General features: G+C 40.4%; 1 protein-coding gene and 1 long non-coding RNA gene across 2 annotated transcripts; both read left to right on the top strand.

The window, feature by feature from the left end:
• Positions 1 to 719: 719 nt before the first annotated feature.
• On the top strand, positions 720 to 25484 carry tlr18 (toll-like receptor 18). Its single transcript, XM_058647819.1, has 6 exons — positions 720 to 856; positions 13002 to 14015; positions 15120 to 16302; positions 17206 to 17637; positions 23784 to 23927; positions 25270 to 25484. The coding sequence occupies exons 2-6, from the start codon at positions 13012 to 13014 to the stop codon at positions 25426 to 25428; spliced, it is 2922 nt and encodes a 973-aa protein (XP_058503802.1). The 5' UTR covers positions 720 to 856; positions 13002 to 13011; the 3' UTR covers positions 25429 to 25484.
• A 5489-nt stretch (positions 25485 to 30973) lies between these two features.
• Positions 30974 to 32183, top strand: LOC131471567 (uncharacterized). The gene is made up of 3 exons (XR_009242003.1): positions 30974 to 31077; positions 31301 to 31457; positions 31859 to 32183. It is a non-coding gene; the product is annotated as an uncharacterized LOC131471567 (long non-coding RNA).
• Positions 32184 to 60948: the final 28765 nt, after the last annotated feature.

Genomic DNA, 60948 nt, shown 5'->3' with positions numbered 1-60948 from the left:
TGAATCCGTGTGAAACCAACACTCTTCGTGAACAAGTGTTGCATGCTCATGTGCTCTGGAGGCGTAGCTTTGGAGGCAAGTCTCAAAAAACGGGTTTGGACTTTTTGGAATTCAAAATGTAGCCTGCACCTGGATCTGCACCTAAATTTAACAAGCAGGTCCTTGGCCTGGTCCTTGGCCTGGTCCTTGGCCTGGTCCTTGGCCTGGTCCTTGGCCTGGTCCTTGGCCTGGTCCTTGGCCTGGTCCTTGGCCTGGTCCTTGGCCTGGTCCTTGGCCTGGTCCTTGGCCTGGTCCTTGGCCTGGTCCTTGGCCTGAACCTTATCCCTTAAAAAAGTTTGGTGAAAATCTGTTGGCTTGTTTTTCTGTAATTTGATGAACTTACAAACCAAATAGCCAGCAGACAGGCCCAGGTAACCCCAATGGTGCAGGTAATAAAACCATCCATCCAGGCTTTTTCTACTGCTATATCCTGCGCGGGAAGTTCGCGGGGCGGGGTTACACCCTGGACAGTTCACCAGTGTAATAAAACCAAATAAAACCACTTTTTTTTCCCTCGTATGTTTTTGCCTTGAAGTTGTTTTTCAGTAAAGTTCTGATTTAAATAGAAGGTGAAGCTTCTGGGGAGGAGAGAATTCCCTCTGATACATTCCACATTCCTGAGCCAGAGAGGCAGAAGCAGACAGAGACAGGGGGAGGAGAGAGAGAGAGAGAGAGAGAGAGAGAAAATAACCAAGCGAAGAGAGTTTGCCACAGGCTAAATCATTTGGTGTTGAGTCACTTCTGACTGAGCTTCAAACAGCACAGGTTAAAATGTGTTACAAGAAGTCAAGCCGAGGAAAAGGAAACAACATCACAGGTGAGCTGAGGCTGTTTCAAACTTTTTCTTCTGATTTTGAGTTAAAAAAAAACGTAGAAATCCTAAAATCTTCTTGTTTCAGGAAACTTTTGGACTATGCAGTGATTTGTATTAAGTGTATATGATAAATGATGTTGTTATCGTACAGTATGATATGATGCGGCACTTGAACGGCTGATTCACCTCCAGCTGAAAGAATCTGGCAGACACAGGTGTCGCTGATGACATGAATTACTGGGACTCTCATTAACGTCATCAGCGACACCTGGGCTTTCCCCGCTGACACAAGTCATAAAAGGCCACCAGTCAGAGCTGCGTGTCTGTCTGCGTGTCTGTCTGTCCGGCACAACAGAGTATCAGTGAGGGATTTTAAAACGTGTTACCGATTCTGCAAGTTTCAGCTCGTCAGTCAGGGCTCACCAGAACTCATGAAATCATAAAAATAAACTGGGGGAATGTAAGAAATCAAATAAGCAGGAAAATAAGTCCTATTGCTTCCCAACTGGGAAGCCTTGTCTAAATTATATCTAAAAACAACATTCATAATGAAAATACAAGGTTACAAAACACATTAAAAATAAAGCAGGACAAACACAACATCAAGTGAGAGCAAACCAAATTGCATATATCACATTAAGGCAAGAGTTTTCAAGAAGTCTTTTGTAATTTAAGAAAAAAAATATGTAGTGAATCCTCAAGCCCCATCTCACACAGTTTGTTCCACAGTAGAGGATGTTGTTGGGAATATTTCCCTAAGAAAAACATCAAACAGAAGAACATGGGAACAGTGTTTCCTTGCTGCTCACCCTGGAAATAAATTTACATGTTAAAAATACAGGTTACTGCCCTGCACCTTAAACAGCAACCATGTGTAAATAATCATTTCAGAAGGATATATCTGAAGTCCTTTGGATAAAACCATCATGTGGGTTAGTGACCCCAGCCACAGATGGAGCCACATCCGGTGTTCTCCTTGTGTCCTTTGAGTTTTGAGCCAATAAGAGCAAAGGTTGTGTCACAGAAGAGATTCTGAGCTGCTGCAGCCAGTGGAGAGCAACTGTGGCTCGCTCTCGCCTCGTTTTTAAGTCATGTCCTCCACACGTTGCTCGATTGTTGTGTTTTTGTCGTTTCATACACACGCAAACTGTGTGTTAGGTCCTTGAAAACGCAGATGTAGAAAAACTTTGTGCTACGGCATCAGACGGAGCCAAATCTAGCCAAACCTGAGCTAGTGTTAGCATTTAAATGTACTTTTAACGTGCATACATGGTACTGCATATTTATATACATGCATATTTTTGTTGTTTGACTACATGAACATGTAGTAAGGTTTTGTCTCCCTCTTCTCATTGACCAAAAACACTTCACAGTTGCAGTTATAGTGCCACCTGTTGACTTGGCATGTTTCTGACATACCAATATCAGTCCGAAACAGTCATTTTACACATTTCGCATAATTTCAAAGACCTCATTGTCCAACTGTGTAACAAATATTCTTCTCCCATCATGAAGAAATAAGCAGCCCACGCCATGACACAGCTGAAATGCTGTATTTTTGAGTGTGAGATACCAAGATGTCTATCAATTTTTTACTTTTACTCCACTCTAACTGTCAATCAGAAGAAGAAGAAGAGTTGCTATTATGGTCTATATTTATACAGAGCTTTTCTAGTCTTGATAAGCTGCACTTTTCCCCCGTTCACACGCTTCAACTTGTTTTGCTCAAGGACAGGTAATTATAGACTAGCAGAGCCAGAAATTGAACCCACAACCTTCCATTTGAAACACAACTCATGCTACCACTGAGCCACCATGGCTCAATCCTAACACCTTTGATACTTAAGTACAGTAAATGTCATATACTTTAAGACTTTTACTTAAGTAATATTATAAAAATGCATTTGTTTTTCCTCAGGGAATGTGAGGTTTGTTCATTTGGTTTATAAAAAGATACTTCATTAAAGTTATAATGCTATTATTTTACTGGTCCGGCCCACTTGAGATCAAATTGGGCCATTTGAGTTAGAGTCTTCAAGTTGCCTAATCCCCAAATTTGCATGTTTGAGAAAACCCAAACACGGGGAGAAAATGCATGGATGAAGACGTTTTGGGGGAATTACCACGTGTGGACAGGATCCTTTTTTTATTTTTTATTTTTTAAACTGGTGTAGGAAGACGTTCACCTGCTTGTTGACGATGTCACAGTGACATTTTGAATCTCCATAGAAAGACAAAGTTTCAAACCACCCTGCTCTGTTTTTCAGTCCAGTATCATCACATCAATGTGGTGCTGCAGAGCAGAGTTGCTCCATCATATATTTATATTTGATGAAATACCTTAAGGAAGCTTTGTGCTTTGACCCATGTATGAGTTATGTGGCAGCAAATATGCAACAAGGGCGCACTGTCCAGAGGTTGTCACACCAGGTGAAATATTCCGAGAAGTCTGGCTTGTTCTCATCCAATAATGAAAACAAGGGCTGAACAGAATATATGAGAATGATTTGTAGAGTGTGTCTGGCAGTGCCTCCAACAATCAGAAATATTAGTTCTGTCATCCACCGATGATAAACCATACACAACTCCCCAACTTCAAAACATGGAGTTGTGTTTTTTTTTTTTTTTTGATTAAGCCAAAACTTAAAAATAATAAATAAATAAAACTCTTAGAACTTCCTTGTTGTGCGATAAACAGGTACTTGATTCACGACACTGCCGTGACACTGACAGATTTTTTCTTCACGATTCCTCATGAGCCACAGTTCCAATCAATCCATCAATCAAACTTTAATTATATAGCACTTTTCCTACAAGGCAATGTGACTTCACAGGATTAAAAACATAGTCAAAGAGAAACAACAGGAAGAAAAGAGAGGAGTGAGGCATGATAACAGCACTCTTTGCCCTCAGGCAGGTTTCAGGCAGGATCGCTTCAGTGTTGTTGTTTTTTGTATTTGATTTTTTTAATTTATTTTTAGCGACAATTATCATTATGTTTTTAAAAAAGCAATTATAAGGGATTAAGAGCTTTATCCTCGATGACAGTCGTCCCTGAGGCAATCAGCCACCTTCAAATGTGAGCAGCTGTGCCGCTACCACGCTAAAGCTCCATTTAAAGCAGGATCACGAGGCAAGTGGTTGATTGTCGAAATAATAATTTGCAAGTTTATGAAAATACTAAACAACATTTTTGGTATCACGGCTCTGAGCACAGACAGACAGACTGACGTGAATTATAGAATTAAGCACAGGCTGTGCACAGAGGGACTTTTATTCTCTCCACAATATAAACACTTTTTTCATTATAGGTCTTGTAGGTTTTTTTTCAGTTTCTTTGCAGTGTAGGCAGTTGTTGAGAAATGTAAGACTCTTTCCACCAAAGGGACCTGTATGCAGAGTAGAACAGCCCATCATGAGCCAGATTTTGCAAAGGATTTGTAAACTGAACTCAGACAAGTTGCAGAAATGTTGCTCTCTCTCTCTCTCTCTCTCTCTCTCTCTCTCTCTCTCTCTCTCTCTCTCTCTCTCTCTCTCTCTCTCTCTCTCTCTCTCTCTCTCTCTCTCTCTCTCTCTCTCTCTCTCTCTCTCTTAAATCACTTGATTTAAATTAAAGAAATAAAGGGATTTTATAGAATTACTCATCAAGACTGCCAAAATAAATCCTGCTACTGTACCTTCAAATGGGCTGAAGTCAGCAGTAGCTTGGCTGGAGATTGTTGCCACAACACTGAAGTATAAAATGCTTTGGCTAAAGCTATTTTTAAAAGGTTAATAGCTGCATGTTCTGAGAGCGAGCAGCAGCTGCTTTCTTGGGGGATTTGTTTGCTAAGCTGAATCCCCGCTGCGGTTTCAACCTTTTTTAAATCTCTTTCAAACTGTTTTTTTCTTGATTTAAAGAATCGCCTCGAGATAAAAAAAAAAACTCCCCCGTCTTTTCACTCTTCCTTCTTTATCACCGTGCTGTTCCTGGAGTGCCGCTGACTGTAGGGCAGGATTCTCTCAGGACCCTCTCAGTTATTGTGCATGAAATGGATTTCTGTCTACGTCCTTGCCTTTGCGGTGTCATTGGCTCAGGCGCTGGTGGCGTACGTGAAGCTATTTTAATTTTACTGTTAGTGTGGGTTAAAATACGTAATACGCAAGAGAAGGCAAAATAAAACCAATGCGTCTCATCACGTCCCGTCAGTGTCTGCAGTTAAAGTGTGTGACTATTGTCTTTTCTTCAGTGGTATATACTGTAAATGATGCAGTTTTCCTGTTTCCTCCTCAAGCCAACCAGGAAATAAGAATACACTGAATACACCGTCTCCACCGGTTGCAAAAAAGAACTCCATTTGAATGGAAGTCTATTTGAAAATCAATCTCTCTCGATTTTCTCACGTCCTGAGGAGTTAATGGTCTCTATGAGTCGTTCTTCAATGGCAAATTATGCCACTTGGGTAAATGATGTTCCCGTGCAGAGGAAATATGCCCAAATAAGTGTCTGTGTGACTGACAGCCGGTGCCAGGAAGCAGGTGACGTTTGTGTATTATGAATTATTTCCAAAATGTCAACATCGTGACAACCAAGACTTTCAAGTTCAGATTCCTACGTTGACGTTCTAACTATATCTATTATGAATGTCAAGATTTAAAAAAGGGGGGGATTTGGAATCCATTTGGAACAACTGACCCAAGTTTTTAAACTCATGAATCAAAGAACTGATTCCAGTGTTTTTCCCTGAACAGTTATCAGTTAACATCAAACACATGTCTACTAAGTTGCACTTTCTATGGATGGAAACACACGCAAATACCCGACATAGTTTACAAAATGTCCTATAATGTTACATTGACCCATAAAATCTCATTCTACAACATAGTTTGTGAAAAGTGTGACAAAAAAATAATTGACTTATGTAGAACTCAGCTCCAGTGAGTGAAAGACATGAAAGTCATGAACGGTTTTAATGAATGACTTGATGAATCACCCAGCTTGCATCATCACTTTGAGCCTCTTTCGTGCGTTAACTAAGCACGCACTTGTCTTTGAACACATCCAACACTGATGTCACTGTTTATTGTTTTATTTTGGGAATCAACTTCCTCTCTTCATGTGACTTCCCTTGACTTGTCCTTAGCTCACATCATGACTTCGTTTCCCGCCAGAGGTCACCGAACATGGTGAAAGCACAGAAGCGGAACTGTTACTCATGACGGGTTGTGCCACACTGTGCACAGAACACTTTTGGAAACGATGGTGGGCAATACTTTTTAACTTTGGGAAACATTTTTAACTTTTGGAATGACAGAAATCTAGGTAAGATTTAAAGCCTTCATTTTACACCATCAATGGACAAATGACATAATGAACATTTCTGATAGTGGATATTTGACTTGAACTATTAGAATTTTAAGGTAAAGTTCTTTTCCCTAATGCCATGTCTGACAAATTTGAATCCTGTCAAATCCATAAAGTACAGTGACAATGATTCTACAAACTCAAATATTGTTGCAGTATATACAGAGGCTATACAAATGTGCAGTATAGAGTTATATCCTTTCAGCACAACCTAGGCAATCTGATGAAGAAGAAAAAACAGCAACAACTATATAACACACCTGAGCAAAAAGTCCTCAAAATGTTTTCGAAATACATCACAGTTCAAAAGTTCACTTGTTCACTCGCTCGTTTTTAAGAACAAAAAGAAAAGAAAAACTCTCTAATTTTGTGACTTCTGCACAATTATTGCTACTTTATATCACCACTAAACATGTGATCTAAAATGAATCAACAACATTTTTTTTTAAAGCCTGAATATGTGACCTATAAACACCCCCCCAGGACGTCCATATAAGGAGTTGTGTAGTAGTCCCACGGCAATTTGTCATGGGTGCACCTGTACCGCTGGAGCTCTAAGGGTTAATAAATATCACAAATACAAGAAACGGTTTACTTTTAAATAAATTAAAATCAATCAGTGGTTTAAAAGTGCAAACAAGTTAAAGAGCAGGAGTTTAAGAACACATGTCTGCTTCAAATGAAATTAGATTTTGTTATTCTGCCACAGATTAAGATTTCAAATTAACCAGGTTGCCAAGGTGTGCATTTTCCACAGCCAATATTTGATTAGGCTAATAATCAATAGTCAGTTAAGCATTAGTACTAAATCACAAACCGGACATTTGAGGGTGTCCTTATTCTGAGGTCGCAGAATCAACTTTTTTCACCAGTTTCTGATGGGCAGATTAAAGGCGACAACAATCCACAGATTAAGTCAACAGTGCATGTAAACGAGAGTGTGATATAAACACATGTGCAGCTGTGTTGCTGCGGTTGACCTGGTGTGATTCAGAGCTGTGTTTCTACGTAGCACGTAAACATTATTAAAGCAGAGCAAAGGGCGCATGTGAACGTGTCTGCTGTACAGTGGCCTCAGTGCTGCCACCACAGTGTCCACCGTTTACTACCAACTATTGACTGCTGGGAAAATATCACTTATTTAATGATGGTCTTTCCTGGCAAATCACAGTGATACCGTATCAATGATAGGGCCTGGTTTCCACGACAACCGTGTTGCTGATTTAATGCACGACACCCACTTGATGTTGAGAGTGCAACATGAGCATTGCTCAAAACATCAGGTTTTGCTGCTGGTTCTGCACCGTCTTCATCTTTCAAAACCAGGCGAGACCACATTTGAATGAAATTGTGAAGCAAGGGGTGGATCTCAGTGAGAGAGTGAGGATCATGCATGACATGCAGTGTGTTAACTGTGTTTACCTTAAAGTAGAGCACAACTGAATACTGGGAGTGTGTTCATGAGAAGGTGGTGTCAGGGATTTTTCAGTCATGTGATTTCTGAAGGTTATTCTATATTAACTCATTCATAATTACCAGTAATTGTCCTTTGTTTAAAGGTAGGGTTGGAGATGTGTTTTTGAACTTTAAAAAGTCCCTTTCTTCAGACTTCCCTCCGCAGCATCGGTAACTTTCCTGACTTTCCGGTAACCTTAACTTTTTTTGGAAACTCGTTCAAATTACTCCGTGATTCCAAGAAACAACAAATACTCTCAAAAGACTCACCAAGTTAACCTACCTGTCCAGTAGAAACAGTTGGCATCACTTTGCAGCCCTTTGTGGGCGTTCAGTTGTCGCCACCAGCGTTCAAATGCCGCAGTGATGCTCACTCCGGTCTTGGATTGCTCTGCATCAGCCTTTTTCTTGGCAGTAGCTTTTCCCCAAAAAGTTTGTTCTTTCGTTTGCGACCAAAACCTGTTGTTGGCAACTTTTCTGTCATAACGTTGCTGCAACTGTCTTGTTGGATTCTCTGTTGCTGTCTTCTGATCATGTGCGATTAGTGCACGCAGAGGGGTTGGATCGAGTGTCACGATCACATTATTTCGTTCAATATGATTGGATGGTGCTTTTACAGGCCTACAATTATGTTCTGAAGAGGATTTTAAAAAAAATACTCCAGAAAATGATCTCCCACTCAACTTTTGATTTTGCAGCATTGTGTTTCCATATGGTTGCTCATATTTTATCAAAAACTTGTGATGGCTATTTTCATCTATATTCAACATATAACCAATATTCAGAGTCAGTTTATTGCTTCACTTTGCATTAATCTACAGCCGAGTATCATTTTAAATCTAGCCGTCGGTTCCATAAGTGTGATCTGGAGAACGATGCATTTGTTGTTACTGGGAAATGTGTTCGCAGGAACGGGTCAGACAAAGTTTGACAGCCCCAATCAAATGCCGTTGAATTTGATTTTCCTTCCCGATGCATTTATGTTCGCTTCATTTCCAGGACACGCTGTTCACAAAGACACAAACAGCCTTTTTCATTCTGGTCGTCAAAGAATGGATTGACCGCGTGTCTCTAATGCAAACGTATTAGCGGTGCTGCTTATCTTATTTGAAACTCAGGTGTAGCAAAACAACTCCAACATGTGCTGCTGAGGGGATTTCCAATATTTTCCCCTATTCATGGTTTATGAGCTAGACAGCATGTGTGAATCACTGACGTGTGTGTGTGTGTGTGTACAAAGAGCCACAATGTTTGGGTCATATAGATTGTATGACCTGCAGAAACCTGTTGAAGCAACACTGCAGTTGTGACGACGAGGAAATTAAAAGCCAGAGATGCTATCGAGGGCGAGCGAGAGCTGCAGCATTGGCAGCATATTTGCACACATTCCTTCCGCAGATAAGGCTGCACTGTGCACGTCGCAGGTTTCACAGGTAAACACAGGAGAAATGACTCACCATGCAAAAAACCCTGCCAGGCAGGTTAATGTCAAATCCGATGGAAGTTGGAGGTCAGGAAGACTCTGGGCTTTGTTGACCCGTGTTATCCCCCTTTTCTTTTTCACCTCTGACGAGGAGATCATGTCTTTTCACCGCGTGTCAGTTGAGGTGGGTTTGTTTCTTTTTGTCTGCAAACACATTGAACCAATTTGACAGAGGACATGTGATCTTTTTATTTGTTGTTTTTCCTCGATTTTATACTCGTGTGTCGTCTCGTTGGACTGTCATGTGGGTATTCTGGTTCTTGTTTTCTAAAGATCCATTGCGCAACGTTCAGCTTTGACAGGTGTCAGGAAACAAAATATTATCCGTAGACTGTGTAATATAAAAAAGAACATACTCTTCTGGTTGCAAAACAAACTCCCATTCAAATCCTCCTGAACCGTATCAGTTTTTGAAAAATTCATCTGCAACCAGGCACCTTCTGGGCGGAAGTAGCTGTCGGTCACGCTGGGGTTCACTCATGTGTCATACGTTCTCGTCTTTTTGCCTCAACATAGGAACAACGTTTACAAAACTGACCTGCACAACGCGTCAAACCTGGAGATGATGAGCTCCAGCAGCAGACGACCACACCAGACACTTTATTATGCATGATGACAGATGACTGGTAGTTTCTGTTCATATCAGGTGTAAGTCTTTGAAATCAAATAAAAAGGCATCTTGTGATGTGATTTACAAAACTAGAACAAGTGATTCTTTTAAAAATAATAGTTTTACTCTCCACCTTGTTGTAGCACGTTCTTGTTTTTGTTTTGCTGCATGTAAAAGAGAAAAATACGTCACATTTTTAAGAGGTTTAAGGGGATTTTTTTGTCGTCAGCTCCTAACACGGCATCATTTTATAACGTATATATTTATAACCTTTCCCGTGAGTGTTTTCACTGAGTCAATATTATTGATCATTTAATCTCGTGTCAGTTTCCAGGAACAGCTGCCCACTTGTTGACCAGATTAAATGGACGAGGAGCAGCAGCATCATGGCTCCTGTTCTCCTTGTGATGTTATATGACCCCGGAAGGAGGATGCAGGCAATGTTAGCTCATACAAACAGTAAAAATATTTATTCAGTGAACTCGTGATGACTCCCTCTGAGGCATTTCTCATCATTCATAGTATTATTTATTGTTTAACACTTAACCTACATGCACCAGAAGATCTTTGCCGTTTTACTTTTCCATGAGAACTGTTGGATTGAGTGTTTTACAACCATTGTTCACAGACAGCATTAGCTGCAAAAGGGACAACACACTGTTATCCATGAGCTTGTGACGTCTTAAATAAACCCAGATGTTGTATTTGTGCATAAATTATCCGCAGAGAATTAACTACATTGTTGAGTAACAGTTCTGAGGTCCTATCCATTCCTTATTCCCAACACGACTGTAAGATCTCAAACAATACACTCACCATCACCTGCTACTGCGCTTTTTACGATGACACACTTTCTGGAGGATGTCCAGGCTGTCACAGATCCAATAACACTTCATTTATAATAACCCCATAAACCATAGTAAACAAGGAAAAGAAAAAGGCATTTACAGGACTTGTATCCGCACAGACATAAATATTTATTTAAGTCGCGTCTCTTCTGGACAAAGAAGAGAATTGTTTGAGTGGGAGGTCATAAAGTCTGAAGGCTCTTCACGTGAGGTTTGTGACCTCGGACCGTATAAATAAAGATTGAGGAGAGGGGGATGTCAAAGTGTCAGCTAACGCGGTGATACGGAGGACACTGGTCTGAAGAGGGTGAGTGTACCTGTTACAGATCTGCTGTCAGAGTCCAAATAATGACTCTAAAGTGTGATTGTGACGATGAGTTTTGATTCAAACCTTTCTTTGTTTGAACTTTTTAGCTGGTCCTCACAACGTCAAGGGGCTTTTAAGTTTGTTTTTTAGCTTTAGAAGATGTGATAGACTTGGGTTTAGTCAGGGTTAGGTTAGGATAATGGCTTTGGGACTTTATTGGCATATTTCCACCGGCTTTACTCACCTAGGCACGGCACGACACGGCACGGTTTAGGTTGCTGCTCCACTACAACAAATAACACAACTAAAAATAGTACCTGGTACCATATGCTAGTGGAAACGCTACTTAAACCGTGCCGTGGCGAGGCGAGTAGAGCCAGTGGAAATGCACCATAAGTGTCCTTATTGAGACTGCTGTACAAGGATATTTGTCACATTTCAATTGTATTTGTATTGTGCCAAATTCATAACATACATTATCTCAAGTCACAAGGACAGTTGCATTGCATGTCATTCGGGGTGGAGTGGCTTAGTGGTTAAGACCGGTACCCTGTGTGCGGAAGACATCATGGTCGCAGTGGTCGCAATTTCGACTCCACCCCTGGCTGATTGTACTCAATTCCATTGTAAGTCGCTTTGGATAAAAGCGTCTGCTAAATGACATGCAATGCAACAAGGATAGTTATTATAGAGAAACCCATTATAGAGGAACACAATGAGCCAGCACTTAGCAACAGTGGAGAGAAAGAAAATACAGAACCAGGCTCAGAGTGTATGCACATCTGCCTCAACCGGTTGGGGTAGGAGAGAGAGTGGAGAGAGTTTGAGATCAGGAACACTTGTAATAACAATTATCATCATCTTCATCCTGTTGTCCAGGGTGTGACATCATGCCTCTTGCCCCAACGCCACCTAGGATTAGTTCCAGCTCCTCATTTGACCCTCGGAAAAGGACAAGTCGTAGATGAATGGATGGATGAGGATAATATTAAGGTTAATAGTAACAGTGACAGAGCTGTGGTGTCAAATCTGGATCTTGAAGCTCTGGAATCAAAGACACCTGATTCCAGGTGTCTTTTAGGCCGATCCTCACAAGATTTTCACAGCATTAGATTCATGTGCTCTTTTTTTCTGCATTTTCAGTCAACATAAAATTGATAATAGATAATTAACAGAAGTTTACTTTTGCACTTTGTTTGCAGTTTGAAATCCGAAATCTGTCGGATGAGATTGAGAAGAAGAAAAAATTGTGTGTGTGTGATGCATTTGTATTTCTTGGTGCAGGTGTATCGTCTTTCTATCATGGCCGTTCAATTTCACACCGAGGTTGACATCCGTATCACTTCACTTTCTGGCTGTTCAGCCTGCAGCAGAAACGGACAGTTCCATTTCTGTCCTTTTCTTTTTTTTATCTGAATTCCTCTCTTGTCTCTCGCTGATAGAACAACTTTGCACTTTACTAAAAGATTTATTTTTAAGGTTAAGGCACATTTTCTTCTATCAGGAATCAGATACCACTTGTTTGAGGTGTTATGTTAAAGAATGATGAGTCAGACAATCGGTCACAGATTGATAGAGAACTGTGTGTCCACAGAGATAATAGACTTATCTTTATATTCTTATGTATATTTAAATTATTGCAGCAATAAAACAAACGTTAATTACACAAACAAGATGATTGCAATCTAAAACAAGTATCGTGAATGTGTTACTTGCTGCCTACCTATATACAAATAGACATAGTATTTTGGTTTTAAAATGAACTCCAGATGTGCTATTTCACTTTTCACACATTTGAAATTGCAAAAACTGCAACCAGGCACCAGTTGGACACACTGGTGTCCAGTCAGCTGTACCGTGCTTTATCATCTGTGTTCCTCTAAATGGGAAACATCATTTTGAAAATCAACACCATGTTTTATTGAAGAAGAGCTCGCACTTGAGAGCCAGGAAAATGTTTAATGACGTAGATTAGAAGCCTATTTTACCATAGAACTGATTTCTTCCTGCGACTGAAATTGTTCAAAAGAGATTTAGGATTTCATTGGAATGCAAAGAAAAAAAATAAAAGTTGATCTTTTCTCTTCTTGTTCTCTTACAGGTCTGTCACAATGATTTGGCAGTTAATCCATATCAGTGCTCTCCTTATTGGAGCACTCACGTCCCCGACTCCATCCTCCTCCCTGTCCTCCTCCTCCTCCACCACCACTGACCCACAGGAACATCCCTGTCACATCTACGACTTGGGCCGCTCTGCAGACTGTCTGGGCCGGCAGCTCAGCGACGTTCCCTGGAGACAGTTTCCTTCCACACTTGAAGCCGTGGATCTCTCCTACAATAAACTTCAAGCTGTCCACGCTGACGACTTCCTCCGCCTCCCGCGGCTCCGCAGCCTTCAGCTGCAGTTCAACAACATCTCACACGTTGACAGTGATGCCTTCAGAAACAACCCACTGCTGGAGCATCTCAACATCTTCAATAACTCCCTGCAAGAAATCCCTGCCAGAGCTCTGACGCCTCTCACCAATCTAAAACAGCTCTACATGTCCAACAACCTTTATATACATGCCACTCTGAATGAAAGCTTCTCCAAACTTGTCAAGCTCCAGATCCTGTCTATGGGTGGCCCTCTGGTGAAGGGTCTAAGGAAAGCAGATTTTCAGCCCCTGAAGAACATCAGGTTACAGGGATTTGCAATCAAATGCTCGTCCAACCTGAGCTACTATGAGCCAGGAAGTTTGGAGGTCATTCAGACCAAGCAGATGGGTTTTGATATGGCTGTAGACCAGCGACCTGAAGCCCTCGTGCACATGCTGCGCGACCTCGCCAACAAGACCTTCAGTGTCGTCCAGTTCCGCAACCTCTTTGAGTTTACCTACTACGTGGGGAAGGAGGACATTTTCCAGGGTTTAAGAGACATCAAAGCGTATCAACTCATCTTCCACAGAGGTAAATACAACGAAAACCTCCTGAGGATGGCTTTAACCAACTTACAACTCACTCCAATCAAAAGAGTGAGACTTCAGTACATTGACTTTGCTCGTTCCCCCACGTTTGTCGACATCGGGGCAGGATCCAGCATCACAGACCTGGCACTGGATCGGCTGGATCTTTGGTGAGTATCTATTCAAGTAGCCCTTATCAATTTGAATACATAATCAGAATTGACTTTATTGTCATTACAAAATTTAAAATTGTTACTCTGTGGTGCAAACACAGGACATTTGAATAGTACTGATAATAAAACGTGCACTAGTTTGAATGCTCGTTATACAATTTACTAGCAGTTTTGCTGTGTTTGTTTTCAGTCAACATATGATGTCAGCTGGTTACATTTACCAAAAAAAGTAGATTAATTTCTACCATCTCCACTCTTTGATCAGTACAATGAACACCATAGTCACAGAAATGAACAAAAAAGCAAGCATTTTCTATCATGACAGTCTGGTTTATTTTATTAGGGCCACATATTAATAGTTTTAGAAACAAAATTTGAAAAAATAAAATCAGAATTCTGACTTTAATCTCAGAAGTCAGGCTGTTTTTCATTATTCTTTTTACATTTGGCCCTCATCCTCCTACGTACTTTCAGCTTTAAGCTACTTGATCCACAGAGCAAAGATACTGAGTGAAATAGAAAATGTATTTTTTCTTCTGTTGGCATCATCCGTTATTAATCACTGCACGTAGAGCTGAGCATATACTGAGCTCCGTTTCCTGTCAGTGCAAGGAGAGGAGGAATACATTTATTGGAATATTGACAATCTGCTTGTTGTTGCATACTCTTCAAATATCATAATACAAACCAAATAATTTTAATCTTTCAATTTAATATCATATGTTTTTGTCAAAATAAGGAAACACAGTAAAATGTAACTATTGATTTTAAAAATGACACAGAAATTGCTCATTTTGCGGGTATAGCTTGCTTTCCAATAAAATGTTTTGCAAATTTTAATCAAATTCTTTTAGAATTTGGTTGAAGAAAAAATAAAAGCATCAACTTTTATCCAGTTATTCACATTTACCTTTTTAAAATGATACATCAGCTTTTCCTCCTCCCTCAACCATAAAACTTATCGCATGCCTTTTTTTTTTTCAAACCTTCTGTGTTTCCATTCAAGTTTTCTAATGCGAATGACCTGATTTTGTGACTTTCAATGACAAAAAGCAAGATTCTTATTTGCACAGAGAGCGCTGAATATTTCTCCTCTTGCAGGTACATCAGCAATCCCGATGTGCTGCGATTCGACTGGCGTTTCACCTGGTTGAAGAAAATTAAACAGCTGTCCATACAGTATGTGTATTTCAACTCGGTGCCGTGCGATTCCTGGGTCGAGATGGAGGGCGTGGAGTTTCTGGATGTTTCCAACAACCGACTGCTGAACGACTACCTCTTCAACCAGCGCTGCGACTACAAGGGCACCATGCCCAATCTCCACACCTTCAACCTAAGCACCAATGAACTGACGAGCCTGAAGGACTTGTCGTCGCTGACGCGGAAGTTCAAGCGCTTGCAGGTGTTGGACGTTAGCGACAACAACCTCGGATCTGCCCACGACAGCCGCGACTGTGTTTGGCAGCCGAATATCTCTCGTCTTATCGCTCACCACAATCACTTTGTCAGTGAAGCCCTCCGCTGTTTGCCCACCACGGTGCACTACTTGGACCTGTCCTACTGTGACCTGGACCAGCTGGACATTGCGTACTTTGAGGACGCGATCCATCTGAAGGAGCTCCTGCTCACTGGGAATAAAATCAAGTTCATCCCGTCAAAATGGACGAGTCCAACACTGCAGACGCTGGCTTTGGATGGGAATTCGTTTGGCCTCATTAGTAAGGAGACCTTCCATGGTATGCCCAAGCTCTCTCGCTTAACAGCCGGGAATAACCCTTACCATTGCACTTGTGAGCTTCACGCCTTTGTCCAGGACACAGTTTCAAAAGGAAAGGTCGACTTAACCGACTGGCCTTTGAACTACAGGTGCTATCACCCGGAGGCCTTCCTCAACACGTTTGTATCCAAGTACCTCCCAGGTGAAGTGGCCTGCGATATCCGGCTAGTCATCGTCATTTGTGTTGCGACCACGACGGCAGTGATCCTGATACTGATGTTGATCTGCTATATTTTTGACCTTCCGTGGTACACGAAGGCCACCTATCAGATCATCAGGGCCAAATACAGAGCTCGCAAGGAAAAGGCGGCAGGGGAATCGGGGACTTATACCTACCACGCGTTCATATCCTACAGCCACTGTGATGCAGACTGGGTGAGGGATCAGCTCCTGCCCTGTTTGGAGAACAACAGGAACCCCTACCGCCTGTGCATTCACGAGAGAGACTTCATGCCCGGAAGGTGGATCATCGACAACATCATTGAGAACATCGAAAACAGCCACAAGGTACTGAAGTGTTGTTTTTAATAGTTACTTATTGAATCTTTATTGACGTGTTGTTTGTCATTTCAACGAGTGACAGCTTGATCGATGGCTGACCAGCTTGCTTGTAATTCCATCTCTTCAGTGCAGTGGATTTCTGTAGGTTTATATATTTTAAAACTTTACACATTTTCAACAGCAAAAACAAAACGTTGTTTTCTTAGGTACTACCGTTTTAAGATGCTTGACGGATGGTTTCTTTTTAAATAAAAGCCTTTTTGTGTAACTGCTCTGTTTGGATACTGGTTTACAGCATCATATAAGCACCAGATTTAATTGCAGCTCGCAGCCCTCGGCTGTGCGTCAACCCTCTCTCTCCCAATTTAAATTTTCTTATGTTTAATGGTAATAATGCCAACAATATTGTGTATACCCAAAGCAAAACAAAGACAAATGCTTGATGTCTGATTCTTGAATCTGTTTGTAACATGATTTCCACTTAATATACACGCAATAGTGAAATGGAATCATCGCCCGCTTAAAGCTTGCTTTTACGTAAAGCATTAGCCTAACCGATCAACAGTTGTAGCTATTATGTCAAATAAATGAAGGAAGGGCTCTTTATTGTCATTATACAACCGACACTGGTTGATCAGAGACTGTGTGCGCCACCACAATGGACCAACCTGACCAAATGCAAAATACCAAAGGGCAATTTTAACCATTCATACATCCATCCATCTTCTACCACTTTATTCTCCACCAATGGTCAATTTAGAGTGTCCAATTTGCCTAATCCCCATATTGCATGTTTTTGGACTGTGGGAGGAAGCCAGAGAACCCAGAGCAAACCCACGCACACACGGGGACAACATGCAAACTCCATGCAGCCAATTTTAACCAATTCTTCTTTATTTCCATCCTCAGGTAATATTTGTCCTCTCCCGGAACTTTGTCAACAGTGAGTGGTGCAACTACGAGTTGTACTTCACCCAGCAGAGGTCCATGGGAAAGACGTTCAGTGACGTCATCCTCATTGTGAAGGAGAAGATTGACCCCAGGTCGCTGCCCAGCAAGTACTGCAAACTGAAGAAGATGCTGAGCACCAAGACGTACCTGGAGTGGCCAGAGCAGGCCAATCAGCAGGCGTTCTTCTGGGAGCAGCTGAAGAGCGTTCTGGGCAAACCCACAATGACCCGAGAGAGGGGGCAGAGCGTCAAGAGCAGAACGTCGTCTGCGAGCGGCGTTTCTGTGATAGGACAGCCGCAGTATCAAGGTCCAAATGGAGTAAACCGTGACGCAGACCAAGAGGCAGAAATCAAAAGTGTTAAAAGGAACGACAGAGAGATACCTGTGATGGCATTTTGACCACCAGTGCAAAGTTCATTTATTTTTCTAAGGGAAAACAACTAAAGTTAAGGGGTTGTGGCTGAATGACCGAGTCCTCTGTCAAAAGCTTGACGTGGAAGCCTGGCTCGAATGTTAAAATCCCGACTGCTTGCGCTCTTATGGTTAGTGTATGACTGTGAATTTAAATGTAAACAACAATACAGACAGGTTTATGTTCGAAAAAAAAAAAAGAGTGAAAATCTTGAAATCATTTGCAATATCTACAGATTTTGCAAATGTTGCAGACCCAGTCGCTCAGACAGGTGTCGTTGTTTTGCTTTGTTTTCAGACGAAGGACGGAGAAAACAAATAACGTCACATAAATTCTGCTCCACAAAGACCAAACTGAAGCAGAATAATCAATAAACAGCAACAACATTTTAAGTATGCATCTCAGATTAATTCCTCTTTCACACAAGTTTACGAGTGCGAGTGTGAGTGTGAGTGTGAGTGTGGGGCTACTGGTCTAAGTAAGGCTCACATGGTGGTGTAGTGGTTAGAGCCGCCCAGGTTTGCAACCCGGTCAGAATTTGTACATGGTGTTTGGATGTTTTCCTGTGTGTGTGTGTGTGGGGAGGGGGGGGTTTCTCCGGGTTCCCCCTTTTCTTCCCACAGTCCAAAAACATGCAGATGTTAATTGAACACTAAATGGACCGTGGGTCTGAACATGAGAGTGAATGGTTGTTTGTCTGTGTGTTGGCCCTGCGATGGACCTGTGGCTCCTCATGTGGAGGATAAAGCAGTAGAAAAATAGATGGATGGATTGATGGTCCCCAAGTAAAGCTCAAGTTACTGCGCTCAAGTTACCTTTTGTGTGTGTGGCGAGTGCCAAGCTGTGAGCAAAAGCCAGTGTCTCATTAAGATGACAGAATACAACATGATCACTAGCCTGCCCGTGCCATTCTGTCACATTATCCCCTCCAGTGCCGGGGCTCATGCCCTCTGTTCTGCTTTTCCCTCTCAGCGTCCGAGGCCGGCTGCCCCTTTGACAGGCGTTGAAAGGCCCCAAACTCGCTGGCTGAAATGAAATACCCCCCCCCCCCCCGTTGCACTCTGGATAACAAGTTAGGTGTCAGGAAGATGTGGTGACAGGTACCATAAAAGGACCTCTCTCTTTCTCTGGCTCTCTCTCCCTATTACACTATTAACTCTCTGAGGCATTAGACCATCATTTCTCCCAACTCTCATATCTCACAGATGAGTCAAAGGTCACGCAGGCTGTATGATACCTATAGTCTGTCCGAAAACAATTTCTGACCCATTAGGGCAAAATACAGTGGAAATAAATAGTGAATCTTGGCAGATTATTGGATTTCAGCAGTTCACGCTGGCCCGTGAGAATTGTCAGTGCGTCGTGATGAAAAGCTGAACGTTTAAAGAGAAAGTGAGGACTTGTGATTCTCTCGCTTGGATCTTGTTTGCGTCGTGTGTGCTAATGAACTCAGAGTGGCTCCCCGCGGGCCTGGGAGTGTTTCGAGTGGACACGTCGTGAATTAAAACGATCTCGTCGTCATTGATTTGACGTGATCTCGTCCTGCCGTCTGTCTTGGAACAAAGGCAGCTGAGGGATTTGGATTTTGGAATTTATTTGATGTTGTGAGGAAGGGAAAAAGAACAGGAACTCATGCAAAATAAAGCAGAATTTGAGGCTAAATTTGGACAGGGAGACAACTACCTTTTATAAAAAATATGACATATAACTGAAATATAACTCTAAATCTATCTGTAACTAGTAACTTTGCCCTTATTTAAGCAGCAATTATTAAAACTTACAGTATGCTGTATATAGAGGCTACAAGAAATCCAACAAAAACTCAAAATGCTTAAAATAGGGTTCAATTTGTACATTTTGGAAATATGTCACAGTTCAAAGTTCACTCGGCTCGTTTTTAGGAACAAAAAGAAAAGAAACACACGTCTATTTTGTGACTTCTGCACAATTATTGCCACTTTATGTCACGACTAAAAAAATGAATCCTAACTTACGCATAAGAAGACGAAAAAAACTAATTTTGTAAAGCCTGAATATGTGACCTATAAACACACACCCCCCAGGATGTCCATATAAGGAGCTTTGTTATTATTCCCACAACAAATTACCACGGGTGCACCTGCGGCACAGATCCGTGCTGTGCGAGCACTGAGGTGTTAAATTCCCTGACAACTGCATCCTCATTACATGTTGTAAAAGACGTATTTTCTCTCTTGATTATATTTGAATTTGACCTTTGCTCTTGTTTTACCGGCGTCCTTATTAGTGCCATGATTCCATCACTCTATTCTATTATGAGCAATATGTGCAGTCATTTGCAGAGTGTGCAAACGGCCTGTAGATGACACCCTTGAACTGCATATTCTTTGATGGACGTTGACATTAATGCACAAAGAGGGTGGCGGATGGATGTGTGTGTGTGTGTGTGTGTGTGTGTTGCACAAAATCAGTAGATAATTGATGCAACTTCACAGACTCCTGAAGGTTTTTCTGAAGCTTAGAGGGAAAAAAAATGTGAAAAAAGGTGAAGCGGGTGAGGCTGCACGAACCCTCACATGAATATTATGTGTGAATAATATATAATGTAAAGCATGCTGGCATGGGATCTCAAAGTTGTAATTGTTTTGTAAAGATTTCTAGATGATTCTATGTATTTTTATAGACTGTAAATATGCAGAATGTCTCTTTATTACTTGTGATGAAATAAAATGTTTTTAAAATACTGTATTTCACATGTTCACATCTCTAAACAACCGGCAGTCGGAGAACTATGGTTGCTATGGTTTCACAGATGAGGAGGAGCCTCTCACGCCGTCACATCAAAGACACCGCTCCGTCGTAAAGAATTCATACTGATATCTGTCCAATGTGAGAATAGAGCATCTGTCTGTTCTGAGGACAGGCGTCGGGTTTGTCAGATGTTGAATTCAGGAACCTTCACATCTTGATTGTTTTAAAACACATTTGTGCAAACCAAAATTCGATTATTTTAAATGAAGTGTGTCTCCTCTGATCGACATATCCTTCACTAACAGAAGTAAGGGAAATGTAAGACTTAGGACTGGCACTAAATTGCTCTCATGTTCAAGAGAAAATAATCCACAGTGGCATTTGTCTTCGACATCCTCTTCCCTTTCAACTCCAGTGCTTTTTTTTTAACGGATAAAAAGAGCTTTTATAGCTGCAAACACTGTCTTTTGGCAGCCCACGTGCTACGAGCTGCATTATTGGATGGTTGGCGGTGGTTGGCAGAGTTTGTGGGCTGCAAATGAACATTTTAAGTGTAAACAAACTGTCAGTACGTCGTTATAAATAGTGTTTTTTTTCACCTTTTCAATGCTTTTACTGCTAAAACTCTTAACAGTACATTTTAGAGAAGGTCTTTTGATACCGAACTACAGTAAATGTCATATACTTTGAAGACTTTTACACAAGTAATATTGCACTTTTACTGCATGTACATGTACATGTTGTGTATCTACTGCACGTGAAGAGCAATTTCAGCAAATGACCTCATCTTCTGTGACCTTATTCTCCCCCACTTTTACACCAGAGTTAAATATCAGTGAAGTTAAACAATAAAGCAGATACATGCATCCATAAAAACCTTCACTTTGGCCACATGAAGGAACCTGATGGACATGATTTGCATTGAGCCAACAGGATCATTTCATTTGACTGGACTTTGTGCACTTCATTTGCATTGCTCCTGCCAGTGATGAATCATCCACACGTAATCATTGCAGATGATGTTGGACTGGAGTACCTGCAATAAGTGAGGTAAAAAGAATTTAAAAAAAAAGAGGAACGAGTTCCAACTTTCTTTTTTATTGTAGAGTATATAGCAGGGTGAAGATGTTGAAAAATCACAAAAAAGTTATTATGTTATTTTTCCTGAAAACAGGCAAAACAAAACATTTGGTCTTTCATCGTTTTCAGTTAAAGGTCCAAAGATCTGCAATAATATTCCTTTAGAAATACAATTATTAGTTGATATTTCTAACTTTTTCAGTTTAAAACAACATAACACTTTAACTTTAACACGCATGCTGCATTACCGCTATCTGGAAAAATTCAGACAGTTTCAGAAAAGCTGAGAAGTTGCACGTCAAAGCCAACGTGCGGTTATTACGGTAATTTCACTGGCGCTGTTGCAGGAAGCCGGAGAATCAACGTCTTTGTCGTCAGAAATGGAAAAAGTCTGTGTATAGTTTCCATTTTTTGGCCTGTTTTTGGACACTGAGATAAAAATTCCAACAAATGTTACTTTAAAATATGTCTCATAATGTTCAAATTTCAAATTTCCAGGCTACATCCAGCCTCACTGTCACACCTGAACAAAACCATTGTGAATATGATCAGCTGTGATCAGTGATATATAAACCAAACACACAATTCAACTTCATGTTTCACCATAAATGGCAACTGTTCCTATAACTTTACAGCTCCACTGTTTGAGCTCATGTCTTGTGAGGCTGATTAGGGCACCTTGTCACGGCCACAGGCTCCGCCCCCTCATCCTCTGTGTCTTTTGCATTTGGTCACTTTTTGTTGACCAGGTTCAATTTATTGCATGTGTGTGCATACAAGGCTGAAATAGAAGGTGTTGTCCAGAGGGAGGCGCTTATCTGATTGTGATGAATGTGCACTCAGGTGAGAGGAGCACATATAAGAGATGAGAGGAGAAGAGAGCTGGAGTCACTTCCTGCTGCTCTTGTTAGCGTCACACCTGTCCAGGTGAGTGTCCCTGCTGTTTTCCTCTCCTCTGCGTGTTTTCTGGACATGAATGTGTTTTCAATTAGGTTTTTAAAGGCTCTGCTGCTCTTAATTCTGCGCCTGACATTCATTTAATTAGCTGCCTGGAATAAATTATTAAGAGCAATTAACAGAGACTAATCGGGGGGGGGGGGGGGGATGTGGGTCCCGGAGGGGTTGTGTATGTGGGTTGTTGACACTCTGGGTTAAGGACACGCTGCTGCTGGGCATCGCTGATTGAAATCAATGGACGTGAGTTACGTATAAATGAAGGATGAAGTGAATGTTAAGATTCTCATGTAACCCTAATGGAAGCCACAGCCGCTGCAGCACATGTGCAGGGCCGGCTCGAGACTTTATGGGGTCCTAAGCTGAGTTTTATTTGAAATAGCAGTGTTGTAATGTAACAAAGTACAAATACTTTGTAGCAACTTTTACTTTTACTACACTACATTGATACAGAAGGGACTCATGGCTTGGAGGAGGGCCACATGTGGCCCGCAGGCCACACATTTGACACTTGAATTAAATAAGTAAACCACTTTAATAACTTGTTTCTTTAAATATATCTTGGGATCTCTAGTTTTCTGTAATATGTTTTTTTTTCTTCACACACTATCATCATTATACATCATTTTGTGACCTGTTCATTCATTTAAATGCACCTCACTTGCAATGTTCCAGTTCGTCTTCTGGATTTCCGTTTCTGTGGCAGCAAACTGAACAACCTCGGTTTGAGCACAGAACTTTACGGATAACGTGTGGAGGTTTAGGAAATGCTGATCCCTGGACAACCAGTTATATGTGTGATATGGATAAATAAACATGTACATGATAAAAAGACAAATGGTTTAGTCGCTATATTCTGCATTTTACAATTAATAATTGAATGAATATTACTTAAAAATAACACAGATTTGGTTGTTGGAATCATGCCTTTAATTCTTCTCACTTCAGAGATGTTTATGGGGCCTAATTATGAAAAGGTTTATTTCTCCTGGGGACCAAGTTGACCTACAGCGTCCCTGCAGGGGGTCCACAGTCCTTTTGTCCTCCACAGGTTCATGGACCTGCCTCTCGGGTGTCCGATGGTGACGGATTAACGTCTAACTGGCTGCTCTCTGTATCACTGTGCCTGCTCTTGGTTATGAATGTTCTTGTTTGGGGGGAAAAAAGCAGTCGATCATGTCCCTAAAACAGTTTTTATAGGTGCATCCAAGGTGCTTTCATCTTTTAAAATCAGTTGTTGACGACACACTTCATCATATCTGTCTGAGAAAACATGTCGTTCTTGATTTGTCACTTGGGATTTCAAAATAGATACATTTTTACTTTACCTACTTTTGTTTTTATTCAACTGCAGGACTGAAAAATGTTGCCCCCACTGCAAGAATCAATGGCGCTGATGATCCGAGTGTTCCACTCCTACTCAGGAAAAGAGGGCGACAAGTACAAGCTGAACAATGCGGAGATGAAGATGCTGCTGAAAGAAGAACTCTCCGAATTCATAGCGGTGAGTATCTCGTCCAACCCTCACACGTCACACGTGTCGTCATGCTGTGGAAAAACCCTGTGAGTCCTGACACACGTGGGAAACGCGTGTGCACTTTCACTGGCTTCCTGTGACAATGAGACAATAAAATAGTGTAGGAAGTATAAAATTGACACCAATGAACAAGTTGTACAATAAAACTATGAGAACGATAATAAAAAACAACATCTCTTACTGGGTTGAAAGCCCACAGGTAAAAATGGGTTTTTAAAAGTGCACAGGTAAGGGGGCGTGTCTAACATGCTGCACTGAGCACAGAAAAAAATTTCCTCTCTGAGCTTCTGTCTATATTTGGGTATCTGTAGGAGGAGCTGACCCCAGAGTAAGGCGGGGCTAAGAGGGGAGTCTCACTGACTCCAGAATAAAGTGCGTTGCAGTAATCCAGGCGAGACGTAATCAAGGCATGGATTACTGTCTCAAAGTGCTGTGTTGAAAGGATATGTATATTTTATTTTATTTAACTTGTTAAATGGGAAAAAGAAGCCAGATTTCACAGCGTCCCCCAATGTGACGATCCAATTTAGAATGACTGTCCATTTTAAAAGCCAGATTTTGTGACTGCAGGCTTAACGTGCTGTTTTCAAAGGGTCAACGGGATGGATTTCAAAATCTTACTCCTCGTCTGCACGTGCTAGACGTATGTATTAGTTCCCTGTGAAGTGAAGCAGTGTTCAGTTCTTCTCACCTGTGCAACTAACTTCCTGAACACCTGAGGTCTGAGCTCACACTGTCCGCTCCATTAAATCAGGCCTGAAAACATCATTATTAGTATTATTTACTGCCGCTTTTTTCTTAAATTCTTAAATAATCATCTTAGTGATCAATGTGTTCTTGTCTTGGCAAATCACACTCTAATCTCTCGTGATTTTAATGTCTTGCTTTTATCCTATGCCGTTGTAAAGCACTATGAGTTGCCCTGTGTTTGGATAGTGCTGCACAAATAAACCTGCCTTGCCTTTTAAAATAAACCAAAACTGTTTGTGCAGCTTAAAATGTGAAGTCTTTTTTTTTGTGGCATGACCCCTGAACTTGGAACTGGCTCCTGAAAGGTCGACCAGGGCCAGGTCTGGATCTAAAAAAAGTCAAATATGTTATCTATAAACCAAAAATCTTCATTCATTTGCTTTTGTTATAGAGAGCTACGGAACAAGAAAATATTCACATTTTGGAAGCAGGAAAAATCAGTGAGCTGATTAATCGTTGCAGCCTTAATTAAAACTGTTGCTTAGCTGAGACAAACACCCACATCGAGTGTGTTGTTTTGTTTTTGTTTTCTTTGTCAGCTTATACTTATGGTTTTCAGGCCAGCAATGAACCTGCCAAGGTGGAGAAGATCATGCACGACCTGGACGAAAACAAGGACGGCGAAGTGGACTTCCCGGAGTTTGTCTTCCTGGTGGCCTCACTGACCGTCGCCTGCAACGAGTTCTTTGAAGAAAAAAAGGAACGATGCATCAACTGAATGCAGCACCTGTGATGTTTTCAGTCTTCAATAAATAAGACAAAGGTGTCTCCCTATTTTCTCACGTCTGTTCATTTCTTGGAACAAGCTTTGGTGCTTAAAGTCTGAGAGGAGCATCCTACATGTGAAGAGGTCGCTTCAGGGGAGGAGAGAGGAGACTTGAGTTTGAAAAGAACCTTGAGCACCACCTAGTGTCCAAGGAAAGTAGACCGCTTTTTTTTTATATATATATATATATATAAGTGCTTTACACTGTAAAACAAAAAAATGGGGGCTAAAGTGAAACAGGAAACACTGAAGCTGAACTGAAATCACTTTATCGCTCAGGAAAAAGGAAGGCGTTTCATTGCTTTGTGTAAATGGTCAAAATAAATGATATAACAAGTCAAAGTGCAAATAAATGGACAGTTAAAGCAGTTAAAGTTCAGACTTCAGACTTCAGTTCAGCAGATTGTGATTTTCTTTATTATTTAACCAGGAATAAAATACATTTAGATTAAAAATCTCTTTTGCATATACTGCAGATAAAACCATACAGTCATACAGCATATTATAAAAAAATTAAAGTTCACACTAACACAGGGAGAACATGCGGGAATGGACCCAGTATCTTCTTGCTGTGAAGCAACAGTACTAACCACAACACCACCGTGTGAGCAGGTGGCTTTATGTAAGCGGTTACTTTGGAAATGAAAACGCCGTCTCACATAAATACCTTTTTAATCCTTCAAAGTCGAAATATTGACATGGTACGAGCTCACCGCTCAGTCTGAAACCAGACGAGATGCAAATCGAATCGGCAGAAGTTCACAACGTGGCCCCAGCAAGTTGGTTTTTTTGTAGAAAATTGAATACACTGCCCACAACTTGCATATCTGTGTGTCTGCTTATAGTAATTATTTCACACTGGACCTTTAAGATACCGTACATTTAAGGAGGTGTAGAGTTTATCAAGTGGCTAAAACCTGTTTTACTTGGTCTCCTTGTATGCAGCCATGTTTTCACTAAGGGTGAGCTCAGGCCAGCAGGGGGAGCACACAATCCAGGAAGCACTTCTGTACTGTGTGTGACTGTACCTGAGATAAACCCCACAACAAACCTGATCGAACACTTCTGTTCATCTGTGTCTGGTCTGTCAACACAAGACACAACACTCAAAAACAGGTTTATCTGCATGAGAGAAACATTACATCAGGTGCATTTTCATGATTTTTAGTCCGTTGAGCTCATGCGTATACACTGTTTTGGCCACTTTTCAAATCAGCCTCTTTATTTATTTATTTATCTATCAGACAAGACGAGACAAGACAATAACTCGTGCATGTTTGTTTTCTGTAAGACTGGTGCAGGTTTGGAGACGTCTTCTCAGCGCACAGGTGTGGCCTGGCACGAAGGAGGACGACGGTACTGTGCCTTGCAAAAGTATTCACCCCCCTTGGCTTTCGTTTGCTGTCAAACGATTAAAATCGCACATTTTTGTATCTGTTCTAAATGTCCCTTGATTTCTTTTTGCCGAGGGGGGTGAATACTTTTGCAAGGCACTGTATATCACCACACTGATCATTTTGACCCACTTCTTTCAGGCAGTTCAACAGTCAGGAGTTAAACAATAGTCTACTCTGGAGAATATGAATACACTCACTTAATTACTTTACTTCATGTCTTAATGCACAAATAAAACCACTCTTTTCACTCCTTTCCTGTAGAAAACAACTCTCAAATTGTACTTGACGAATTGTACGCGTGAAAAACAAACTTCATAAGAAAGTCAACTCCCTTAGTTTGACTCCTGACTCTGAATCTGCACATAGTTCGTTTGGATTTAGTGAGATTAACAACCTTCACGTCCCTCAACAGCTCGCCTCGCGCCTCAGGCGTAAACTTTACAAAAGTCAGTGTCTGTGCAAACATACGTATCACAGTCACCCCACACCTGCCTGCACGGCTCAGGTTGCACACACTCTCTGACTCACCACCTGTGGACCAATAAGACCGAGTGTGTGTAAAGCAGAGCCGGTTTGTCTGCTTTGCACCAACAACTCAGATTAATATCAAACAAAGCGTGTTCGTGTTCCCACATGAAGCAACTCTTACTCGTAGAGTGAGTGTCTTGTTTCTGCCTGATTTTAAACGCATGTTTTCTTACCATGAACAATAGAGTCTCAAATAAACATGTCATTTCTGCACGGGATAACTTAGATATAACACGGGATATTTGCTGGATTTGGAGTTTGGAAGAGGATTTTACGCCTTAACCATTTAACACACCGTAATTGCGAGACAGTTTGTGCTGTTGGAAAAGTTCCAATGGTTTCTGTGAGCTGAGAAGTTGCACTCCAAAGCCAACGTGTAGTTATTACGGCAATTTTACACGCGCTGTTGCAAGAGTTGGAAAAACTGCCTGTACTTGTTTGTAGTAAATTTCTTTGGCCCTGTTTTTGGACATTGAGACAAAAAACTCAAACAAATGTTATTCTAAATAATGTTTTATACTGTTCCAATTTCAAATTTAACACGCCAAATCTGGTGTTCATGTACAGCAACAGTGATCGTTTTCTGTCTCTTTTCTGGTTAAAATAAGCAACAACAAAAAAAGTCGAGACAGACATTTTGAGGCTTAGGTGTTAAAAGGTTAATATGATATTTGTGTGCATATGCGTTTATATAATCCACTCACTTGTGTCGTAATTTGTCGTCTATTTCCCTGTAAATGGAAACAGCATTTACCAAATTGAGCCGTGAAACTGAAGCAGTGTAACCCGGTAACTCCTCGTGGAGAATGTTTTCTGACATTCATTGTGAATCAAGTGAAAAGCAGAAGCTCAGTTTTCCCAGAGACTTCCATTTCATTAACAGAAGGTCCATTGTTTTTGATCGTGGTGACGTTATAAACACGCATGCTTCATCTACTCCTCTGAAGCCACTTGATGCTGTGTTTCAAAATGCTCTGCGGTTCAGAACCGGTCCTCTCTTCCTACCAGAAAAGAGCTCTTATTCATCTATGAAGCACTTTGTAATAAACCTCCCTCCCATATTTGCCAAGCGAAAACCAATATCATACACGATGACAGAGATGGATGGATGGATGGATGGATGGATGGATGGATGGATGGATAGATAGATAGATAGATAGATAGATAGATAGATAGATAGATAGATAGATAGATAGATAGATAGATAGATAGATAGATAGATAGATAGATAGATAGATAGATAGATAGATAGATAGATAGATAGATAGATAGATAGATAGATAGATAGATAGATAGATACTTTATTCATCTCACAACTCTAACCCTAACCACAGCTAAGCTAAAACTGTGTGTCCCACATTCCCACACACTCAAACAAGACCGACTGGTCTCCGTTAAGACGTTTAAGTTCACGCCACACAGACTGTTCATGTGCTTCTCTTTGCACTTTTCCCTTGCCCTGCCCTCTACCAGTATAATCTTGTGAGCTTATTTGTTTTCATTCTTTTTTGAATTCTGCCAAAACTGTAACAGGGCATTCCCTGTGTGTATTAACTGAGCACAAAAAGCAAGGAAATATTTGTGTTTGGTGGATTATTTCCTCTTATACTGTTGGAAAGCCTCTTTATTTCCCTTTTACATGTGGGTCCAGCAGCAGAGTTGAGTATGAGGGGTGTGCGCCCTACAGCCTAGATATACACATTGTTTTTTTTTATTTAACCTTTATTAAATCAGGAAAAGAATCATTGAGATCAAAAATCTTTTTTACAAGAGTGTCCTGACCAGCATTAAAAATCACTTTGCATCCAAAACTGCAAACATTTCAGGCAAAACATCTCCAGTCAGATGTTTCTGCGTCCAGGTCGTCCAATTTCCCCTTAAAAGTGTTCAATGAGACCAACTCCTTTTGTTTCAAAGTTTTCTGTAACATGTTCCAGGCAGAGGGAGCAGCAAACCTAGATGCTTTCTTTCCCAGTTCAGTTTTGACTTTTTGACAGACAGCAAGAACAAATCCCGAGACCGAAGACTGTAAGTCCCAGTATTATTTTGGTTAATGTAGGACAAAAGGTAAGAAGGAAGTAAACCTAAGATTGCCTTGTGAATGAGAATATGCAGGTGTCTGAGTCTACATATTGATAAGGAGGACCATCCAACCCGATCATACGGTGTACAGTGATGAGTAAGCGCTTTAAAACCAGTGATGAACAACAACAACAACAAAGAAATGTAGCGGCTCCAGACATTTCCTGCAGCCAGTAAGCAGCAGGTGAAAATAATAAAATAACTAGTGATTTTGGTCATACCTGTCTGTCTGTCTGTCCTTCGTGCACCTCAAAGTGTCAAACTATCTCTTATCTTATCTAAAAAAAAGTGCACAATATTAGCAACAGCATTGGTTTCCTCTTTCAAACAAACATCCTTTCACAGAATAATAAAGGACAGACACTGCTGTCAAACCTGTCAGACTAACGTATAGGGATGTGTGTGGGAATCTTTGAGGGACAGTGAGAAGCGTTCCTCCAATTATTTCTTCAGTTATGTCTGGTGGAACCACAGGCTGGGCCACTATGGAGTTGGTTGTGGGCCGCACGTTGAATAGAGCGGGCTTGTGAAGTGAAATTCGTCAAATATTTCAAAGATCGAGAGCTGCTCTCTCTGCTTTAACTCACGCCACGTGAGAACGTGTGAGCAGAAAGAGTGCAGATAGTCCCAAACCAGTAAAAACATCACAAACCACAAACTGGTTCCTCAGATACTGACTTCATTATCCTCAAGTAAAGATATCAGAAGCAACAACAAACATACCATACAGGTGTGGTTCAAGGGTGCAGTGTGGCCCTCTCACACCTTTGCACACTTTTGCATACACCACTGAGCTATCAGCTCGCTGGAACGATGGCACGCCAACACAGACAGAATGACAGGTAAATGTCGCCCAGTGTCCGTTTGCTGCTGTAACCTGGTGGGATCACACATTCTGGAGACAGCTGAACGTTAAACACACCTGACAGACACACGTGAAGCCCCGAAAACAAGTGAAATAGTAAAAATAAGTTTTCATAGGACAAGAAAATAGTTGATAAATAATGTGTGGCCCCGGGAAGAGTAGCCGCGGCTCTAGTGGGAGATGAAAACGTCACGTACCTCTTCCCTGCAGAAAGAGAAGCAGCGACACAGGAGGTACACAAGTCTGACAGGTGTAACATTTTGTGGAATCGTGCTCAGTAACGCCTGTTACAAAATGATATTTCTGGCCTGGTACAAGAAAACACTCTTCCCTCTAAAAATAAAATACAAAAAAAACACTTTTTTGACTTGGATGGGATTGTCTGGTGTGTGTGTGTGTGTGTTGTGGAGCTGCTTGTTAGTTACAAAGAAGAACGAAACATTTACCAATACCTGTGTTACATAAGTGCAAGAGAGATGCCAAGATATCTTTGGTTTAGATGTTGCCAGTCGCACCCAGATTCCTGTCCTGCTTTCCACCCACACCCAAGGCCTATTATTTTGTTTTGTTTTGTTTTTTTCAGTGACGGGTGACTCACCTGCCTCTCCCCTGTTACTATTGGTCGGAGAAAAGCAGTATAAGTAGAAGCGCATCGGAGGTGAAGGCACTTCTCTGTCGACCTCTTGCTCAGACAAGTGCCCACGCTTCTCATCTGCACACATCTTCCAGGTGAGAGTTACCTTTGTTGTGTTGACTTGTCAGTCGTTGATTTAAAGATAAGTTTGTCTCGTGATGCAACAAAATTGATTATTAATATGAAGATTCTCTGTGTGTCTTCAAAGGTGCTTATGTATGAATTTATTTAGGTTAAGTTAATGAAAACTTCAGCTACTCAGTAAGAGAAGTTTATGTTTAACAATGGTGACTTGATTTCCCCCCCATCCAATTGCAGAACTAAAGAAATGGATTCTAGCATCACCGCTGGGGAAGGAGCAGTGGCACTGCTCACCACAATGTTCGATCAATATGCACATACTGACGGAGATGCTACGACAATGTCCCGAAAGGAATTCAAGGAAATGATGCAGAAGGAGTTCCCTTGTTTTCAGGTGAATATCTGTCTCACCCTCATGTTTCACATGTATAAGCTGATGTGTATTGGTCTGAGGCGACACATTCGACATTAGAATATGCAGAATTTATAATATATATAATATAAAAAGCTATATTCGTGTCAGATGCCGATATCACAAACTGGAGTACTTTCTTATGCAGTCATTGCAGACCTTTTTAACTATGAAGTTGTTAACAAAACAGTATTCTGGCTATTTCCAAGACACATACACAATAAACAACATGACTCAACATGGCTTAACTGCTGTTGCTGATTTTTATTTACACATTTATAGTTTGTGCATAATGAGATACACTATATAGGATTTTTGGATTGTATCTGATTCAACATTTTTATCATCGTACAAGACACCAAGAACTTTTGTTTTGTTTTCAGAAACCCGAGTGCGCTGACGACAAAGGATGCGATATCTTCCAGAAAATTGACTGTAACGGGGATGGTCTTGTCAGCTTCCCAGAGTTTATGGGCCTTATCGGAACATTAGCCTATTGTTGCCATGGTTTCATGATTGGCGCAAACCAAGAATGTCAGTCACAATGTCAAAAACAAAAAAAAAGTAAATAAAACATAAGAAGATGCCATCAAACCTTATGAATAAATACACTGAACAATAAAGTTCAGCGGCTTGTGACTTCATCCTTCTTGCATCAGACACATGCTCTGCTCCTACATAAATAAAGCAATAATGTAAACAACAAAAGGCTTGTTTTTCTTATTTCTTCTAACTTATACAATAATACACTACATCATGGTCAGCAATTGGTGGTCCGTGGGCCAAAACTGGCCCACCCTGCATCAGTATCTGGCCCGGGCAGATGATTTAACAAATCTGATCTTAAATGAGTTGCTTATCTATGAACTTATTTAAATAGATTATGTCTAGATTAGATTATTTGACGGTTGACCGGAACTAAATGTTTGGTTTGAAAAATGAAAATACTGCTGTTGTCATGGAGACAGCCAGATGTGCGGGGTAAATGTCCATAAAATAACTCCTTCCATCAAAAAAGAAGAAGCAGTCACTTAAACTTCATATTTAAATGTCGCACAATTAAATTTATGATTTACGAGTAAGCGTCTCACACGCATTTATCTTCGTTACGAGCTGCCGATCAAAGACAACGTCCACATTATTGTTAGCTTAAGGCTGCAAACGTGTGTTTCTGGTACTGCCTTACAGAAATGTGTATATATATATATATATATATTATATAGTTGGTGAAAATAAATTTTTATTCCCATCAGATTGCCAATAGGTTGTGCTGAAAAAAAGGATATAAGACACTCTATATTGCACATTCTTATAGCCTCTGTATATACTGTACAATTTAACATAGTAATGGAAAAAAGCAGCTGAAATGCTCTGTGTTCTAAGGGTTAAAACCATCAATATTATAGTCAATATATCATTATAATAAGAACAATAGCACAGACAATTCAAACGATAGCGAGGTGTGGTCGCACAGCCAGCACAGGAAGGTTCCACCAGGGACAAGGTCTTCAGTAGCATGGCGTGAAGAAAGTGAGTGTACAGATGTGTACACTGGCAACATAGGAGCATGAACACATGATCCAAGGAAATCTCACCATCTGCAAAAGATAATAACGTACGTTTTGAGAGAATGCATTCATATATGCATTCTAAAGTACCTAACAGGTGATACTTGAGTAAAAGTACACAGAAAATCTGAGTCTGATAGAAGTTGAAGACACTTTTTTATTAACGTATATGATATTTACTGTAATTAAAAGTGAGGTGTAAGGATTGAGCTATGGTGGCTCAGTGGTAGGGTGAGTTGTCTTTCAACTGGAAGGTTGTGGATTCAATTCCGGGCTGTCCTTGAGCAAGACACACGTGTGGATGAGTGAAAACTGTAGTGTAAAGCAGCTCCTCAAGACTAGAAAAGCTCTATATGAATACAGACAATTATCAACTCTTCTTCTGATTGTATTTGGTAGGAACAAGGAAATGTAGTGTGGTTAAAGTAAAAGTTTCTAGAAATCTAAATAACAAAGTAAAGTACAGCAACAGAGTATTTGTACTTCTTTGTACATTACAACACTGCATACATAACACACCACCATAGTCCTGCACAGACCTAAATGGTGCAGCAATAAGTTGTTGCAGTTTTGGTTTTATAGTAGCCTTACCTTTGAAAGGACATGTTTTTTCTTATCAGAACAGCTAATGGGAGGCTCCCTCTGTTTCTGAACTGCTCTGTGATTGGTCAAAGTCTGATACCAGGACGTGCCTCTGTCTCTCAGATCACTAGATTTAAAATCCTGTTAAAAGGTTATTATTGGTTTTACTGACCCCTTGATATGTTGTCTGTTGTCTGAAGGTAAAAGGTGAGATGATAAAGCTGAATGTCAGGGCAAATGATCCAAAGTAGGCTTAAATGGTTTCAATATTATAAATAATAATATGTCAATGTCTGGGGCTGCACGGTTGGTGTAGTGGTTCGCGCTCTTGCCTTTACAGCAAGAAGACCTGGGTTTGAGCCCCGGTTGGAACGAGGGCCTTTCTGCATGGGGTCTGTTAGGACTACACATGGAAATTAGCTTCTAAGCTACAGTCTGGTACAAGCCTCTCTGCTGTTTCATGCATAATGTAATTGTACACTGTCCTGATAAATAAAGTTTGCATATTCTCCCCGTATGTGTTTTCTCCGGGTTCTCTGGCTTCCTCCCACAGTCCAAAAACATGCAATATGGGGATTAGGTAAATTGGACACCCTAAATTAACCATAGGTGTGAGTGTGAGAGTAAATGGTTGTTTGTCTCTATGTGTGTGGCCCTGCGATGGACTGGCGAACTGTCCAGGGTGTACCCCGCCTATCGCCCTATGTCAGCTGAGATTGGCACAGCACCCCCCGCGACCCTCTGGTGGAGGATAAAGTGGTAGATGATGGATGGATGGATAATATGTCAATGTCTGTTGGCTGTATTTTCTTATTCTCTCCCTAGAAACCATGTACATGCAGTACAGCAACTGACCAGCAGGTGGAGGCACAGACCTCACCATGACACCATCAGCCTGATGAGTTGACAGTGTCATTCATTCATTCATGCCAGTTGTTTTTCCCTTTGGATGGATTTGAGTCATGATTTTATCATCTTCATGTAATTTGTCAAAAAGACTAAAAAGAAAAAAAAAACTTTAATAATGATAGTTCAAAGAATCAAGGTTTTTAAATAAATGTGACCATAATACGGGACATTTGGAGACTGAAAGAAGAACTCATCAGCTCCCTCTGATGGTCAACCAAGGTAATGATAAGTCATGATGACCTGTGACCTCAAACCAAATGAGTAACTCTGGGTTGTTGTTTGACCTCGATGTGTATGATGCATATGAAATACGCTCAGTTCAGCTCAAGTAAAGATCACTTTTTCCCATTACACAGACAGGGTTTATTATTATTATTATTACTATTATTACTATTATTATTGTCGTTATTATAATGATAATGATAATAATCATCATTATCATAATAATAATAATAATAATAGATACCAATATCAATATTTGCCCTGGCGTGTCGATGATATATCACCAATTTTTTGACCCGACTCTGATCATAAATAAAACGCATTATACAAACAATAACAATGAAATACTACAACAGATGTGTCATCTGATGTAGTATTTCATTGGGCGCTTACAGGTTGTGACTTGGTTGGGCTACAGCGCCACCAAAAATAGTGTCAGACCGAGCCAGGTATAGCCAGGTAACAAAGTGTGCAGTCCAACAGCGCCTCCACCTGGCAAAAGGCAGCTGCTGTGAGAACAATCAGCTGTCGACCTCCATCATCCCCAATACTATGAATCAACATATGCTGTCGCTGTCTAATCACTGTTCTGAGGTCAACTTTATTTATACACCACAATGTACACAAATACAGATTATTCAATTCAAGGGGAGTTCAGTATCAAAAACTTGGCTTTCAAAGATAAATTACATGAAAGCTATTGATTGTTTTTTTTTTTAGGTCTTTAATTTTTTTGTCTGTAGGGAACCCTTTTTTATTTGGGGGGAACTTTTTTATTTATGTGGAACTTTTTGTCTTCAGGGAACCATATTCCTGTCACGCGTGACGTCCGTACGTCACTCACGCGATTTGCCTGTCAGCTAGCGTGAGTAGCTAATTTAACCTAATTGGACTAAATTAAGTGGTGGAACTGTATCATACATGGATTATTTTTTCAAACGTCGTCGGACAGAAGAGCGGATGATGAGATGGGGCGGACATGTTGGATTAAAGTTAGAATGACCATCATTAACATCGTTAACGTCATCATTAACTTCAGTTACTCCTGCTTCCGTCGGATTAAAAACGCCGGAACAGCAACAACCGACAGATTATATTCACGTGAAAACGTCAATGGTGAGTTTTAATGATTTTGTTAGCTTTGCTGACTGTGTTATTGTGTTTCGTGTGCTGTCTGTCGCTGTGAACTTATATTAGTTGCTTAATTGGCGTATTTGATTAGTTGGTGACGTGTTTTGACTTCCGGTAGACTCTGTGTTGAATTCCAGTTTTCCTTATTGACCCTGATCCCTGATTTTATTGATCTCAATGGCTTCTGTGTCTGCTGTATTTTCACTTGGATCCACCTGCTGTGTTGCCAAGGCAACTGTCTTCTTGTTGTGTGTGTGTTTCTATAGTTGTGGGACACATATGACAGTTTAAATTTTGACTAGGGCTGCAACGATTATTCGATTAATCGACCATTAACCGGTTACTAGATTAGTTGTCAACAATTTTGTCAATTGATTATTCGGTTTGAACTTTCAGATTTTTCTTCGCTCCATTTTCAAATTGAAACAAGACATTTGAGAACATCAGCATTTTTATTTTTGGGAAACACTAGTCAACATTTTTCCACATTTTTTTGACATTTGGACCAAAACAAATCAATTATGAAAATAATCGGTAGTTGCAGCTCTAGTTTTCTAGTTTTGAACCACACTACTGTACTGCCATGCCCCATTCCAAAGCTTTACTTTATGATATGTACCAAATGCTGTCATTATGTTAATCCAACCAAAAATAACGTTCTACAAAGGTTTCCTAAAGGTTGTGACAAAAGTAATGTAAGGAGAACGATAAACCATAGGACAACCAAGGTCAAACCTTCAGGTAACGTTTTCCAGAATGTTCTGGGAACCTGAAATAGTTAGCTGGACTACGGCTTCATCAATATGATTTATTGTGTTATGAAACTGGCTGTATTGCTGTTATCAGTTAAACTAGCCCTTCAATTTAACATTATTTCCTTCCTGGTCTTTTTAATTACTTAATACAATACATTTGGACAAGCATTACTCAGGAAAAATCTACCATAGTTAAACCAGAAAATCTCATTCTAAAAAAAAAAGTATGTCCCATTTCAAAGCCTTTAAAAAAAAATCAATGCCCCAAATTATTATATATTTTTTTCAAATGCTGAAACAAGCAACTCATTTAAAAGATGGATCGTGATCTGTATTGTTCTGTTCTCCAGCATGAAATCATTGATTTTTTTTCTGGGCACTGGATTTTTTGTTTTCAGTCCTTCTGACACAACCACATCACACTCTTCCCTCATTCTGATGCTCGTCTTTACCATTTCATACAGTGCATCGATTTGATGCCATGTGATTGCGATATTAGTGTTAACATGGAGTTGAATAGGTGTACCTAATAAAGTGAGTGTATACGGTTTATAATATTCTCAAAACTTTATTGTTGGTTAATATGTTTGCCCGGAATCTGAGCACCCCTTTGTTTTGTATTTCTCTGCATGTGACTACTTAAAATCCTTGAATCCTAATGTGGCAGAACATTGCGTTTCATGACTAAGGCGGGACAGGAAATGTGCTGTATGGATCTTATTAACAGTGAGAGTCACCCGAGAAATTCAATATCCTGACCTTGTGTTTTGGAGCCACAGCTGTTGTTGTCTCTGACATGGCGGTGCAATAAAGTTGTATATGGTCGTCGTATATGCACAAAACCAACCGTGGGTTGTAAACATTACCTATATAAACAAACACTCCCCACTTCGGTTCATTTGTGGTGCAGGCGACACTGTTTGTTCGGAGATTAAAATTTCATCTGGAAAATGTGTAAAAGTGAACGTGAAATCAAACATCTCTGTGATTGGTGAAGGGGAACATACACTGATGTCCAAGGGTTATTAAACAGACATAAACAGACTATTATAATGTCCCCCATGTGCACATGCACATGTTTGCTTATAGATTTACATGACAATCATATAGGGTGTGTGCATCTGCATGGTCACTCAAACAGTCAGTTATAAACAGACCATGTTTAAGGCCCCCCCCCCCGTCTTAATGTGAACGCTCACTTTTGGGCACCAAACAATCCAAGGAATTGCAATTATATGCAATTTTTACATTATAACACATAGGATTTGCTGATCCACTGGTGCTTTCATCAAAAAGGTGACAATTGTGTTGTATTAAGGACTGTGAATCAACCAAGATTTTTACGTGTGTTCACTAGGGATGAGGAGATGCTGGTCAAAATTGCTGGATTGGATATTGGACAGATACGAATATAAAATCTGATATAATCCAAAAGTACTACTCTACTATGCACAGACTGTAGGAAAGTAAATAAAAATGAACAGCATTTTAGCCAAGTCATTTTGATGGGAGGAGAATATTTGTTAGACAGCTGGAGAATTATATGTTTTTGAAATAGCTTGAAACGGCACAAATGTGTTGTTAACAGCCTAAAAGTCTAAAATAGAGCTGCAACTAATAATTTGATTAAATTGATGAATCTGTCTGATTTAATTGAGTAATCGTAATAATAATAGTAATAATAATAATAATAATAATAATAGATACCAATATCAATTTGCCCTTTGTGTTGCACATGGAGGGACGACGATATAGTACAGTAACAATTGATAACTGATAATTGATAACACTAACAATTAAATACTACAACAATTGATAAAATGTCAGAAAACGTTGATCAGTGTTTGTCAAACCTGGAAATGATTATGTTCTCAAATGTCTTGCTTTGTTCACAAATCAAAATGATTGAGTTTTAATGATTTCTTTGTTATATGGAGCAAAGAAATCAGAACATATTCACATTTAAGGAGCTAAAACAATCAGAAATCTTGTTTTAATTATAAAATAAGCTTTTTATTAAAATAGTTGACAATTAATTTAGTAATCGATTAATAATCGAGTATTTGAGTTGAGTAGAGTTGGTGATGTGTCCAAAACAAGCAACAAGCATCAGATCAGTGGGTGTACCAACTGACCTCCACGCTTGATAATGTGACGAACAAGATTCAGATCCTTTCCATACAGACTGGATTGTGAGGATCATTTTCCCCTGACGATATCACCACCCGCATATTTTTACGTTAAACTAAGGCAGAAACTGTGGCGCCTGGGCTCTGCTCCTCGTTATCAGACGATACTTAAAGTTTACTGCTCCGAGTGAAAGAGAGTTATCAGTGCATCCACACTGTTTGCATAGTTTCTCCAGTGAAAGATGGACCTGGACAAGCAGCGATAGGACCCGGGTCAATGTTTACCTCTCACCTTTCTTATCGTTTGCCCTCCGCCCAGACAGAAAGCCCCCTGCCCCTACCCTCAGTGTTTCCTCCTCTTCCCTTCACTGCAGCTTCAGCTCTTGAGCAACAGCTTGCAACACTGACAAAGCGGCAAACCCTAACGCACCAATGTCACCGCGTTCTGCTCCGTGGCAGGTGGAGGGCAGACTAAAGGGCAGTGCCTGTGCAGGAATGCACATTATGAACTTGAGAGATTGAGCATTATTGTGTCGACCATTAACCTCTTTTTCACAAAGGTTAACCCTAATCCTTAATGTAACAGCATTGAGTAAATGCCTCTTATCTTTCTCTCTGGACTCTGACTTGGCCCGCTGCACCACCTGCATCCCCTCTGTTTTCAATGCAGTTCAAAGGCAGAAATCCTCCTTCAAACACTGTCAACATCACATGCGTTACAGCCATTGGAAAGCTTAGCATTCAGAGTTTCTTTTCTTTTCATGATTCACATGAAAATTTGAACAAAGGAAGACGTGACGTGCAGATATTTTAACAAAAGCTCCGGCCAGTTTCACACTGGATGGCGTGTGTGAGGCATGACGACATTGGCCCTGCTCTGCTGGGTCTCGTGCACCATTATTGGAGTTAATAAACAAATGAGCAAACTAATGCTAATCTGCATGTTTGAAAAATATTTATCAGTTCTTTCAGACGTTCTTTTGACTGGAAATGTTTTTCAAGATGAAATCATGTTCCCTAGCACCACGCCACACTTTCAGAGAGGCCCCCTTGTTTTACTGCAGTAAAGTCACTTCTACTTTTCTTTTTTTTTAAATAGTAGTAAAGTGTATAGTGTGTACATGTACTCTGTTCTCTAATCCAGCATTCAAGTAGTAAAACGGCTTTAATATACACATTTAAATGCTCAAGACCAACAGAACTTTAAAAGATGGTGATTTTGAACAGCCTTTATATTGTCAATTTGTTCTAATTTCAGTGTTAATCTTTTCAAATAATCCACCCGTTACATACATAGACAAGTGTTGTGGGCCGAGCCTGGTGGTACACACAGTACCTACTACTGTGTGTGTGTGTGTGTGTGTACAAATAATCCAGACTTAATGTTGAGATTTTAGACATTTCCTTACTAAATGTTGGTGATGAATGCATGTCTTCTGGAATTGTTAAGCCTTTTTAACTCTTTCAATGCCAACGTCACATTTAGTATCGCCTCAGTACTAGTACTACTCATCACATTGACACATTGAACAACTTTTCTTAAAGTTCTCTGTAACATTAAGTAAAAGTAAACCTATAGTAAAGTGCACTTTCCCAAAAAAGGAAGAGAGAATCTAACATGCCTTCTCAAAGACATTTAAACAAAACAAAACATAGGCTCATATCTTGAATTTTCAGGTAATTTTAATTGCACAAGATATCTCCCACTCGGTGCATGCTTCCCCCCCCGATCTGCTCGTCCGAAACTCTCCACCAAAGCTCAGCGTCCCCCGTCGTACCCGCTCCCAGGGCCGATGGACTCGGCGGCGTCGCCTCCACCCCTGGGTACACTGACACTCTCAAAGAACACAATATTTCCCTTGGGAAACAAAAGCGACAAATTTTAAAGTGAATTTCAAAAGTTCACGTTACAGGTGATGCAGGTTTTATTGACCTCATTCCTCATCTCGTTACATAATCTTTGAGCTTTCAGTGCACTGTGACTCTCCACCTTGTCATCCTTACCAAACAAAGTAATGTATTATTTTAAGTCAGAAGTGTATGACTGTGTGTGTATGTGCGTGCACTGCCCCCTGTTAGCAGTCAGGACAAAGGCATGCTGTCCCACTGCAGACAGAGAGTCTGCAGGCAGCCTGAAACACATAGATAAATTATGTCGACTAATAGCACATCAAACTGTCACATTGAGCTCAGACAAAGCATTCAGCGTCAAACACTCACGGGAGAAGACACAGAGACTCAGAGAAAGGCTATACTTAAAATGACGGCTGTGGGACGTCACTCAGGGATTGCTCAACATGACCAGACGCTCCTGCCGTCTCCTGTTTGTTTGTGTGTGTGTGTGTGTGTGTGTGTGTATCACTTACTATACTTCATGCATTGATGTAATTAATGACCTACAGTTAAGACCAACATCATAATCAGTCTCAAAGCTGTGTGTTTACATCCCACACGCTCAGCAGTGAAAGTTTTTAACAACTCCTCTTTGGTACCAAGAACATAAGATTTAAAGTTGCAGTGTGTAACTTTGTTTTCATTATTTTGGTCCTTGTCTGCTGCGTCTTTCTTCTGAAAATGGATCTCTGTCATGTAATACTATCAGACCTGACTGAGGGAGCTTTAGTGTGTATACGGCAGGGGAGGACGGGGTCAGGAGGCATTCACTCCATCAAACTACTGAACAACTGGGTTTTTTGGGCAGTAGAATTCACTGCTGACACTTTTTGTGGACGTTTCTTTGTGATTTCGGTAGGGTTGCAAAGGAGTGGAACATTTCTGGTGAATTTTCCAAATTGGTAGTCTTTCCATGGGAATTTTTGCAACTGTAGTTTTGGTTATACTCCAACCTGTTTGGAGTCGCCTCGACTAAACACCCCTATATCATGTGGAGCTGATGGGCTTATTTGCTTGAACTAATTTAACGTTTGTTTGTATGTAGCAGGCATTTTTTTATATATTTAAAATGTATGCACTCCAGTTTAAAAAATAAAAATGTGTGATACAAACCAGTTTAGTCCATTCAGACAGTCATATATTCTACTATTAAAAGGCTGAGGTCATAAACTCCTCAGTGAAACTGCAAATAAATGCATTAACACTAACAATCCTGATCCCGATCGCTTTATCTGGACCAACCTTGATTCAACTGATCTTTCAAGCAGAGCACAAATGACATGTCCAAGTGTGTTTGTTTGGTCAGAGACCAGTGATGTCGTCACATTTCCAAACACACTGAAACCTCTTATCTGAAGGGAAAAGAATCTGTTTTTACTTCTGTACATGAGCAAATCTTTTTTTTTTACCCTTTTGTTCACCTGGTAAACGCTCACCGAGGACAAACATGTCTCCAGCAGCACCGCCCTAATTTACACATTTCAATGCATTCCTGTAGGGGAGCTGCCCACTGCTACCGCTCCATCCATCAACTGTAACTACTGTGCATCAGAGATTAATACAGAACTACTGTTCACTACTTAAAGCTGGGCAAGGCAACGCATTTTTTTATTATTTCCAGTGCATTGCAAAAACAGTAGTACCTGTAATAAGACAAATACGCTTAAATTTCTTCAAATAATCTGCCAAATCAAGTCTTCCTTTACTTGATTACGCTGACGTAAATAATTTATACCTTAGAATTTCTGAAAATTTGCAACAAAAAACGTATTTTACTCTTTACTTTTGAACTTAATATTTTCATTTCAGAGTATGTACTTTATTACTTTTACTTGAAGTCTTGAATGTCCTGTTCTGAGCTACTGGGGTGAGTAGCTCAGCACTGGACATTTAAGACTTCAGCCTACTGGAGATGAGACTCAACAATCCACAAACCTTATGATTACAGCTTTGAAAAAAGTAAACAAATAGTTTATTTATTTATTTCAATATTGAGATGTATTAAACGTTAACAAACTGCTGCTGGCAGCAGAGCTGAACCGATGGAGCGTCACGTCTTCTGTCATCGCTGTGACCGGTCAGTGCAAGTCTCTCTCAGGGCAAAATAAGGACACAAATGCCCCGGGGATGAAGAGAGTGTGTGTGTGTGTGTGTGTGTGACTGATGGTAGCTGTTAACCCTCTCCACCCTGGGCAGTCCTGCATGGGTTATAACCCTCACACACACACACACAGACACACAGTAAAGTGTGTTTGTGGGTGTGTGTATTATCAGCAATCGAGGGGCATCCTAATGAATGACCTTTGACCCGCAGAAAGGGGATCTGGGCAGGGGAAGTTGAGAGGAGAGGTGAAAAGTGGAGATGGAGGGTAAGGGGACGCCTGGCGCCACATTATGCCTCCTGTCAGTCAAACAGACACCCGCAGCAGCCCCGTCCACTGAAAGTGAGCGCCATTCAACATGAACAGCGCCTCTGTACTGATACACAACTTCTTCTTGTGTAGTGAGTCTATGTTGGGGCTAATGTTCCTTGTTTACAGTCTTAGGACGCTTTGACACCAAGATAGTCCGGGGGACTCGGTTCGATTGGGCGAGGAATACCGGAAAATTCCAGTTTTGGTTCACTTTCACACTGTGGACCAAAACCACCTGGACAATGTCACGCAGTTAAAGCAGTTGCTCGTTTTGAGCGGTATTGCCTGAAATGAGCACTGAAAAAAACCTCATTTGGAAGTAGAAAACCCGGCTCCTCGATTGACCATGATGGAAACGATTACGGTCGAGCTATCCTCCCTTCTTCTCTTTGGTTTGCTGGATAGTCCCCTAAAAAGCACTGTGATAAATGAGAGTGGACATGCATTTGAGACAAAGCATTTTCGTCCAAACTCGAATTTGAGTTTGTGCTAATCTAATTAATTGCACATTGCACAGAGATTTATGGATGAATCTCGTGGATCTCATGGATCCATCACGGTCACACCCATGTGACAACCAGTGACACCAATAAGACCAGGCTCCTATCAAACCGATACTAGATGTTAATCACAGCCGTTTTTTCTTTTAAATGGGAGCAAAACTTACAAAAGTTGCACCATGTTTTATTGAAGAAGAGCTGAAACTAGTGATTGAGTGATTAACTCCTCAGGAAAATGTTTACTGACATTAAAAATCTATTTTCTCTCAGAACTTCAGAAACAGAATCAGAAAAAGCTTTATAGCCAAAAACGATTACAAGGAATTTGTTCTGGTGTCGTTGGTGCATAACAAACATTCTCTAAATATAAACTATTGAAAATAAAAAATAAAAAATATAACAATATAAGTATATATACACAGTATAATTTTTAAAAGAAGTAATTGAGCAACTTGCAAAACTATGCAAAATAAAAATATCTGATTATGGTCATTTGTGCTCTCTCTCTATATATACTATATAAGGACACACAATGACACTTAAGTTACCCATTACACTGAAAAACACTTCATTTCTATTCCCGTTTCTAAACAAAATCCTAACCCTTAAACAGCTGCAAGATAGAATTGTGAGTACACACACACACACCCAGGTGCTGACTGGCTGTCCAGGTCCTCTGTGATTGGCTGAAGCCAACAATAAGCCCCTCCTCCCTGTCTTGACCCCTGGGTTGGGCTTTTTAATGCAGCTTCGACAGGGTCAAGGCTGGGTCACTGCAGAGGCCTAATGACTTCCTCCTAATAAAGATGTGATGTATGAGTGCTGTGATCAGCCCCTGAGATGACCAGCAGGTAACCCCGACACAAGAGGGGGAGGCGGTGTGAGAGAGAGGGAGAGGAAGTTTAATCAAAGATGTATCAATAATCTGATTAATAATCTGATAAATATTGGTGTAGGTTCATGATGTGTAGAAAGAGACCCAACCTTCACTCCATGTTTTGTTTTGTTTTTGCGTCACTGACCACGATGTTTACATGTTACCAGGATAATCTGATTAAGACTGACATTACATCTAAGGCTGTAAATATTCCAATACGATGTACCCCGCCTGTCACCCTATGTCAGCTGAGATTGGCACAGCGACCCTCATGACCCTCTTAAGAGTTCAGAAGGCCTTTATCTCGTGGGGACACAGGAGCTGCTGCCTCTTGCTTTGGCAAGTTTGTCACTTTGGTATTTCCAAACAAAAGATTTAAAAAAAAAATGAAATCACAAAATGGCAAATGTAAACTTATTGATGGAGGCTGCAGTGGAATAACAACTCCTGTGTGCTGTGACGTAAAAACTGCTGATTATCTCTATGAGATTTGGTGTGGAGGGGACGTAGTTTACAAAGTGACACAAACATCAGTATGTATAGATACTATAGACTTAAAAAGGCATAGGCATTTTATTTGGTGAGCCTTTTGTAAAGTGACCAGGCTCAGAGATGTGCAGTCATCTGCCTCGACCGGTTGGGGTGAAAGGAAAATGGGGGACAGCGGAGAGGTGGGGGAGAGAAAGGACAAGAGGGAGATGGGGTAGAGACAGAAGAGAGAGGGAGACCAGGAGCAGATACACAACAACTGTATCAAGTTACAAGTTTATACAGTCAATGATATCGACTTTTAATTATAGCACAATAATAATGGTGATGATATGTATGATATGGGTAGCCTCGAAAAACTGGATCTTGATCCTGCAACCTGCAAGATGAGAATACAGGAAAGACACAAACTAGGGAGAGAAAGAGACAAGGTTAATGACATATAAAAAGTCATATTCATACCCTGAGTGTGAGAGAGTGAATCACTGTATTTCCTTGCGTCCCCACTCGCTGAGGCGAGGCCTACTCAGCCTGGGCCAGTTCCTGGCACCGTCAGCTCTGACAATGCGTCATTATCACGTCCAACCGCACATCAGAAAACCCCAACTATCTCTTTAACTTCTGACCCGGCAGGTCTCTGTCACTTGTATTTTAGCACAGGTTTTGTTGTGTCTTGAGCCGAATTCAGTGGTAAACGCAGTGTTTTTACATTGTGACACCAAAGAAGACTCGGTGAAAACAGGAAGACAGAAGCAGAAGAGGACAAGACGGAAAGAGGGAGACAGAAAATTAAGTAAAATGTAGAGAAAATGAAGACGAGATGATGATAATTCACTGCAGCCGTGAGCTCCAGGCGACTTCCTCGGAATTCTGCAGTGGCTTCATGAGAGGACATGTGTGTGTGTGTGTGTGTGTGTGTATACTTGTATTTTATCATCTCTTTTTCTGAGCTTGTCAGGGCCAGTAGTCCTCATGGAGACCCACACCTTGTCCTCATGAGGCAGAAAATCATTACTGAAGGAACTGGTTAAGTTAGCTAAGATATGAATTATGGTTAGGTTATGGTTACACTAACACTTCTTTTTGTCCGAATAAATGGAAGTCAATGCAAAGTCCTTATAAGCTTAGCTGCGTGTGTGTGTGTGTTTGTGTGTGTGTGTGTGTGTGTGTGTGTGTGTGTGTGTGTGTGTGTGTCTGTGTGTATGTGTGAGAGAGAGAGAGACAAGATGGGGTAATTTTTCGCAGGATGCTTGGAAACTCTGATTCACTCTGATCGTTGAGTGGTGGTGGTTAGAGTGGACTGGTTTTACTGGAAGGATTACATTGCACCATAAAACCAAAAATCCACACTGCTCTGAGACGTGTGTATGTGTGTGTGTGTGTGTGATTATCTGACCTCAGTTTACCTTGTTAGAGAGAAAAGAAAGGCCGAGTGTGACAGATCTGGAGAAAGTTTGGTTTCGACTGGGGATTTTCAGCGTGGAGTTTGCACGTTGAATACATAGGCGTCATCTTGCCACAGTCCAAAAACTTGCATGTCAGGGTTTAAATGATTGTAGGTTTGAAATACATAAATGGATGGATGGATGGTTTAACACATTTCAGCAGGTCTTTACCCTTTATACTCGGTGGCGTCACCTACATCCGGGCTCCCATTTGGACGATGCCAGCTGTCAATCACACTGGTTTACTCCCAAAAGGAACACAATTTACAACATCTGCATCACATTGTGTAGTTTATTGATGAGATAAATCAAGTGAGAAGTAGGAGGTCTTTATCCCAGAGACTTCCATTCAATCGATTCATCTGTCGATCGTTTTCTCAATTAAACAAGTAATCGTTTTTGGTCCATGAAATGTCAGAACTTGGAAGTGATGATGTTCTCAAACATCTTGTTTTGTCCACAAAGCAAAAATGATTCAGTTTTAATGATTTCTTTGTTTTCTTTGAGAATATTCACGTTGAAGAAGCGGAAAAATCTGAAAACCTATTCTAATTCTTTAAAAAACAAAAAAGTGTCCTGCAGCGTTCTCCTGCTTTCACTAGAAACTCGGTGTGTCTGAGGTTTCATGAGTTTGGATCATTTCCAGTGGCTGTAAAGTCATGACGGGACAAGAAGAAAACAAAGTGACTTGGGTCAAAATGACTTGCTTCTGTCAGCACAGGAGAAAAGCTGGGTCATGCGCAGGCATCAGATTCCCTCTTCCCTCTAAGAAAAACATGATAAAACCATCAGGAACCATCAGATTGTAGAAATTTTTTTTTTATTATACATTCAATGTACTAAAAAGTATTTTCTGTCAAAACAAAGACGAACAAATCACATCTTTTCTAACTCCTGGAAAATCAAACCCACCTTGAAATCCTTGACCCTTTTTAAATGACTTTAACCATGAAATGAAAGGATGTAGTCGCTACAAGCTGGACTTACTTAAAATAATTATTCTTGCAGCCATGTACTTTGTTCTTTATCTAAATGATATGCACTCTTTACTCTGATGCAGATGTTGATGGGATTTTCCTCGACCTATCACGGGCATACATTTTCATATACTGTATGTGTATATATATATATATATATATATATATATATATATATATAATAATTATTTCCCGATATGAGGGGAAATTGTCATTTTTTGACATAGTTTGTTCTAATTTTCATTTGAATAACACGTTTAAAATGATTACTGTGGGATATTTGTGCAGATCTGTGAGACACAAAGATCTTTTCTTCAGTCTGTAGAATATGATGTCTGTAGAACAGGACAATATTTAATAAAAAATGGTAATTTGACGGACATTTTGGCCTCAAGAAATATTCCTGCCTCCTGCGATTTGACAATTGCAGTAGGCCACAAGTTTGATTAAATATTGTAACTGTGTGACAACTAACATCTTGAACTTCCGATTATTAAAATATACTGTCCAGATTTTCTCAGTAAACCTGTTGCATCTGATCTTCCCCCCCCCCCCCTTCGTTAGTATGTACATACATTATCAGTATTCACATGTTATAATAACAATTCTCATCTCCAATATACTGATATTGAAAGTTATAGCACCTTTTTATTTTATTAGGACTGACCCATTATATTTCTGTAGGTTGTGTTGAATCAAATTTGATACTTTCATACTGTAAAATCTAAGAAAAATAGGTTTGACCACTAGGTGGAGCCACAATGCACAAAAACAGTGAGACTCCATCTCTTTTCTTTTACCCTCTCCCCTCTTTGACACACACACACACACACACACACACACACACACCATATATTTTAATTCCGTTGTTTCAGGATCACAAATTCATTTAATTAAGCTTTTACCAGACTGTACTCACTACATGTTAGTAAAAAGCAAAAGTGATACAAGCAACAAACACACATTTATTATACTTATTAACGTGCATTAACCCAATGTGCAAGTATTGTGTTTTAAAGTGTGGCGTGTTCTCTTTTTGAGGTAATAAGAGTAATATTAACGTGGCCAACCTCTTTTGTTGTTAAATGTCAACACAACTGACTTTATTCCGTTTTATTATTTTAGTGAACACAATGGAAATCGGGCAGAATCTGCAAAATCATCACTTGCATGACAGCAATGAGCAAAACAAACAGATTGTTTTTTTACACATTTACGCGGCGATAGGCCGTTTTTTAATCGGCAAGTGAACGACGAAAACAACAGGTAGTGAAGCAGCTGTTGTGACAGAGGACGAAGATGAGGGGGGAAGGAAAGGGAGAGAAGATGTGGAGTTGTAAAAGGAAGATAGGTGAAGGAAAACAAGGGGAGACGGAAAGGAGAAAGGACAAATGCTGGAGAGGAGGAGAGAAGGGGAGGAGGGAAATAGATGGGAAAAATGAGAGGAGAAAGAGAAAAGGGAGAGAGAGAGAGAGAGAGAGAGGAAAGAAAGGGGGAGAGAGAGCATCTGTTTCCTGTCTGGAGTCCAGCTGGAGGAGGAACAAACGACAAAAGAAGAAGAGGAGGAGGAGGAAGAGGAGGAAGTACTGGCTGGCCTGAGAAATTATCACACACACACAAACACATGAGGAAGTACGATTAGATTTTTCCCTGAGGTTGTGTGTGCGTGTGCATGTGTGCGTATGTGTGTGTCGGGGGGGGGGGGGGAGATGTAGAGCAGTAGGATTTCCTGATTTGTTTGTTTCTCTCACACACTTTTCTTCCTGGTCAAGGCTGAATTTAGACTTCCTGTTCTAATTCTATTCACAGCACAGACACACACACACACACACGTGTACATTTTTAGGCTCATACTCGTATCACTCATCTTGTAAACCTTACAATAATATAAATGTAGCCGTGCAATGGCAAAACACACTCATAAGAATAATCAACACTTGGTCTTAGATAAACTAAATAAATTTGACGATTCCTGAAGTTCAGAGGTCTCAAACTCAAATGACCCGAGAGGCCGCATGAAAAAAGTAAAAAAAAAAAAAACTGAAAGGGGAAAAAAACAAGTGTTCAGTGGGGTGGGTGATATTAACGACATTATGTGATGATATTTCACATCATTTCAAAATAAAACGACGTATAGGTCAGTCAAAAAGTAAAACAAAAAATTATTTATGATTTAGAACACACATTTAAGTGACGTGCCGTGAGTTTTAGACGTCAGTTGTAGCTCATTCACAGAGCTATAGTTTAATAACTGCGGCGCAAAACAACTGGTGTGTGTGTGGACATCCACATGTTTGTGTTTTTGTTCTCCAAATTCAAAGAGACTTAAAGCGCAGATTAAAGGAAAGGCAGCAGGTGCCTGCGCACACACACACACACACATACATACACACTGCAGTGTTTCTCACAGCCTTGACTATCAAAGGAATGAATCCTCATTGTCCCTGTGAGTTTCCTGTTCACAATCATAAACACACACATATACACAGGTCATTGAATCCCGTGCATGGTCACTCTCTCCTCCAGTTAGCTCACATTAACGCGATTCGAACCGACACACTGTTTGTCATTAATAAACAAGCAGCAACGGCTTACGTCTGCCAGGTCTCTTTTTCGCGTCCAGGATTAAATGTAGACCTGATTCCGGTCAAATCCTTCAACCCGTCTGGTATTGATCTATTACAATAGGGGTGGGAATCACAGGGTACTTCACAATATGATATGATACGCGATACATGGTCCACAATACCAATAATATCACGATACAACGATTCTGTCATAATCAGTAATCAGACAAAAACGTCCGTGAAAGTTAAAAGTTGCAGGATTTTGCCAATTTCAGGTTATATAAGGAGTTCACGTCATCCGTGCCGGTCAGTCAGTCAGTCAGTCGGTATGCAGCATGCCGTTTGATCTGCCAGTGCTCGTGATTGGCAGTCTCGAGGCGTGCAGGAAGTTACGACCAGAGACTGTTCCCCAAATCAGAAGAGGAAGACGTGGCTTAACCACGTGTGTGTGTGCGTGTTTTAAAAGTTGCTGCTTGTTTAATGTAGAGATCGAATGGGCACAAAATGAACATGTGAGCAGGAATTCTCCAGTACTGAGAATTGTGAACGTTCTGGCAAAAACTATAAATGGGATTTCCCCCTTAGTTTCCTTTTTTTCTTGTTGTTCTGGAAAGCAGGTGAAGCGTGTCAGACTCACAGACTCCAAAAATAATCCTCGGAATCTTCTGTCATCCTTTATGTTCTGTTTAATTTTAATGTCCTATATATGGGTTAGGTCTGCCCCACATGAAAGGATAATTAGGCCAGATTTCATTCCTTTCAGACAACCGTGGGTGTCTAGAGCTGCAACAAACTTTAATTTTAATTAATCGATTAATCTGTCGATTATTTTCTCGATTAATTGTTTGGTCCATAAAATATCAGAAAACCTTAAAAAATGTTGATCGGTGTTCGTCAAACCTGGAAATGATGTTCTCAAATGTCTTGTTTGGTTTGTCCACAAACCAAAATTATTAACTTTGAATGATTTCGTTGTTATCCAGAGCACATTTAAGAAGCTCAAACAATCGGAAATCTTGTTTTAATCATGGAAAAAACTGATTAATCGATTATCACAATAGTTGTTGATTAATTTAGTAATCGATTAATAATCGATTGTTTTATTTTGTGATGCATCAGAGTCTTGTTAGCAGAGCCCGGCAATAACCAATGAGAGCGAGTTGTTACCAATAGTCCTGTGTAGGACGAACACTAAATACACTTTTATTTCCATCTCACCTCCAGTTGGCGCTGTAACTTGCACAAACCAAGTTTATTCCGTCTTCTTAGCCATGACTCCATCCACAGTTTTTTTTTATTTCTCAGGACAAAACCCATATCTGTTTCCATTCTGAAGTCACGCGAGTTTCTGTGAGATCCCCGAATCCCTGGAATATCCTCCCTGAAATCGTTAGATTAGATGCCAAGTGTGTGTTCCTGCGCCTCGACTGGTCTGTGGTCTCTCCCAAGCTTTAAAATCAAGTCAGATTTGAGAATCCTCCAGTGTGGGCCAGGCATTGGCAAAAAGAAGTCAATGTGTATGTATATATATACATATGATAAAATTGATATTCAATAAAGTATCGTTCAGGAATCGGTATCAAAGTCCAGATATCAACGGGGATATTGATATTGCATCAAAAATCTTTGATAAATTTGACTCAGGTTGATTTTATTTCAACTTATTATGGTACTTGATTCCCAACATAATAATAATAGTATTAACATAGTGTTACCATATTATTAATGAACTGTAACTGTAAAGTGTTGACAGTTACCTGGTCTCCAGCTGCTGGTGTTCAGATGTACGTCAGTGTTTGAAGCCCCCTCCCCTCCCCTCCTCATGCTGTGATTGGTCCGAGAGGAGCCTCATCAGTCGTCGGTGTCCGCGGAGACAATAATTACCGTTGGGGATGTTTGTGTGTCTGCAGGATCCTCCAGCGACAAAACATCAAACCACAACAGAAATGCTGTGAGTCTAGTCGTCTCATGTTATTTATAGGTCTGTTTATTAGACACACACACACACACACATACACACGCACACACAGTTTCTTTTGTGTGTCTGTCTGTGCATTCTTTCTGCTGCATGACGGATTGTACATATATGGGTGTACATGCGTGAGTGTGAGTGTGTGTGTGTCGGCCTGATGAACGAGTGAGTTAACGACGTCGGCTCTCTGAGCAGTTTTGAGATAACTCTGAAGAAAGCGGCGAAAAAGTTGAAGGGAAAATTCAAGACGTCCTGAAATAATTTGCAAATAAGATTAGTATTAGAAGTAAGTAAAAAACAAAACAAAACAAATATAAATGTATGAATAATGACAATAATATATAATTGAAATAACATCATATTCACAGTATATACAGATAAGATCAGGAATACAAGCTTTGCACAGGCTTTAAGTGCAGCTTGTATGTATAATACATGTATAATACATGTATAATACTGTATTATTAATACATACCGTGTCTCCATCTATTACTGATGTCAAGCATCAACTATTTTTGTAATCGTTTAATCGTTTTTGGGTTTTTTTAAGGATTAAAACAAGTTTTCTCATTTTTCCTGTTCTTCAAATGTGAATATTTTCTGGTTTCTTTGCTCCATGTAAAACAGAAATCATGTTTGTATCTAGGAGAGTTATTGGGGGTATGTTTGGTGATCTGTATGTAACTTTTGTCATTGACACTGTAGGTGATACAAGTACATTCGTTGCATTATGCATTATCCCTAGATGCCACTATATCTTACACACTGCTCCATAAACCCTTAAACGCGCGCTTGAAAGAAGTGAAGAGCACACAAAATGGCATCTTTAAAGATAAAAAAACGTCTCCTACTACTACTAAAAAGACGAGCAGACACACACACACACACACACACACAAAGACAGACCAAAGCTCAGGATGAAGGATTGTGGCTGGACAGAAGAGATCCTGTTCACCAACTGCTCTGTCATTATCACAAATCTGTTGTGCGTGTGTGTGTGTGTGTGTGTGTGTGTAGACACATCAAGTCTATACGTTAGCTACAACAAGTCCAGGTTGTGTTTATTTCCATAAAAGTATGCACTACATACAGCAGTACACACATGAGTACTTTTACTTGTACTTCTTGAATACATTTAAGAGTTAATTGAAGTAAAAGTACTCAAAGTCCCAATATATTTTGTGGTAATCGCAATAGAGCTCACTGCAGTTTTCAAATCGCAGGAGGAGCAATACTTTTTAAAATCAAAACGTGTGTCAAACTATAATCGAATCTTATAAAGAAGGTTCAAATTTATGTAATCCATTGGTTTTTCCTCATCCATACTGTTGCTGACTATTGTTCTCTGTTTAAGTAATATCACTTGATCAAGCCTATTCTAGCATCCCACACTACAAAAATAAGTAATTAAAGTATGTATGATTCGTGCTGATATCGTATCGGATCGATATCGGCCAATACTCAAGGCTGCAATATCGGTATCGTATCGGAAGTGCAAAAGTTGGATCAGAACATCCCTAAACACGAGCACATTAAAAGTTTGCAAAGTTTTAGAGGTTAAAAGCAGATTTAAGTCCCTCTTGTGGTCATTGTGCTTAAGTTTTTGGAGAGAGAAGTCGCTTGTTTTGGGCTTGTTTTCATACACCCGGTTACTTGTTTCTCTCACAAGATCTGGCAACCCACAACCAACAAGTTGATGTGACAGAAGAAAGCATGAAGCATGAAACATGATGTATTAGAGCATCAATGAGTGCATGGAAGAGAGGAGGACAGGTGTGAGAGAGCAAAACTTATTTTTTTTTGGTAACGTATATATTTACTTTGTCCGTGTCCAACTCTGTTGCTAGGTGACAGGTGTGCAAGGAAAGCATTAAACCACAACGTCGCTTCAACCTCCGGTCGATACGTGTCTCACTGAGCTCACACTGTTTCCTCCCTGAGTTGAGACACAACTTATATTGTGAAACCGAAGCCGATTATGTTTCGAGACGTCTTTGGTTGCTATGGTGAGAGGGCATCTAAACACGCCTATTTCATAGCTAGACATCATGTAGTCTTAATGATAAATGTGTGAAATGAGTGAAAACACCCAAGTCCCCACGGCCACCGAGTGCAAACAAATCTGCGTCTTTAAATACACTGTGAATCATTGTTTGTGTGTGTTAGTCAGTGAGTGTATTTGTGTGTATGAGACAGCCCATCAGTCATGTCGAGAGAAATCAGACTTCCTCTAACAATCGGGCGACGACGACAAAGCCTCGCTTAGCTAATTCCCAGCGTTGCTCTCAATAGAGTCTGACCGCACGCTAGTCAGACAGCACATGAGCAAGTTAAAACCCTTCAAAAACAATCCTCCCGGATCTACAGGAAACAGTGGAGGGTAAATACATTAGAAATACCCTGATACTTCTTCAAACCACGGTTTCATCACACGGTAATCCTCCTGGAGCTGCTGGTAGCTTAGCCTAGCTTAAGACAGCATGCCTGTGGCTGCAGAAGTGGCAGACCCGCTGGGCGAGGGAGCCGAGCCAGGGCCCGTGCTGTGGTCAGTGCAGGGCGAGGTGACTCAGGCTGGGGGGGTTAAAGACCAGGCCGTGTGGTCATGAGTGTCCCGGGGTGTGGAGAAAGGGAGACCAAGGGGATTAGGTGAACTCACCTGAGCTCTAATTGAGACATGTGTGAGTCAGTCCTGAAGAATGGAAGGGCAGAATAAATAGATGCAGGTGATGTTAGGTAAGTGTGACTCTGCGTGTTTGTTTGTGGGTCCTGAGCCCGTCTGTGCCTCAGTGTGGACTTAACTCTTAGGGGGTTCGTCCTCCTGAGTCCCTCTGACACAAAAATGCTCTATTAAAGACTGTCTGCTATAGAAACATTGTGTATGAATGGATTGAATTTGATATGAATTCTGTAAAGTTTCAGTTTTTGTGAATAGTTTTCAAGCAAAAAAAAAAAACATGAAATAAGTTCATTATTCTCCATCCCATGTTTGCAAATTACATTTTTTTAAGGGGGGGATTATCCTAGTCTGTAAGTGGCAAAAATAGGCAGCAACACTGATTTTTATTTGTTTGCAAAATCAAGTTGTAAATAAATTGCACCACCTGACTCCCTCAGACACAAAAACATGCTCTATTAAAGACTTCTGCCATGGAAACATGGATCAATGGAATTTTCCAGCTTTTTTTTTTATTGATTTCCATCATTAACTTCATTCCTTACCATACAGAACACATATTCATTCATTTTCAGAATGGTAACCCCTAAAAGTCCTGTTTTTGTTTGACTTTTGGTTTTAATGATTAAGTTTTAATGATTTCTTTGTGATACGGAGCAAAGAAACCAGATAATATTCACTTTTAAGGAGCTGAAAAATCTGAAATCTATCTATTCCTTTAGTAATCGATGAGTAGAATAACGGTTTGAGCCTTAATCTAGCCATTTGACCCTTGTTTCATTAGACAATTAAAACAGTATATTGTTTATACATGTAGCATTTTTCTTGTTAAAATTGACTTTTTTCACAATAGACTGCTGTAGGCAGCTTGAGTTAGTCCAGTTAGTATTGTTAAATGATAGTTGTGTCCACATCTGCCTACATCTTACTAACAAACCTCCTAGAATTGTTGCATATTTTGACTTTTTGAGATACAGTGCAGTTTTCCTCTGAACTTAAGAGTCACTTGATATAGTTTTCAGCTCTGCGCTCCTTATTGTCACGTAGGTTATGTATGACAAAACAACCAGTGACAATGAAGACGGAAACAGCGTTAACCAACAGTAACAGCAGCACAACAACAATGATGGGTCAGTGAATGGCAGTGAAAACTCCCTGTGCCACTTGTTTCCAGCTGCTGACTGATGCCACATGTGGGTCAGGGGTGGAAATGAACTCACACGTCGTTTCCCAACATTGTGAACTTGAGGCTCAAGTTCACTTTGAAAATGAAAAGTGTGAGAAATGTGCAGTGGATGTGGCGTCGTGACGACACAATGCTTCCATTCTGTGCTCCGCTGAAGTGCAACATCCTTCCTTTTGTTTTTCCACCATTGACTGTTGTTTTCTTCTTTTTTTTTCTTAATGAAAGCTGAATGAAGCACCTGCAGCTGCAGCAGGGAGAGACGTGAATGAATGAATGAGTGGGAACGTTCGCTGTCACACAAACAGGTGTTTGGGGATACACACACACACACACAGGAACATGGAAACAACAATTAAGCTGATCTGCTGTACACACACACACACACAGGTTTACATGAATGACTTGATAGGATCCAGATTCCCATGTGAGTGTGGATTCACCAGGTTCTCCAGGTTCTCCAGGTTCTCTGGCTTCCTCCCACAGTCCAAAAACATGCAGATTAAGTTAAGTGGACAGTTGACTGTAGGTGTAAGTGTGAGAGTGGATGGATTGGTGTATCTGTGTTTTGGCCCTGCGATGGACTGGCGAACCCACCTTTCACCCTATGTCCGCTGGGATTGGCTCCAGTGCACCACGACCCTCATGTGAAGGATAAAGCGATAGTAAATGAATGAATGAATGTCCAACCCTAACCCCTGATCTAACTAAAATTTAAATCTTACTAAACCTAAACGACACCAGTTCCACAGAAATGAGGCTCTGCCTCTTCAGGACCAGGTTTTTGTCTCCGTCTCAGTTTGTATGTCAGAACAAATTCCTGAAGAGGAAACAAATATGCTTAGATCCTCACACACATTCTTGTTTATCTTCCTTAGTGAGGCCACTAGTAGACCTGGATCATTACAACTAGGGCTGCAGCGATCAATCGATTTATTGGTTATTAGCTGATTACTTCTACTGCTTTATACTTACTATGAATCATCAAATATTTTGATAATTGATGAATTAAAGTGTTTTTAGAAGTTTTTAGATCTTTAAGCTTCTTAAATGTGGATGCTGTCTGGTTCCTTTGCTCCAGATAAATCATTAAAACTGAATCATTTTTGGTTTGTGGACAAAAACAAGTCATTTGAGAGCATCATATTTCCAGGATTGGGAAACCAAACGATATGGACCAAACGACCACTCAATTAATTGAGGAAAATAATCGACAGATTCATGGATTATGAAAGTAATGGTTAGTTGCAGACCTAATTCCAACTAAATACCTTAATCCTAACATAAACCTAATTCTAAAAGCCTATTGAGGTTGTGAGAACGCGTTTTATGGATTACACTTATACTTATTTTTGTGGCCTCAATTAGATGTACTGTACATACAATTACATGTACACATACATGATGGCACTGTTGCTCCTGTTGCTACCTTTGACACAACCACCACTATTCTTACTACGTGTCTCAATCCGTCCACATCCATTTCTTTTCAGTTTGAACTCCTTCTGTATCTTAACACTCAATGTCCACGCTGAAAACGTTTGGTTTGGGGAAAAAAAACGAACAAAAACAGGAGACTGAGCCTTTATTTATCCCCGAGGTTAAATTCATCTCCACAGCCGTGCGTACAACATGGTCCACACACGACATGCAGCAACAGCCTTATAAACACCACGGTGACAGCATGACAACACACAACAACACTCCGGAATGACAACACGGCGTTCGTTGTGGCTTAGTGTTTACGGCAGACAGGTTTGCCGGGAGCAGGTTTTTCCCTCAGAACTCAGTATCGGGTTTTGGTTGTAAAGACACAAACAGTTTTGGAAACGATAACAAAACACGGGACTTCCATAGAGCAAACCACCAGCGTAAACAACGATTCTTTTCTCCCTGACTACTCCACTACCTTAACAGCAAACACCCATGAATGGTAATATTAGAAAACCATCTTGTCTTCTTGTCTTGAGTGACAAACTAATCATTTTATAACAAACCTTTGTGTATTTGTAACCTAATCTAACTGTAGCCATGAGCACACGTACGGTACATTTAAAGGACTTTAGGTTGTCTGTTTAAGGTTGTTTGTTTACTGTAGCTGTGGGATGGGTTTGAGAAGGTGTGGTCAGTGAAATTTAGTTACCCAAAATAATAGAATTAGCAAAGGATTGTCCGCCCAATAGTCCACTCGCTTAACAAACTTCGCAAAGTGCAGCTAATTGACCGTAATTGGCAGTTGATCTGCACTCGCTTACTGTGAAATATTCAAAGACGTGGCTGGCAAAGACCCACTGACGTATGTCAGACGCAGCATGCTGGAAATTTGATCCAAGTCTGGATCATGGAAGGTCTGAAAGTTGAACAGGAATAGAACAGTGGTCAAGAAAATGTGATTTAATCATCGACAGCGCTGCTGCTAATGGTCAGAGCAGTGCGTGTGACCTTACGTCATTTATTTAGGACGACATCACATAATATGACAATGACAAGATGACAGACATACATCAAATACGTCAAAAACACAACGCATTTGAACAACAAAAACAACAGAACTCTGTTATTTGTTAATTTTCCATACGGGGCTGTTCATTTTATATTTTATTTGATATGTCTTGTCTTGTTTGAGCTCAAATTTCCCAGTTAGGAAAATCTATCTATCAAGAGCCTCGAAATCGATACCAATGAATTACATTAATATTTCGCATTGAGATATTTTGTTTTGACTCATGTTGCTGCTGATGATGTTGCTGAGGACTTGCATCATAGCCTGTAGTTGAGTGGGTGTGAGCATCACAAAGTCTGCATGCGTTATACAGTATTGATACGATACGCGATACATGGTGCACCACGATACCAATAATATCACAAATCTGTCATAATCAATATAGCGCAAGATACATCACGATATCTGTCTGATACTGAAGAAAACAAAACATTAACGTGAAAAGTGTTATTATAATTTTTTTTAAATCAAGACGATACACGATACATGGTCCACGATATCAGTAATATCACGATACAACGATTCTGACATAATCAGTAATCAGACAAAAACGTCCGTGAAAGTTAAAAGTTGCAGGATTTCTCCATTTATTCACAACATAGAGAAGTCCATGTATTGAACATGGATGGAGCATCTCTTAACGTAGCTTTCTCCGCCATTATCCCGCCATAAACTCCCTCTTCTTCGGCCAGGTAACTTCCGCCCAAGTGTCCCTCATTCATTAGAGCAGCGCCACCGTGAGGAGACATGAAGCAGCGACGCCCAGCGAGTGAAACTGGCAGGGACTGTTTTACTTTAGAGCTTATCGATTATCGTATCGGACGACGATATATCACTTAAATCGAATGATCAAAAAGTTTATTTGATCCATGTGTGATTTATAATGATCTTACAAGATGAAGGAGGCGTTGTTTGTGCACTCTCTCCACTTTCCCATTTCTTTATAGACTTCCAGGAAACGTGTAGGAAATTACAAATCCCATTAAATAAAGTGCCGCCGCCTCCCCCGCTCAGGGTGTTGTTGAGCGGTTGTCTCTCAGTCGCCCGTTCTGTGGTCTGAGAGACAGAGGAATGTGCAGGAGGGTGATGTTGAAGTCGAGTACACGGTGTGTAAAAGGTAAATACAGCGTAAACAGTAAACATGAGCGGGCGCACGCAGGGTGAAAGCCGCAGAGCCGCACCGTGTTCTCTCTCACATTCTGCAGAGAATTGGACCAGCAACCGTCGCTGTTTACATTTGCCTGTCTGTGTCTGACGATCACAGACGCTGAGTCACACACGACACGGTATGTCCTCCTTTCTGTTTGTATGTACAGTATGTGTGTGTGTGTGTGTGTGCGTGTGTTTGTGTGTCCTTTGGCAAAGGGCAATTAACAAATTATTTCCCCATGTGTGGGTGCAACTATGTGTACTCTACTGTAATGTGTGTGTGAATCATTAATAGCCAGACAAAACTGTGGATGAGTCAGTCAGTCTGACAGCTGATATCGAGAGCAACAGGCCACCTGACATCAACAGGGCTTTCCCTGAGAGCCACACCTGGAAACATGGGGAGAGGAGGTGTAGAAGGAGGAGGAGGCCGCCAGCAGGAGCACTGCAAGTCAACAAAACACACACACACTGGTGATCACGTGAAAACGAACGTAAACAACACAGTTTTTAAGCCTTCACGTTCATTAGGGCTGTCATGAAATCACATACATACATGGTTCTTGTGCTGCAAGTAATGATTATTTTCTTAATCGATTAATATATCAATTACTATTTCTATTAATCGTTTGGTCCACAAAATGTTGAGAATTGTTCGAATAATTCTTTTGTCAAATGGAGCGAAGAAAGCAGAAAATATTCACATTTAAGAAGCTGAAAAATCTGTTTTATTCTTAAAATAAATACATTTTAACTGATTAATCGATTATAAAATGATTTGATGATTACTTAAAATTGATTCGTAATCTTTGGTGAATCATGCAATGATTCCAGTAATTATACATTACCAGGTAATTACACAGCTTCAATCCTGTAAATATCTGGGTGTTTGACAGCACTGACAGCATGTTAACTTAATTACCAGCTACTTAAAACTTTAATAATCGATGTATGAGTTTGAGTTAATTTTTTTTCTCATAATCAAAACAAGCTTAGACCTATTTTCAGGGTTTTCTTGCCCCATAAAAGAAAGAAATCAGTGCACTGGAAACATTGCTGAATATTTTGAGTTCAACATTGCAAGTCTAATCCTTTTTTAAGAATTAATTTGAACTCATCTGTCCCAGTCTCAATAACTCCACTCTAACAGTAGGTCCACAATAAGTCTTGGTTTCATGCTGTTGGTTTTCACTGCCAAAAGTTAAATTGTTATAGGGAAAAAAGGGACATTTCTCGAAAGAAGAACTCAATGTGCACTGTTACTTGAGTTTGAGAACCATGGATTCAGGCCATTTCACTCTTGCACACAGTGATGGCTTGTTTTTAATCTCTGTTGTCTCTTTATTGTTCTGCAGCTGTTGTAGCACTTTTGCCAGAGAAAAATTGCCCTTTAGGGTCAATAATGTAAATTTGGCGCCAGCCAAAATACTGAACAAACCAGTGGTTTGACACTAAGAGGAGATGAGGAGATTATGGGTGGTGAATAAGATGTATGACCTTCCTCCTCTTCTGCAATCCATCTTCTTATATTCCT

Source organism: Solea solea, chromosome 13 (genome assembly GCF_958295425.1).
Source record: "Solea solea chromosome 13, fSolSol10.1, whole genome shotgun sequence".
NCBI lineage: Eukaryota > Metazoa > Chordata > Actinopteri > Pleuronectiformes > Soleidae > Solea > Solea solea.
The sequence above is the reverse complement of the archived record's forward strand: the minus strand, read 5'-3'. Positions and strand labels throughout refer to the sequence as shown.

Bases quoted from the DNA above. Each gene is read 5' to 3' on its own strand.
- tlr18 (XM_058647819.1), top strand. From the start codon at position 13,012: ATGATTTGGCAGTTAATCCATATCAGTGCTCTCCTTATTGGAGCACTC. The intron at 16,303-17,205 runs GTACTGAAGTGT...TTCCATCCTCAG, and splicing joins ACATCGAAAACAGCCACAAG to GTAATATTTGTCCTCTCCCG. The intron at 17,638-23,783 runs GCATTTTGACCA...CTGCAGGACTGA, and splicing joins ACAGAGAGATACCTGTGATG to AAAATGTTGCCCCCACTGCA.